Source organism: Punica granatum, chromosome 8, assembly GCF_007655135.1.
Source record: "Punica granatum isolate Tunisia-2019 chromosome 8, ASM765513v2, whole genome shotgun sequence".
Lineage (NCBI taxonomy): Eukaryota > Viridiplantae > Streptophyta > Magnoliopsida > Myrtales > Lythraceae > Punica > Punica granatum.
In genome coordinates, this window is record NC_045134.1 from 14,773,308 (window position 1) to 14,845,396 (window position 72,089).

A 72,089-nucleotide genomic window follows, 5' to 3' on the forward strand; every position below is an offset into this window, starting at 1 on the left:
GAGTTCAAATTCAAGTTATCGGAGTGCAACGTGCAGTGAAACGGGGAAATTTGTGCGCCGGAGCGGAATCGGCGACTTCGTGAAGTTGACGGATTAGAACTTAACTAGAGAGAAGCGGAGCGGCTCCGGAGTACTAACGGGAGGGAGAGAAGTGATAACAATGCTTCAAAGGAGAGCTGGAATAAGGATAAAGACAGTAGGATGAAGAAGAAGAAATGAGATGATGAAGAAGAAGAAATGAGAACCATTGAGGCTTTGCAGAGGAGAGAAGTTTGGAGAACAGTCATCGCTAGGGTTTATCGGCAAAGTACAATCAACTCCCAAGCTTGTCATGGAATGACGGTGTCTCTCTCTCCCTGGCTCGTTCTTCTGCTCAGCTCAAAACCCTCGCCGGAAGAAGGAAAAAGAGAAGGAAAAGGAGGAGAGTGAAGTGAAAAGGAGAAGAAGAAGAAAAAAGAAAAAGGCAAAGGAGAAGACCTTGTCCCTATTGAAATTGTTCATGGTTTTTTCTTTTTTTTATTTTTCTTTTCAGATTTAGACTTGTCTGGAAGAATGAAAAAAAAGAAGTAGCACTAGGGTAATAATTTTCGGCAGAAAAGTAGACTTGTCTCTTTCGCTAAGGTCTTTTCGTTCATGGTGGTCTTTTCCAACTATTTTCTTGTATTTTATATTATTTTTTAAATAATAAATATTTTTTTATTTTTATAATTAAACATACGGTCCGACTCATCGAACCCCCGGTTAGACCCATAAACCCATGAACTCATATCTCAATCGGTTCGAGGTCTGATCCAGTTGTGATAACATTGCTTTAAATTAGTTCTAATATGTTATGCATAGAAAAAATATAAAATTGCAATCTAACTTTAGATTAGTTCTAATATGTCAAACTCAAAATACTTTTTCTCATATCAAAATTTTTTATGTAAGTTAATCAAATATATTGAGTTAAATTAAGGAAAAAAAAAGAGAAAAAGAGGGAGAATGGCTTGAGGACAAAGGAAGTGAGACGCAAGAGAGAGAGTGAGTGATAGAGAGAAAATAGGGGTAGTTTTTCTTGCAAAATTACCATGATATCCTTAATATGATGGTTACTATCAATTGTAAATATTTTGCTAAGTTTATTTTGGGAAGTTAAGACTTACACCACTAAAGGATTCTCCAATATAAGTATATTAACCACTTGTGTTGCCTCTGATAATAATATAATAATTTGATCCATTACTTTGTATAATTTTTCAATAAAATTTATTTATTATATATTGTTGTGGAAGATGCTGAACTCTAGCAATTTAGATCGAGAAGATAGAAGAATTAACACAGAAATATACGTGGTAAAATCCTCAAAGTGAGGGAAATATCCACGGATAAAGCAGAGAGTTCCACTAGATTAATAACCCGGAGATTACACACTCAAGATCACACTCATGTTTTCCAACCCCCATTACAAGACACAACCGAGAATAGCCTCACAATCCTTTCAATTCTCACAACTCTCTCACTCAATGAACCCTAGAGACTCCAATAGAGTAAACATAAGAATTCCTAAGAAGATTATCTGTAATTCTCACACAACGCGTAATTTCTCTATTTAAAGATCTAAGAGATATAACGAAATCCCTATAAAATAGGAAATATAATCTCAGAATAATCTGAAATCTCGTCCTTTCCTTTTCGTCTAATCTTGTTACCGTTTCCGGCCTCCGAGTCTTTAGGTTCTCCATTGAGTACAAGACATACTCAACAAATCTCCACCTTGACTCGTATTCCACCAAGTGCACATCGATCTAGACTCAACCTGCTTTGTCACAACCCTTTATGGACTCCACCTCATATTTTGTGATCGCTCAAGTCCAAGCCACCCTTGGACTCCTCCGAGGTGCCGGGGTTTTTCAGCTTCACTATGGTGCACCTTCTGAAGCTGATCTTTCGACAAGTCGTATTCCCAACTTCAGCAACACAACACCACCAACTTCAAAAGCCCATAGTGTTCTTGCGGGCTCAACCAGAACGTTCCTGCGATCTTAATTGTTTACTATGTCTGTTTGCCGCTTGTAAGCTATTCCACCGTAGAGATTTTGGCCTCCATTCAGATCTACCCTGAATAATTTCCATGCCAAGGCTGAGTTACCGCAGCTTTTGACCCAAGCTCCACCTCTCTCCCAGGCTTCCCCACCTATTCTCGGCATGCGCTCTAATCTGCTTGACCAAAGTAGGAACATCAAAAGCCACATTATTGATAAAGAATTTCGAGACTTTACCACGCATGTGCAGCCTATGTTTTTCCATCTTATCAGTCCCAAGCAAGTCACCGCCATCCCCGAGTGACTTCAAGTACTTTTCTTCAAGAGTCTATTACTTGATTGCTGTCGTTGAAGCCATTCATTGTAGAACATACATGCTCTTCTGCAATAGTCCCTTCATCACCACGAAAGCGCCCTTCGAAATTCTTACGACTCCACATTGGCACTTATAGCCAAGCTTGTTAAGTGTACCCAACGAGATCAAATTTTTCTCTAATCCCGGGAAATGCCTAACATCACCCAATAACATCTCACTACCAGTATGCAGGTTGATTAGCACTTCTCTCACCACGATAATATTGCATGTGCTATACCATTAGTCATATGGACTTTCCTACCTTCTATGGACCGATAAGTATAAAATAATCATTTATCATGGCAAACATGGAAAGTGCATTCATAATCAAGAATCCATGTGATACTTGACGTATCAGATGTAGTGAAAATTTTGGCACGTGCATTCCCATCACCTGTTGTTGTAAGAATATCTCCTCCTTAATAACTTTCCTCGGCTACCACCGCATCCCTTGAGAGCTCGCCTTTCTTGCCTCGTTGCCTTGAAAGGTCCTTCTTGAGATGGCCTTCCTCGTTGTAATTCCAACAAATCGGTTTCTACCCCCTTAACTTTCTCCTACTACGAGTCATCTTCTTACTCGATCTGTCCCTTGCTACTAGGCCTTCATCATTGCCTCCATGGTGCTCCATCACTTCCTTCTGCAACTCTTTCGAGTTCAACAATGCCTTGACATCTTCTAAGGTGATGCTTTTCCTACCATATAGCATGGTATCCACGAAACTCTCCTATGCTTCAGAGAGAACATAACAATAATAGAGCCTGATTCTCGTCTTCAATCTTGACCTTCGCATTTGCGAGATCTATCACGATCTGATCAAAGAGGTCCACGTAATCACCTATGGAGGTCCTCGGTCTCATTTCAATTGATACGATTGCTGCATCAAGTACAACTTGCTCGTCATGGACTTCTGCTGATATAGCAATTCCAGCTCCGCCCACACTTTCGGTGTCGTGTCCTGATCGTATACCTCCCGTAGAACTTTATTCGATAGGCTCAGCTGGGTGGCGCTAAGAGCTTTTGACATCACTGTCTTCCTTTACGCCAGGGACAGGTCCGCGAGTAGCTTCTTCTCTCCTTCTAATGCTCCCTCAAAGCCGTGCTGCACCAGCAAAGCCTTCATCTTTATCTTCCATAGCCCGAAGTCATTCGATCCGTCAAGCTTCTCCACCTCGAACTTTGCTCCCGACATCTTCACCCACTCTAAGATCGTAGCTCTAATACCAAATTGTTGTGGAAGATTTCGAATTCGAGGAATCTAGACCGAGAAAATAGAAAAAATAACACCGGGGTAAAGTGGTAAAACTCTCAAAGCGAGGGAAACATTTATCAACAAAGCAGGGAGATTCTACTAGATCAATAGACAAAAGATTACACATTCAAGATTACACTCGTGTTTCCCAACTCCAGTTACGAGACCCAATCAAGAATAGCCTCACAATCCTCTCAATTCTCACCATTATCTCACTTTATGAACCATAGAGACTCCAAGAGAGTAAACCCGATAATTCTTATGAAGATTACCTGTAATTCTCACACAACGCGTTGTCTTGATATAAGACGCTCTCTCCTTTAAATGGATACAATACATTCCTAATAACTCAAAGATATCCTAATATAATCCTAGGATATTTCCCTATTTGAAATATAATAAAGATATTCTAGAATTATCTCTAAAATTCCCTAAAGATAATTTTCATATTTAAAGATCTAAGAGATACAACGAAATCCTTACAAAATAGGAAATATATAATATCAATAGAATTTGAGATCTCACCCATTCCTTTTTCATCCGATCTCGTTACTGCTTCGGGTCTTCGGGTTCTCCACTGAATACGAGACATATTGATCGTATATCTTAGATTTTTCATTTTACAAATGACATTATATTTCTAAGCACCTTTGAATTTTCTTTTTTAGATCTCAAGTATTTCATCTAATAATTTTTATATTCAATTTAAAATTTATGATTAAAAATATAAAATAAATCAAATTATTGATAAGTACAAATAAATATAAAATGCTAGAATATATTTTTAAAATTAGGATTTTTATATAAGTTGTAAGGAAGGAATTTGTATATACCATGGTTGATAAACTCACCTTTTCTTTAATTAGATAAAAGCACCTCAAAGAAGCACGTGGGGTCCTTTCTCGTATTTAATAAGAAACTAGTCGATAGGAGCGTTTTGCGCGGTAACTTTTTATCAATTTTTGTAGGATCAAAAGTAAATAATTAACATATATAACATACAAGTAAATATAGATATGAAGAAAAAAAAATGTTAAAAACTACATATTTTATTAAGTGAACCTAATAAATAATAGAAATTGTGAGTGCGAACAAATATGACATCTAGTCTTATAGAAACGTGAATAACAATACTCTTGTAATGTAAATCCAATAGGTTAGTCCAATGGTTAGAGGAGCAATTTTCATTGGTGGAGATCCAAGTTTTCATTCTTGTATTTATAGGCATATGGCACATTTAACTAGAACAATTTTACATATATCGAGTTCTTTCTAATTATTGAAAAAACTTTTAATTTTTCAAGAAATTAAATTATGTATTATTACATATAAATTATATGACATATAACTAAAATACGTCGAATATGGCCAAACAAAACATAATGTAAGTTCATTGAACTGAAACCGAAAGGTCAATGCAACGTGAAATTGCATGTTTATGATTTTGCTTATGGCGCTTACTTGGCTATGCTCCCCAAATTTTATATATTATAATTGATGATTGGATGTTAAAACAAGAAATAGAAAGAAAAAGAGAGAGAAAAAATTGTGTGATACATTCTTAAGATGTTTAATTGTGAAACATATACATTTGTAGTTTCTTATCTAATAATCGTAATGGATTGTCTTTACATGAAATACTGACTACTCTATTAAGAATGATTACGGGGAAAATTTCATCATTTTGATTTTGGACAAATCCAAACGATGACAATAGTTCAAGATAAACCTTTCACATCAGTTTTTTAGTAAAATGATTATCTGAGCAAGTTTCGGTAGAATTATAAAAAGTTCAGAAACAATATGTTAAGACCCGTACTTCCATATTAGTTATATAGTTATATTAGTTGTTATTGTTATTATTATTATTATTGTTGTTGTTGTTGTTATTGTTATTATTATTATTAGGCTTGTCCTCCAGTTATGGGCTTTTTTCTCATTGGACTGGCCCACTGGGTTCACTCTTAGTAGGCTTCATTGTTGCTCCTGGCCTGGTCCATACGAATTGGGGTTTTAAAAATTATGATGTGATCGGTTTTAACGGATCGAACCAATTTGAAACCACATTAACCGGTTCTGTTAATCATGACACATGGCTGATTGTGGTTCATCCCAGAGGTGAGCTGATTCGGACACCCTATTTTTTTTTAACGTATATATGGACCCCACCCAATAAAAAACAAGTTCCTAAAATTTGGACTTAGATCCTACCCTATTATGCTAGGGAACCGAAATCTATCCGGAATTTTTATTACACCACAAGTTTTGGATACCCGATTTGAAACCAATTCATTTTTCTTTTACGAGAGACTGGAGTTTAAAATCATAATCTTGTAAAGGGAGAAGAGAAAAAATATAGGTGAGGCAAAATCCTCAGATAATCTTAACGATTGCTACATAATTCTTTAAAAATTAAGTAAATAAAATCATATGATTGGAATGAAGTTGTGAAAATATTTAGAAATTAAGTTTTCTTTTATTTTACTTAAGAATAGTAATATGAATATACATGCATAAAAAAATGTTCACATAGTATATATATTTTTATATGTTCGGTTTCGGCTCCTATTCCGGGTATATGTCGATTGGAACCGAAATTGAAACCTATATATATCGTTCCTCATTTCAATACTTGGAACCTACTCATTTTTTATTTGTAGCTACCCGAAACTTATCCAACATAATAAGTTTCAACTGGTTCTGTGTCTACCTTATGCCTATATATTATCCATTTCATCATCCCATCTTGGGATATAGTATAACAATTGAAGGATGTCCGGGTAAAAGTATTTACATAAAAAATTATGGGTGTTGGAGTTGAAATTACATAAATGTTTATAGATAGGATTAATTCATAATAATCCAATAGTGTATATCCTGTCAGTTATATATATATATATATATATATATATTTTGTGAATGGGAGAATTTGCTTTTTTTTTTTCTGAATAATTATGGTAGAATTTTCAAATTAAGAGAGAAGTAGAGATGTTGATATTTTAACATTAACATAAAGAATAAAAGTGCGTGTTTCTTTCTTTTTTACAACAAATCAAACGGTAAATTAGTTTTCTTCCTTAGTATCCGCAAGCATAGTAGGCTATGACAAATCCATTTTGAATCGGATTCGTTCATTAATAGGTAAAACTCTTTCAGCGTGAATTTTTTTTATTCACAAAATTCAAATCCGATGTCTTACATAAGGGGAATAAGTATCGAACTTAAACCAATTCACGTTAATTAAAATGTAATATAGCTTTTTAATTAGGCACAAAATTTGAATTTTTTCTAATTAGTTCTTTGCTTGAGCACATATACTGAAGCTTTTTTTTCTCCCTCTCTCTCTCTCTCTCTCTCTGCAATTAATATATACATATATATATATATATAACACGGTTAAAAAGAAACAATAGGAAACAAAAGTATAAGATAATATTTTAGCCCCAACGTGGAAATTGGCCAACACGAGTTGCCTTCTCGAAATGTTCTTCCTAACGCTTGCAAACGCAAGGCCCTCCACGCGAATTGACGGCACGTGCAATAAACCGCCACTTAGCAGCCTCAGAAGTTCAGACAGGGAAGTTTTGCGCTAGCGGCAACGATAGATTCAACGATAGGATGGAATGTGCATTTACTTTCCGTTAACTTGCACGTGGGAGTTGGAAATGCCCAACACCACAAAGCACGAAAAGACCTCATTACCCCTCCAATCTCCAAGGAATAGCTTCTTCCACGTTCCCCCAATACGTGTCCAATTTTGTCCGTCCAAAGTATAATTAAATTAAATTAAAAAAATAACTCACAATATAGGTTAACTCAAGTTGTTCGGCATCTATTTTCTTTAAATAAAGTATCGGTTTCAAGTTTTGTTAGTAGATAAAATTGATACTGAGAGAGTTTACCTCCATACTAAACCAATCTAACATAAATTAAATTAATTGGGGCTCTCAGATATTAGAATGACCATAAAAAAGGGTAAATTACACTAGTGGTCCAAAAGGTTTCATGAATGTTTCAAGTTAGTCAAAAATATTTTTTTGATAACTTGTTGGTACAAAAAGTTTCAAAATCGTTTCAATATAGTACATTCCGTCAATTGCCTTTGACGCCGTTAACATTTTGCTGACGTGGCGCGTCTCATGTGTTACTTTTGTTACGTGGAACCAATTACAGTGCGCCACGTCATTTAAGAGAAAATAAAATTTGAAAAAGTCCAATAAAAATATAAAAAATAATTAAAAAATACAAAAAAATAGTGAAAATTTAGAAAAAAATAAAAAATTTATTTAAAAAAATTAAATTATTTTTTTAAAAATTTAAAATTATTTTGAAATTTTTGAAATTTTTTTTATTATGTTTAAATTTTTGAAATTTTTTTTATTATTTTGAATTTTTTGAAATTTATTTTTTATTAATTTTAAATTTTTTAAAAATTATTTTTCTTATTTTTAAATGTTTTTAAAAATATTTCCCTCTTCCCTTTAAATTCTTTTTCCTTTCCCCTTCCCCTTACTAAAAATTCTTTTCCCTTTTAAATTTTCTTTTAAATCAAAATTTTAAATAATTTTTAAAAGTTTTTTAATTTTTTTTAATTTTTCTAAATTTTTACTTTTTTATTTTTATTTTTGTATTTTTATTGGACTTTTTCAAATTTTATTTTCTTTTAAATGAGTGGCGTATTGTGATTGGCTCCACATAACAAAAGTGACACATAGGATGCCCCATGTCAACAAAATGTTAACGGTGTCAGGGACAATTGACGGAATGTACTATATTGAAACGGTTTTGAAACTTTTTGTATCAGCAAGTTACCAAAAAAATATTTTGGACAAACTTAAAATATTAATGAAACCTTTTGAACTACCGGTGTAATTAACCAAAAAAAAAAAAAAAGGAGAATGAGAACATGGAACCCAATGAAACCCGTCGTTGAACCGGTTGCCGACGTGGTGGTCCAGCGGGTCCCACGGGGAGTGCAGGATCCTCCCATGCGAGTGACATACACGTAAAGCTTCCCCACGAGAATATTGACTGACCATAATGCCCATCTTCGTCCCTGGGCAGTCCGGTCATTTCAACAGACAGAGCACCCTGGTGCCAATGAACAAAAGGAAAGGGCACGGAGGTAAATCCATGGTCCTCGGTGACATAAAGATGGATTAAGAAAAAATAGGGATTTTAATAGATAAATTGTCTCCCGGAGAATAATTTAACGGTGACCGGAGAAAAACCCGGGCGGCGACGGGGCCTCGATATTTCCTATATAAACCCCTCTTTCTCTGGAGTCTTGCATTCTATTTCTCTCATCAGAGACAACCCTCTCTCTCTCTCTCTCGCTCGCTGTGTCTAAGAAGATCAAAGACTCTCTCTCTCTCTCTCTCTATAAACCTGTCATCTCTCTCTGTCTGCTGTCTGTACTATGCAGTCTGTAGGGTAGATTCAGGTTGGCCCTGTTAAAGAGGTAAAAGCTCGATTCCCCCGACTGGATACAAGAAAGATTCAATTTTCCATTAATTTCGGATTGGTTGTTACCCTCAGTGAGATTGAGACCAGCGCCCCGATAATTTTATCAGATCAAATGTTGTGCGGAAGCATATTGCATCATGAGTTGACTGTTTGGCGATGAGTTGTGTGGTTGAGCTTAGGGTTAATCTGTTTGCTATGATGGGGTTCTGATTTTTAGGGATTCGAAGCTTGGAGGATGTGGATTGGTCTGGGTCTGAAAACCCCGGGACAATGCAAAAACAGATGGGGATTAGGTTAGCATGGGTACAAGTAATCTTGGGTTCGGTTAGGTATTGGTTACTGCTGCTGGCGGAGTCAATTAATGTGAGGGTTTAATGGCAACCAATTTGGATGGATAAATTTGCACTTCATTCTCTGCCCTTGGTGGGATTTTGTTTTAGTCAATTGCTGCGATTGGATCTTTAGGGAATATACCTCTAAATTACAAGTACAGAAAATGAATCGAATCAGCTGGTGATTTTAATTAGGGTTTAATGGCAACCAATTAGATTTTAATTACGCGTGTATTTTGTATGTGTGTGTGTGTGTGTGTGTGCGCGCGTCTATTCAGGTGTGCGTCCATTGGAAATTTTTCTTATGATATGCTGTATGAGGCTGCCTAAGTGCTGTATGAACTGTGCTTGCATAGTTTGGTCTCATTGACGTGGTTGATTTGAGCATGCATAATTTGGTTTTTCTTTTTCTGCCATTTGATTGATGTGGCATCTGCGCTTGCCCAGGATTCGGCTAGTCATTCCTTTTGCTGCTTCTCCTTTGTTGTAGATAAAATATAAGGTTTTGTTGCCATTGTGCACATTTCTTTCTGCTTTTACGGATATCTGATGGTGTTGTTTTGTACTTGAGTTCGGATTTTTCTAGTTGCAATAATGTTAAGCTGACCCTTTGGCTGATTATGCTGGGGGAAAAAGCTTTAGTTCTATATTCAGTCGACTTATTATTCCTAGCTGATGTTTTCCGTTACTAATATAGTTTTCATAACTTTGTGCCTTGTCATAACACATTAATATTATCCTTGTGGTGTCACAAACATTGCATTCTGATTCATTTGAACTTTATTTTTTATTTTTGTTTCCAATACAGATTTTCTTTTACAGAGACGTACTTCTGGTGGATCAGACAAATTTTATGTTGAGAAGAATTAACAGCAGTTCCTTGAGCTCTGTTCGACTGATTATTCGGTTTTTATGCATTTTCTTATGAAATGGCATATCGAGGGAGACCAATATTTGATCTAAATGAACCACCGAGTGGAGATGAAGATAATGATGGCATCGTCTGTTCACTGCCACAAAAAGCTCTCCCGTTGACAAATCACCATCATTCCAATATTTTAGCAGCATCAGCGCCTTTGCAAGGAATAGTGAACAATAACGCTTTTTCACATGCATCATCTGTTTCTGGGTTTCAACCTTTTGTCCGCAATAAAGCAAATAGCTCTGAATTTAGTGAGGCTGAGCAGAAGAGGATAGCAGAATCAAGTCAGAAGGTTGGCTCATCACTTAAGACCAGTGAAGAGAAGGAGGTCAAACTATCTGTGCCAATCATTTCTGGTGTGGCCGGTGATATGGTTGAAAGAGAAGAAGGTGAATGGTCTGATGGTGAAGGCTCTGCTAGTGCACAGGGACTTAATTGTTTGCATGGAGATGGTAAAGTTTCGGGCAGGCAAGAAATCACTGGAAAGATGGAGGACGCTTCTTGCAATGGTAAAATCTCCAACAGTGCTAGGGAAAATATTATTAACAACGCATCTGTAGGACTAGTTTTTAAACCTAATGATCTGGAGAGCAACAATGACCGGAATTTAGAGGGTGTTGCAAAGGAAGATTCATCTGCTATTGTACAGGAAGAACCAAATTCAGTTCCAAAGCAAAAAGAAGTAAAAGGCATTGAGGCAAGCTATGCACTGAAATGTGCTAATAATCAGGGAAAGAGGAAGATTGACCAGCACAAAGAAGCAATGCTTGGAAAGAAAAGGAACAGGCAGACTAAGTTTCTTAATATAGAAGACGTGAAGCAGGCAGCCTCAATGAAGGTGTCAACTCCAAGAAGACAAAGTTCATCATCAACTACCACCCGTTCTGCAAGAGAAGTGCGTACTGGCCCTACTCCTGTTGAACGTCTTGGTGAAAAGCCGAATCAACTCGCCTTCAAAGATCAGAAACGAGTAGATGTATCATCTAGTGAACCTGGCCCTTCTTTAGAAAATACTGATTCTAGGCCTGATTGTAATGGTGACTCAGATGCTGGGCTACTGGGAAAGCCCAAGAGGCAGTGCAATGATGTTGATCTTCCTTCAGGGGTGTCATTGGCACCCATTCCGAGGCAAAGTTCATGGAAGCAGCCTGTGGACGTGAAGTTGCCAAAAAATTCTCAAGTGTCTAATAAAAAGCCAGCCTTGATAAGCCAAGGCTCCTTGGATCATAAATTGGGGAGCAAGAAGCATCTCCCTCTCAAGAAGCAAACTGCAATTAGCACCTCCTATCAAGATACATCGGTTGAGCGTCTCATACGGGAGGTGACTAATGAAAGATTTTGGCATCATCCTGGTAAGAAATTTTATCATCATAGTTAATCATTCTTACGCATTGTACAATTGATATATTTCTGAAACTTGGTTTATGAAGTAAATACACAATATTATAAAAGAAGAAATAAGTTGATTCATCAATACAATTAGAAAGGAGACTTTGATTCTGTCCTGATAATTAGGTCAGATCTGTTTGAGTATTTTATTTTTGAGATTTTCGTGGTAAATGTGGAATTTGATAGTTGTTCTCCATGGTCTGTCTAGACCTTATAACAATTGAAATTGTTCTGCAGTTTACATGCTTAATATGTCCACTTGGCTCATATTCTTCCATATTTTGATGTTTGTCTTCTGGAATAACGGGGAAAGAAAAAGAAAAGAATTTGAAGGCTGTCGACCTGCATTTATATTTGCTTAAATCCGGAAGAAGCTTGGTGCTTGATTACATGCTAGTCCTGGTCCTGATATTCACCTTATAGTGTTTGGAGTTTCGAGCTGGTGTTGATTTTTCCAGGCACTTCCCACTTTCTAGTTTAGGCATTACATGTTTATTTGAATGTACTTAAGGCAGACAATTCTTTACCCATAATAAACATTGTTCTAAATTGACGATCCTGTTGCAGGGGAGACTGAGTTGCAATGTGTTCCTGGTCGTTTTGAGTCCGTAGAAGAGTATGTCAGAGTATTTGAGCCTTTACTTTTTGAAGAGTGCCGTGCACAGCTCTACAGCACATGGGAGGAGTTAACTGAAACAGTTTCTAAAGATACACATGTATTGGTTCGTGTGCGAAATATTGAAAGGCGTGAAAGAGGTAAAGACTATATTTGCACGAGAAATAGGCTGTATTTATTTTCCGTAACTAGGATAGCTCAGTAGTGTCATCCAATCTAAGGAAAACGAAATTAACTTCATTGGAAGTCATATGCATCTGAAAGGGCTTTAGTAGATAAAAGTTTGATTTTATTTTAATTCCTTTTAAATTAATCGTGCTTTTTACCTGTGCTTTACTTTCCACTGTCAACTGGCTTAAGTTGTCTATTGTTGCTTAGGATGGTACGATGTAGTGGTCCTTCCTTTTCCTAATACTGAATGCAAGTGGTCCTTCAAGGAGGGTGACGTGGCAGTTCTTTCAACCCCGAGGCCCGGGTCATTCAGATCCAAGAAGAATAACTCTTCGATGGAAAATGACGATGAGCATGAGTTAAGTGGCAGGGTGGCTGGTACTGTCAGGCGATTCATTCCATTTGATACTCGTGAACCTCCTGGTGCCATTCTTCATTTCTATGTTGGAGACTTGTACGATTCAAATGGGTAATCTTTTCATATTCGCAGATGATTCATACACTCCATCAGTCTGATTTTTTTTTTTGGTTCTATGTTTACTTGTGCTGCTTTCTCTCATGTGTGCTGTGTTATTTCTTTAATGCATATAGGGAGGGCAACGACGATCACATTTTGAGGAAGCTTCAGGCCAAAGGTGCCTGGTACTTAACTGTTCTCGGTTCTCTTGCTACAACTCAGCGGGAGTACGTCGCGTTGCATGCATTTCGTCGTCTAAATATGCAGGTGGAGCTAATCTCTTTGGGATAATTATATTTCTTTTATTTGGTTTAGCTTGCAATTTTATTGATGATGTTTGAAATTCGTTGTAGATGCAAGCATCGATTCTGCAGCCTAGTCCTGACCAATTCCCAAACAATGAGCAGCAGACCCCCACGATGCCTGATTGCTTCACGCAGAAATTTGTGGAGCACCTAAATAGGACCTTCAATGGGCCCCAGCTTGCAGCAATTCAATGGGCTGCAATGCACACAGCTGCTGGCACCAACAGTGGGACGACAAAGCGACAAGAGCCTTGGCCTTTCACTCTTGTTCAGGGACCTCCAGGTACAGGCAAGACCCATACAGTCTGGGGAATGTTAAATGTGATCCACTTGGTCCAGTACCAGCATTATTATAATTCTCTGCTTAAGAGTCTTGCACCCGAAAGCTACAAGCAAGCTAATGAAGGCAGTTCTGATAACGTTCCAACCGGGTCTATTGATGAAGTCCTTCAGAGCATGGACCAGAGCCTGTTTCGCACTCTTCCAAAACTCTGCCCCAAGCCAAGGATGTTAGTATGCGCTCCTTCTAATGCTGCAACTGATGAGCTCCTGGCACGTGTCCTTGATCGTGGGTTTATTGATGGTGAGATGAGAATATATAAGCCCGATGTGGCCCGAGTTGGAGTTGACTCACAGTCAAGAGCTGCTCAGGCTGTCTCTGTGGAAAGGAGGACTGAGCAACTTCTCGCTATGAGTAAAGAGGAAGCGATTGCTTGGCTGCATAAGTTGAGGAACAGCGAGGCACAGTTCTCACATGAGATTGCTGAAGTCCAAATGAAGCTCAATAATGCAGCTGCCGCTATTCGGTCTCAGGGATCTGTTGGGGTGGACCCCGATGTTCTCATGGCCCGTGACCAGGCCCGAGATGCACTGCTCAAGCAGCTCGCACAGGCAGTCGAGAATAGAGACAAAGTATTAGTTGAGTTGTCCCGGATTCTGATTGCAGAAGCGAGGTTTAGAGCTGGGAACAACTTTAATCTAGAGGAAGCCCGAGCGAGTCTTGAGGCGAGCTATGCAAATGAAGCTGAGATCGTCTTCACCACAGTCTCAAGCAGTGGGAGGAAGCTGTTCTCTCGGCTCACACATGGCTTTGACATGGTGGTGATAGATGAGGCGGCCCAAGCCAGTGAGGTAGCAGTTCTTCCTCCACTTTCTCTTGGAGCTGCGAGGTGTGTACTTGTTGGAGACCCTCAGCAGCTTCCCGCGACTGTTATAAGCAAAGCAGCGGGGACCTTGTTATACAGCAGGAGCCTCTTTGAGAGATTTCAACAGGCAGGTTGTCCGACTATGCTCTTATCAGTGCAGTACAGGATGCATCCTCAGATTCGGGACTTTCCTTCCAGGTACTTCTACCAAGGGCGCCTCACTGACAGTGAGAACATAGCTAAATTACCTGATGAAGCATACTATAAGGATCCTTTGCTCAGGCCCTACTTGTTCTATGATGTAATGCATGGGCGTGAGTCCCACCGGGGCGGTTCAGTGTCATATCAGAATATGCACGAGGCACATATTTGTCTTCGCTTGTATGAGCATCTCCAAAAGACTCTGAAATCTTTAGGGGTGGGGAAGGTGTCTGTTGGTATAATTACGCCGTATAAGCTGCAATTGAAATGCCTTCAACACGAGTTTGAAGAGGTTTTGAATTCAGAGGAAGGGAAGGACATCTATATTAACACGGTGGATGCTTTCCAGGGCCAGGAACGTGATGTGATCATAATGTCGTGTGTCCGGGCCTCAGGCCATGGAGTTGGATTTGTTGCAGATATCCGAAGGATGAATGTTGCTCTTACTCGCGCAAGGAGATCTTGCTGGGTACTATTAACTGAATCCGTCATTTGTCGCTTCCTACATATTTCTTTTGATATCATTTCTGACAGTTTAATTTGCTTTGTTGATAGATTCTGGGGAATGCCAATGCCCTTGGTCAGTCTGATGACTGGGCTGCACTAATTGCTGATGCTAAAGAAAGAAATTGTTACATGGATATGGATTCAGTACCCAAGGACTTTTTGGTATCAAAGGGACCTGCTTACACTCCGTTACCAGGCAAGTCTTCCTTTAATGCGAGGGGAGTTAGATCATCTGGATTGAGGCACAGATTGACGGACTTGCACCAAGAGTCTAGATCAGGATTGGCATCCGAAGAAGATGAGAATAAGTCGGGATCTCTGGTTATCCCCAGGAATGGGAACTTCCGCTCTCCAAAATTCCCAATGGATAGTTCATTAAATGATATGAATCAAGCAGGTGATAGATCGAGGGATGCCTGGAACCATGGCATACCCAAGAAGCAGAGCTATTTGGGTCCTGTGGGGAAACGGGATTACTAACTTCATCATATGCTCTCTCCGCAGTTCCAACTTTGTCCCCGTGATGCTTGATAGTGGAAGATCTTTTTCCTCAAGCAAGAAATAGCCATCCACAAAGATCTGCACAGCCTCAGGGTCTGTGGCTGTGGCTTCTCATGTTTCACAGGTTGAATGAGTTGATGTTAATTGGGAAATTGCAGTCCCTTGGCAAGTTGGACCTGGGAATTCCGTGGTCTTGAGGCACTCAGCTTGGGCATGGAAATTGTCCCTCGAAATCAGGCGTCAATTTTATTGAAGTTGATGACATCAGCAGCAAGGTCTGCTGGGATTTTGGGTGGGTGGGTGGTGGCGGCTGGTGGAGGAGATCGATCACGCACGAGTTCTCGATAAAAATATCTACTAGTTCAGAGGCTCTAAAGGTAACTTGTCTCCTATGCTTGTTATGTCATAATCTAATACAAATGATGGGTCTTATACATGCATGAACTTGGGAACTGATAGCGGTGGAATTTGAATTCAATAGAGCATATGTGGCATGTGAGCCGAAATGTCCTGCTAAGGAGCAGTTGTCATGGTAATGGCTTTGACTTTGGCTTGAGCGTCAGACTGTAGGGCGAGAGCTTTTCTTTGATGGCCTCGTCTTGACGTTTATTGCCCGATTAACTGAAAGAAGCAGAACCTCTGCAGTTTTTTTGGGGAGGAAGTGAATGGCCTACAATTGATTGTCAGGGACATGGAGGTGTTGAAAGGAGAAATAGGGATTTGTATAGAATCCACCTTTTTTGGGCCAATTGATTTTTGTAAATTCCTTTATTGACGTGGACTTTCATTATTTCTATGTAACCAACACCCACCCAAGTACTACTAGTTTCATTGCATATCATTGAGTGATATCAAAGTATTATTTAAAAAAAAAGAAGGTGAGATCTTTCGTGTTCTCGCCGCAATGGAATGTTTTTGCGAGCAATTTTACGCGCTAATTTTCCCTGCAAGCAAACTGCTGCTTCATTTGTCAGATTGGTGGCCTATGAATTTGGGGTGCCGATTCTCCGGGGAGCCCACTTGGTGCATTCGGCTGCACGTGCTAGCAAGTCGGGTTCAAATTGATATCAATAGCAACCAATGCAAAATTTGGTTGCAGGGAAATGGGCAGACAACAAGGGAAAAGAGGAGGCTTCTTTGCCTGAAGTTATGCGGTGAGTCCACAAAATTCTCCGGTCAACTTCCATCTGATGGACCGGCGGGAGGGTCGTCCCGAAAGTTCTGAACTTTATAAGTGCTAAAAATCAGAGCCTACCTTCCCACCCAAAAATAACTAAATAAATAAATAAATAAAATCAGGTCTCCCTTGTCTAGAAAAGCCCGTGGACCCTAATCGACACGCAATCACCTGTAGTGGTAATCGAGCGCCATGACATATCTATCCATCTATGTGAAAGTTTTTAGGTTTTCAAGCAATGTCTGGGAGAGAATGGAAAAGCAGAATTTCGTACTCTCGCGACTATAATTCGTTTTCATTTAATTTTTGTTAATTTTAATAAATTTATTTTACTTATAATATATTATATTCAACTTCTGATGAATAAAAATACGATAGCGATAAGTGCGTTTACATTGCGATTTCGTTGTATTATACAAATTCAATTTTTATTTTTATTATATAAAATTATAATTTTTTCTTTTAAATTTTTTTATATAAAAATGCAATAATATATACATTATTTAACGGTGAAATAAATAATAATATTATAAAATACTATAATCATATATACGTTTACTTAACTATAAAGTAAATACTATTAATACATACGTTCACATTTTCTCTAAATTTTACCTTATAAAATAATAAACTTTAGTTAATTTTGTCACATTTACTTAGTTCATTGTTAAGTAATTATATATTTTAAATTATTTTTTCTGATTTTTAAAATTATTGATCACTTTTTTTTAGAAAAGAATTTTTAAAATTTAATTTGTTACTTCTTGAACTTTTTCTCCATTGAACTTTTTAAGAATTATTTGCGTAAACTGAATTATTTTCTTCCTTTATTGTCTTAATAATTTATGTTGTTAAGTTCCTTAAATTCTTATATTTAACAAAAAAATTCATTAGCAAGTATAAAAAAAAACTTTCATATAGACATTATTATCCATATGAAACTTGTAGGATTTCGAGCGATATCAGGGAGAATACGAGTGGATTTTCGTACTCTGCGACTATGATTCGTTTTTATTTATTTTAATAATTTTTTTTACTTATAATATATTCTTTTTGACTTTCGCTGAATGAAAAGAAATAAGTGCATTCATTGTGCTTTTCGTTTTATTATACAAATTTATAAAATAATATAATATATATGCGTTTACTTAAATATGATGTAAATAATATTAATATACTCTGTCAAAAAAATAATACTAATATATAAATTTACTTTTTCTCTAATTTTTTTACCATCTAGAATAATAAACTTTAGTTAATTTCTTCACATTTACCTAGTTTACAATTAAGTAATGTGTGGATTTAAAATTATTTTAACTGATTCTTAAAATTATTGTTCACATATTTTGAAAAAAGATTTTCTAAAAAAATTAAATCGTTACGTCTTGATTTTTTCCTCCTATGAACTCTTCAAGAATTTTTCTTAGTAAACTGAATTATCTTCCTCCTTTATTGTCTTGATAATTTCTACTATCAAGTTCCTTATATTCTTAGATTTAACCAAAAAAAACTTTATTAGCAATTTAGGGCGATGAAATGCCAATATTGGCGGAAAGTCGAGCGGGCTGTCCTAAATGATATCAATGAAGAAAGAATGTGAGAGGATGCAACAAGCAAAAGCTAAAAAGATGGACATTAATCTTTAAGCTTGATGTGTAAAGTGAAGAATATTCTGCAAGCTCAAGCATGAGGTGGAACTACAGGGAAGCAGGAGGTGGCTTAAGCATATCTCCTCTTCTTGAAAGTTGTGTGTTGCCTATAGGCATAGTTCACCGACTTGAGCTTTCTCTCTCTATATATAGAGAGCATAGAAAAAGAAATCAATTTGTTTGGTAATTTTCTTTCATGTCTTCTACAATATCTGGTAAGAGGTATGATTTCTCTTTCGCAGGGATGAAGAAGTTATCAATCCTAACTCAAAAGATAAAGGATGATGCATTCAATTTGGTGGTAGAACAGGATGGACCGATCGTGTATAGAGAGAGGAAGGCACATCCTCCTTGAAGCATGGGCAGAATATAATTGCCTTGAGCAATCTCTTCCTCTAAATATAACTTTTGGATGAGGAAGTTATAATAGCATCCACCCTCTTTTATGTTCTCTAAGCAATTATTATTTCTTAATTTTTCACGTCAGGAAACTTCACAAAATAATTTCACAAAATAATTTTGTGAAGGTAGGATAAATTATCTGTAAAATTTTATTTCAAAACTACAATGAATTTATTAAATTAAAAAAATTATCATTAATCAGTTTATAAATTTAAAATGTTGTTAATAATAATGAAAAATAAGATGATGGTGTCGGTGCTTAATATCGGGCATCATACTAGCCTGATGTATACTTTATTTTTCCCCTTCAATAAGCATTGTCATTGCGTACCATCTATTGACATTTGCTAGCCATCATCATGAGAAATGAAACTTGGGTCCTCACTTTTGTCGGTGTCTTTTCCTTTTTATTTTATTTCCCCAAATTATTCAATTTATTTTATTTTCCAAAATTCCGGATCCCTTTTTTTTTTTTTTCTACATATGTCCTCTGATCTTTTTCCAAATTTCAAGTATTTTATTTCCTTCTATTTATCATTCTCGTACATCCTCCAGAATGATTCCAACGTCAATGTAGTTTAATTTATTATTTTTTTAATTTGACTTGAAAGGATCAGACTTATTTTGTAATTAGTCAAGCTTTAATATACTAAATCACCATGGTTCTTAATTTTAGATTCTCCTCAAAATATTTTTAAAAGAACTTTTTGTTTTGACTTTAGAGTTTACAGAGTCTTATTTTGATAAGTTCTCTTATTTTGAATATAACACTTTTAACTATTAAATAATATGTAATTAGAGGGAGGACGCGCACCTATCGCGGGTATAATGAGAAGGATCCTTGATTCCTGGCCGATAGTACCACATCATATAACAATTGGGGAAAATTGTACTTTCGGTCCCATAACTTTGGCTATTTTTCTGTTTTCGTCCCTTTTTTCCCCCATTCTCATTTCATTCACTATCTTCCATTTTATTACTTTATTGAGCTAAACTGAGTCGACTTGTCTCAACTTTTCTTTTTCTTTTTTTCCTCGAAAAGCGTAAGCACTGGTTCGATCACCCCAATTCTCCGTTGACGATGGAACGTTAACTTGCTCCACTGATGATTTTGCAGCGAATTATTCAAGTGAGGATGAAAGTTGCTTTTCAACCAAAGCTTTGCGAGAACATGCTCTCAGATCTCGCATAGCCCAAGCTCGAGGAGAGTCTGAACGATATCTTTTCTTCTGCTGTGTGTTTTTAACAGTTTTGGTTCAGTGATGTTTTCAATTCGGATCCTTCGATGGCTACTGAACTGTAAGTGCTACGAGAAGAATACATGGATAAGGGGGGAAGGTCATGCCTCTGTAAGAATATGTTTTGACGATTAACGAAAATTGCCTCCTATCCCAACTTTTTTGGGTACAATTTTTGAAGAATTCTTGCAATAATTTTCTTTTTGTGCTTGAGAATCTTGTTTTCCAGTTTGAGCAGAGACTGTTAGAGTCGCATTATTCTAATTTTAACGTTAAAATATCTTTTTTACATTAATTAATTATTAATTATTAATTATTGATATTCTTAATATTAATATTAAATAAAATATTTTTTATTTTAAGACACTATTTCTAGTTCCTATTTGGGCTGGGATGGCGAGTATGAGGTTTTTCCATTACTCAGTCCTTTTTGCCCTTTTCTATACTTCGGTTGTTTTATTTTATTAAGACACTATATCTATTTTCTAGTCCCAATTTGGGCTTGGAGGGCAAGTATGACGTCTTCCCATTACTCAATGCATTTTATTTCCTTTTTCTGGACTCCGGCTAAGCAAAAAGTAACTTGAGCTTTTCGGTAGTTCAACGAGGCCGAGGCCTAAAGAAAAGTTAAATTACACAAAAACGGGGCAATCAACGCAAGCATTAGCCTTTCCGAACGGTTGAACGAAGTGCATCTCCCAGGCCATGTCAACAAATCTATTAACAGCAGAAACAATACCTGCCAGAGAGGAAGCGACATCTTCAGCTCCGGTGACTAAGGTACCAACCCGGAGTCGACTTCTACAGTCAAACGTCAGAATCCAAGAGCCTGAGCGAGCTCCAAACCTGATTTGACCCCCCAGTAATTCAGCGACGACTGCGGAAGCAAAAGTTGAATGCTGTGAAAAGCAGCCCTGCCATAGTCCTGTTCCATCTCTATAAAAACCTCCAACACCTGCAATGCTAGGATTGCCACTCGAAGCTCCATCTGTTTTTAACTTAATCCGGTCGTTAGGAGGCCGAGTCCAGTGGATCCTTTGCCATTCACGAGCAGGTTTGCAAAGGACCCTAGACTTAGATGTTGCCGCTGTACGAAGGCTGTCCGCGATCCCCTCATTGTCCTGGGCTCATTGACAGGTCGGGTGAAGCTCGTATCAAATAGCTCTTTATGGTGCCAGTTCCAAAATAACCAGCAGCCAACCCCAAAGAACAAGGGCCATGATGGACAGCTACGGTGACTAGAGAGATTACGGTAAAGCCACTCCTCGAGAGCAAGAGCGAAGAAAGAACCCATAAAAACTGATTTCTTCAAATGTTCCCATATAGGATGTCAAGGATTGCAACGACGTATGACTTACCTCAAGAAGGAAAAGGAGAGGAAGGGAAAGAGAGTAGCGGCCAAGCACAGCAGCGGCCCTGCCATCAGCCAGGATCGGAGCCCCGACATCCACCTTTTTCCGTCATCTCTTCACCTCCGCTATCCTCTCCTCCCTATGGATGTCGCCCTGAGTTCCAACGTTACATCCAATTGCATCAACGTTGAGCTCAGCGGCAGCTCATAACAGCTCCTCCTCCTTCAAGTTCTCAGCTCTACTGCAATTAGCATGTTCATCTGAGCTCTAATGGCCGGCTTTGACAACGATGACTCCCCCGACAACCAGCATCACCTCCGAACTGCCGCTGCTACTTTCACTTCTGTCTTCGGTGAGTCCAAGAGCTCCAACCGTCGTCACTGCCTTTGTGGCTCAAGCTCCTCAGTCGTAGCTCATCCTTCCAATAACATCAGCCTGAGTTCTTCCTCCGGCTCTTTTGAGCAGCGGCTCCATTCAACGCCCCCTTTACAGAGATTCAAAGCTTCCACCGTCCAGCTCCAACCTCTCTGAGCATGCCTTAGGCCAGCCAAGAGCCGAGCTTTCCGGGTTCATCTAGCCCATCAAGAACTTATTCTGAGCAGCAGCAGCTCAATCTCGAGCTTAACTTCTCCCACCACAGCTCAGTCACGAGCCAAAGAGAGGCGTAGAGGAGGAGAAATGAGGAAACACGAGAAGATAGGGGACCAACGATGACCATCACAAGCTGGTGGCCGCACTCGAAGAAGACGTGGAGACCAACCTAGGCCTAGGCTAGTCTCGGCCTAAAGACCGCTTCGGTCCGCAGTAGATAAGGATTCTCCCATGCTAAACCCTCCTAAGAACCTCCTAAGAACCTAGTAGTATCATGAGATAAGTCTTTTGATGATTGATGGGTGGATTTGATGAGCTTGATTACAATTAATTCTAAGTGGGCCTTAAAATTAATTCTTGTGCTTAATGAACCCGACATGAACTAAGGGCTCTAGGCCCATTTCATTCGGCCCATAATTTAAAATTAAACTCATATGTGTGATTGTGAGTGCTACCGTGACAATTGTGTGATTGTTTGAATTGGTTGCAAATCTAACCCACACGAATTGAACTGATCACATCCACTTGACTTAAATCACCTAATTAATTCTAATTGGACCCGAACCCCTAAGTCAAGGTGAGCAAGAGAGGTTCGTGTGTTCTAACCTTGGGATTGTAGGCTGACGACCCTTGAATCGATGCCTTATTTCAGTCACAGGGAGCGATCCTGGGGTTTGCACATGCGTGACTTGGAGAGCGCATAAATTATGATAACTTGATTCATGGTAAGCCCGAGAGGAAAAGGCCTACTTGTATTAGCCTTAGAATCCCCAATTATTGTGGACAATTTTTATGTAATTTTGAGAGGTCTAGGATGGAAAAAAAATGAAAAGAAAATGAGTAAATTTGTTGTAGTGGGCCGGGTAATTGAGAGATACTTGCGGGCCCATTCATTGTAATTTTGATGAAATCCATGTAGACTTTAGGTCTAATGCGAGTGAGGCAAGAGAGCCTGGGAGTCGATTTATTTGAATGAATTTAATTATTTGAGAAAGTCCAAGACATGAAGCCGGTTCGAAGTAGGTTAATTCACTTGGCGTGGGAGAATAATTGATATATAAGAAGCTTGTAGCCTAGGCCTTATATTTCATCTAATTGGGCGTAGGCTCATTTCATGAAAAATGTCAAGGTGCATTCTTAAGCCTACTAATACATTTGCATGACGAATAAATAGGCTCAAGATTAACAAAACCCACATGATCACGTGGGGGATCCATTGCATACTTGGGCTAGCTTTTTAAACTCATCCACTTCAATTGATTCTCTCAAATTATGCAGGAATTGTGCGAGACCATTAATCACTGGATAAATAAATTAAAATATGGCAAATCATAGACAAATAGAGTACCGAAATGGCACACGACTTAGAGATCGTGCGTGATAGAATCCCAAATCCAAATCTTTGGTTCAAGACCCAAAAATAAAGACTTAGGAAATGTAGAGTTGGAAACATTTCTAGCCTTGGCTAACTCACTGGCTCGGAGTTCTAACAACCCCAAATAGATAGTGACAACTCCCATCATTTCTATTATGTGGTCGAAGCATGAACAAAGTTCCATTCTATGTGCGGATCCAACATTCGCACACAACTGATGTGTTGTAACGCGGGCACTAGTGGCAGTCGGGAGAGTTTGTACAACTTCTTCAAAGGGAGGATGATTTGGTAACTCTCCGTCGAGGCCGTGTTTTCATGCGTCGTGTGGTCAACTGCCGCAGCTATTCTCTTTTGAATAAGGGCCTTGACTACTGCGCGTAGCTCTGCAAGAATGGATTCAAGGTAATCGACCAAAGGCTTTTTCTTTGGCCTCTAAGATGTCTCCCCAACATCCTAGGTTTCCGGAGAAAATTCGAACACATCCTTACATATATTTTCTTACTGTAATATAATTCATATAATCATCATTTAATTTAAAAGGATTCATATGATATATGTTTAGGGACATAAATAATTTATTAATACTATGTAAAAGTGAAAATAGCGAGGAATATTAAATCAGTTAAGTATTTTCATATTATATTAAATTTATATAGTATAAAACAAATTTCGCATATCATATACATCTATGCTTATAAAATCCACATTAACAAATATTATTGAATTCAATTTCTTATATTATAAATAAATGGAATTTTCTATGATAATTTTTGTTTATAGAGTCCATGCAACATAAGAGCCTAAAAAGCTCACCAAACTATAGTAAATTGTCACATAAGTGATATTGCAATTCACGACCTAAATATCTATTTCTCCTAAATTCCACGATTCACTTTTCGGCTTCCGTGTAGTGGCTCGATAACCAGGGCGTGATCCCAAGAGTGCGCCGGGCAAAAGCACCAGCCATCCTCACCAAATTAGTGCATGGCTCCATGGTCCCAGGGGTCCGTATGATTAGACTACAGCTGGGCCTTCGATAATGTTGTTGGTTAGGAGATGGTAGAAATATTGCAGATAATGTCACAACTATGAGGGTTAACCTGTTTATATTCTCCCAAACGTGACCTCAATCAATCACCCGATATTTGTATAAAGGCGACCCAGAAGCTGGTTTTCGTGGTGTCGAGATGGCTTGGAAGCCGGTCCAGGTGATAATGGTCATGGCCCCGAAGGATCTGTGAGAGTGGGGCTCGGCTTTAGATAGCCCAAAAAGGTGGACTTTGGCCCGGAAGCCTTAACTCGGTGGAAATCAATCTTAGCCCGGAAGCCTTGAACTTAATAAACTATTAGCAATAATAAGGAACTTGCTTAATGGTGTAGCAATCTTGCCTATCACGGAATATGTCCAGGTTCATGCATGTCTCTGCCAAGGAAAGAATCTGCAGATACCATCTTGAGCTGCCAGCCTTCTCATGCACCGCTGTGCATATTTGTTCCTCGCCCCAGCTTTGGAAACAATCTGCGATTTCTTTCCATGAGCTGCCAGCCCCCTTCTATGTTGCCCTTTCGGGTTTTGCCGCAAGTTTTAGGTTGAGTTCCCTCATGGATTTCGGTAGCGGGTTGTCTTCTTGCCTGAGTCCTTGTTGCTCGATCGAATCAGTCATGGGCTGCCTCTATTAAGCCCAATTACGTCCATGAAGTCTATCTTGCTCGCCACGTGCTCCGCAATAATCGCTATGTGCAAAAATCGAATGTAAACAATATCTTTATCGAGAAATGAGTGATATTGCGATGTTGAATATAGTTGCTCTAATATGAGGCTTCGATGAAAGCAGTGGGATCGCAGTACAAATATATCTAATTTGAAAGTGGGGGCTATTCTCCGCGATTATTGAAATAATTTCATTGGGATCTTACTAGTACTTTCTACTATAAAAGTATCAGTAACATTCATTAGTTTAATAAAGTAATCTGCAAGATCTACAGTAAAATAAAAGACTTTTATGTTTTTATTAGTGTAAATTGCACTGGTGATCCAAAATGTTTTATAAATGTTTAATTATGGTTCAAAAAGTTTTTTTCGCTTCATGATGGTATAAAATGTTTCAAAATTATTTCATGATGGTACAAATCATCAATTCGAACTTGACGCCGTCAAGCCGACGCTGACGTGGCTACTACAGGTCACCTCCTTGTTGAAGTGGCCGAAAAATTTTAAATAATTCTAAAAATTAAAAATTTTAAAAACTTTTAAAAATAATTCTAAAAATAATTTTAAATTTTAAAAACTTTTAAAAATAATTTTAAACTTTTAATTTAAATTTAAAATTTAAAATTTAAAATAATTTTTATTATTTTAAATTAAAAATAATTTTAATATTAAATTAAATTTTTTTTATAAAATTCTTTAAAATTATTTTTAAAAATAAAAAAAATTATTTAAATATTTTAAAAAAATTAAAAATTTCAAAAAAATTTCAAAATAATTTAAAATTTTTCAAAATTTTAAAATGTATTTTTATTTTTATTTTATAAATTTTTACTTTTTTTTTGTATTTATTATTATTTTTTGTATTTTTTTGGACTTTTTAAATTTTTATTTTCTCTCAAATGACGTGGCGCACTATGATTGGTTTCACGTAACAAAAGTGACACATAGGACGCGTCACGTCAGCAAAATGTTAACGGCGTTAGGGCCAATTGACGGTTTTTACTATCATGAAACAATTTTGAAACATTTTGTACCATCATGTAGCAAAAAAGTTTTTTGAACTATAATGAAATATTTGTAAAATATTTTGGACCACCAGTGCAATTTATCTTTTTATTTAATAAAGAGTGAAGTGATTTCACAAGTATCTGGATTCATATTGGTGGGGAGTTAATTCATTTGGAAAGTATATCACATACCAAAGAAAAGAACTTCTAGAATGCCGGATGCATGACCAACTTATTCTAAAAATCTTGTCAACAAAATCATTAATATTAAAAAAATTAAATTGGCCACAATTCCCTTGGTCCATCCATATGCGCAGCCCGGTTCCTCGGTTCCTCTAGTTTTATATTGAGAGACCTGTCGATAAATCCGGACACAGCTTCGTCAAGAGAAGCGCTACAGCTTTCTTGCAGTTATCGTCGCAACATAAAGAAAAGGAATAAAAAGTCCGTCGGTCAAAGTAAGAGAGTAGATTTGGACAATGGAAACGTTTTAAATAAACAAAATAAAATAAGATATGGCGGGCCGAGTTCACTCGTTTAATTTTCCCCAATTATTTTAATTCTACCATGTGCCCCCAAAAATAATACCATCCATCGTAATTTCTCACCTAACCACTCCATTTCCTTTTCCCTCAAGTAAAATATATAAAATCTTATGAATGATATTATAATAAACTAATGCATATTTTCGCTTGTCAATTAAAATGTTACAAGTTCGATATTCATGATATGAGTATATTTTACCATTAGGAGTCATAGTATATTTTATTAGATCCATAAATTTTTCAAGCGAATATATAAAAAATATATTAAAATCTTTGTTGTCAGATTACGATAAAATCAAGTCACATGAGGCCCCCACAGTATTGCTTAATTTTCATTGTCGTCATGTATTTACTTAATAATTTATATAATATAATATATAAATATATAATTTTTTCCATTTCTTTTGTCATGCAGCAATAGATCCGGATCCGCGTAATATTCCGTCAAAGAAGGAGAAGTTTATCATATTTCTCTCATTCAAAATTTGAAAAGCGAGAAAACCCATCTCCGACCTTCATTTGTACAGACCACGTTTGACCCTGTCTTTTGTTGAGATCAATGTTCTGGGGCTGTCAGTGAGGACCCTCCACCGGAATCGCACTTCTCTGGGCTTTTGTGGGGGGCTATCAGATTCTTGGAATTGGTCAGTTGGTTGCTTGCTGGTTTTCTTGCAGCTTCTCGGATTCCTTCTCTTTCGGGGTTTACTTGATTTAGGTTGTTTGTTTGTTTGTTTGTTTTTTTCTCTGATGTGCTCCTCAAAATGATTCAGATTCAGATTCAGATTTTCAGTCCCCTTTTTTTCTCGGGACACAGATATTGATTTCACCAGAAATTTAGGGAGAAAAAAAAAGGTCCGCCGCTTTGTTTTGTGGATTATTGAATTTCTTGGGTTTATGCTAAAACGAGGTGATTTAATATAGATTAGTCAACAAGTGCCCAAAAAGAAAGTCAAGATTTTCTATGATGGAAACATGAGTTATTGGACATGCTATTGCTGCCTTATTCTAATTGAATTCTGAACTCTGGTAGGTTGTTATGGGAGAAGAACTGATATAGCTGGACACTGATTTATATGTACTGGACAATGCGTGAATGGAATATAGCGGCTCATGTGTCAGTTTAACTTCCTTATCTTCTATAGTTTTCTGGTTGCCTGAATCCTTCATAAAGTTTGTGGAATTTGGTTAATGAAGGGTTGGAACTAATAAACCTCTCTTCATTTCCTATCACTTGACTCTAAATGGCAGCTTTCATGTTCCCTTTTCCCGGTCTCTTATAAAGTAATCATGGTGGTTATGTAGATACGATTAAAATCTCTACCACTAAGGCATTTATGAAAGGTGAATGGGGAACGCGCGACATTGTTTGCCACCCCGATCTTAAGACCCGTTTAGTAAAGAGGAATCTAAAGAAGAATGGAGTAACATACAAATCATTTTAATGTTGTCAAAACTTGGGTTCCCTTTCCATTGTACTGCACTGCATGAAATCCAGATGGGTACGAAAATGAGAAATTTACCACAAATTTGGGACAGGGAGAAATAAGCATGAACTCAGGCCTATTCAGCATTTTGAAGTATGAGAGATGAGCTTGTGTTTTAATTTGTAAAGGCTTCATACATCATATGAGAAGGCTAAACCGGAACCAAGAAATGTACACAATGTGGAATAAAATGGTCTTACAAAGTGGATCTGTTTTCTTTATATGCATTTATGTCCATTCTTTGGTATCAGATATGATCAACGTGGTAGTGAAAGAAATGTGGTGATAGGGATTGACACTGGTATCCAATACTATGCGTTACAAAATTTTAGTGGTAGAGAATACTTTTTAGAAAGATGTGTGAAGGGTCTCAAGGAATTCTTTGCTCTGTAGAGGAAATAGAGATTAATTGATCCAAAAGGAGATAACTCTATTTGTTGCTCAGTCCTGTGTGAATTTTTTATGAATATATCTGTACTCAATCTCATATTTCTCTTGTAAGTATCCAATTTTCATAAGCCTCCACATGCGGTTATGAAGTTATGTCTAATACCATGTATTTCTTGTAAGTGTCTGGTTAGGAGAAGGCCCTTCCGTGCAGGAATGTCTTAATATCAGTCTTTAGGCCATCTCTTTCAATATAGGCCATGAATCCTTTTTATTTAGTTTCTTGCACCTAGTATCTTTGTAATTACTAAAATTAGTAAGATAGTAATAAAGTAATTGAGGTCCTTACTACGTATCAGCAGGTTACACTTCTTTAGAAGCTATGAGCACTGGTTTAAAGAAATCCTCTTTGAATGATGGAGAGAAGATTTTAACATCTGAAGAGCAGCAGGCAAAGGTGTGTATCTCTGTAGTATGAACTGGTTTTATTCTCACTTGTGTGTTGGTTTGTTCCAACAACAATCTCAGGCAAGGATTGACTTAGCTTACATTTCGTCCTGTTATCGTGTACAGATAAATGAGGTGAGAAGGTTGATTGGACAATTGCCACAGAAGTTGTCCATTTACTGTTCTGATGCGTCGATCGCGAGATATTTAAGTGCCCGGAATTGGAATGTGAAGAAAGCAACTAAAATGCTCAAAGATACCTTGAAATGGAGATCTGACTATAAGCCTGAGGAGATCCGCTGGGTAATTTACAATTTTAGCTCTTGTAGAATAAATGCTTGGATAAAGTTCTTTTTGGTTCCATTGCGTGATTTATGGGAGTCCCATTCAGTAGAAAACATTTGAAACATCTATTGGCTTGCCAACTTTAAAAACCATTTCCTTATCAACAATACGAATTAACTCATATTATATTTTTGTGGTATTAGATTTATATCAGTTTGACTTAAAGGGCACAACGAAGCGAAGCCTTCTTGGCAATCCAAACTTTTTCAAGTATTCTGATACTTGCATCCCTATCTTTTATGTACTTCCCTTGGCAGGAAGACATTGCTCATGAAGCAGAGACAGGGAAAATATATAGATCAAATTATATTGACAAACATGGTCGAACAGTTCTGATCATGAGGCCCAGTCGCCAGGTATTATCTCCTAACCACTGTTCTCGTGCACATGTAGCATAGGTTTGTTGCTGTAGTTCCCAATTTTATTAGTTTGAAAAATGATCAAAGTTGAAAAGATAATAAGGAAAAAAGAAAAAAAAGCATTGTATGTCATTATGTCTTATGAATTGCAGTGCGACACTTGATTTCCTCATTTTTTTTCCATGAGAAAATTGAAAGATAGAAATTCTCCCATATCTTCAGAACCATATTGACTCTTCTGTACAGAATAAATCATTTTTCTGTATTCCAGATGCATCACGATAATTTTGTTTTCAAGGTTCTTAGTATGCTGGCCAGTGGCCATTATATTGATATATCGTGTTTCCTCCATGAATTTTGTTCTACTCCAGAATTCGAAGTCTACGAGAGGGCAGATCAGGTACTTGGTGTATTGCATGGAGAATGCTATTCTAAATCTGCCCCCTGATCAAGAGCAGATGGTGTGGCTAATTGATTTCGAGGGGTTTAATATGTCGCACATATCGGTGAAGGTGACTCGGGAGACCGCCCGTGTGTTGCAGGATCACTACCCAGAACGCCTTGGCGTTGCGATACTTTACAACCCTCCGAAGTTCTTTGAACCATTCTTCACGGTACATATTTCATGAGAAATCGTCTTATTTTTACACAGTTCATGGTATGTTTCACAGCCGTTTTCGGGTAATGGTAATATTTATGCTGCAGTTTTTGAGGACAAGGAGCTTCTAGAAAGAAAATCATTTCTTTAAACTAGTAAAATTCTGTCCAGCAACTCCTTTTTGCATTACCAAACATGCACATGCATCGTTTTGTACAAATACCGATTTTTCCTGATGGTTTACCAAGAGCAACCTTAGTTGCTGCTGATGTATCTCTTGTATACATTGGTTTGACGTTATGTGCCCTAAAAATGAAACAAACCTGCAAGTTTTGCCCAAGAGCAAACATTCCAGGAGTCTGGTCCCAATCTGACCAGCTGATACAATCTGCATTGTAAAAAGATGGACTTGGATTTGAATTCTCTCAAAACTGGATCTCCCTTTTAGTTGAACATGAAGTGAAAATTCTTTTGTTCCTTAGGTTTATTATTTCTTTGCAGGTAGTGAAGCCTTTTCTGGAGCCAAAAACCTACAAGAAGGTCAAGTTTGTGTACTCGGATGACCTTAACTCGAGGAAGATAATGGAAGACCTATTCGACATGGACAAGCTTGAGTCTGTTTTCGGTGGGAACGATACGTCGGGCTTTGAAATTGGAAAGTACGCGGAGAGGATGAGGGAAGATGACAAGAAGATACCAGGGTTTTGGACCCCAGGGACGAATCTTCCATCCCCAGCCTCAGAAGCTGTGATTGCTGCTTCCTTGGATTCCGTCGCTTTGGAGTCCGACTCTGATTCCTCCAACAATGATAAGGCCGAGAATGTGGCTCTTCTCAGGATGGAGTCTGAGGAGATTGTCGAATCCAATGATCATGCTGCGGAGACGGGTGCAGCCAATGAGAGGAATGTAGGTGGTGGCAGCGGAGCTGTACAGAGGACTTGATCAATTAATTTTTATTCGATGTGTCAACCCGATAAGTTCGAGTTGACCATCTGACCATTTGACAGAGTAGGGTTAGGGATCATTGGATTGAGCCAAGTGACTATTTTTGGTTTTGGCCAGGCATCTTCATTTTCCGATTGGGTTAAATTAGATATTTCCAGCCTGCTCTTTACTCTAAATGGATATTGAATAAGGCTTAAGCTCTCCCTCCCCCCCCCCCCCCCCCCCCCCCCCCCCCCCCCCCCTCTCCATCCCTCCCTCTCACTCTCTCTCTCTCGATTTTGTTTTTATCTCTGTGTGCAACTGTTCATAGGATGTCTATTTGCTCTTTGCTGTGGTTTTCCTTGCTAAAAACCTCTGTTCATAGAGAAGATTAGGCATTCACTTCTCAGACATTGCAGTGCAGTGTAGGAATTCCTTGTTGCTTGTGCAATGTTTCATTTTGCCTCTTGGTGAAGTTCACATTTAGAAACTTTATACATGCCGTTGGAAATATATGCTCTCCTATCTCAGTGACGAACAGTTCGATGCAGTAACTTTTACGTTACTGTCATCATGCCTCCTCATGGGTCACTGTACAAGACACTGGTAGGTTAATATGGTGTAAAAGACAAGTTTGCAAAGACGCAATCTCCCTCCAAATCCCTCCGAAAAGTACGGACGTCGAGGCCAAAACTGATTTGGCAGTTTTTACTGTGCAGTATTTGCAAAAAAACTTGTAGCAAGAAGGTTTTCGATACATGTTGCATCGGAGTCAAGTAGGGCCTCTTAGTTTGGCTAAACTGCTCTAAGAGGACTCGGTCTGTGCAGTGCAGGTCTGGATAGTGATCTACATTGCAGAGATTATCGTGGGAAAGGTCGTTTAGTGCGCTAATAACATGAGACGCAGGCAATTTTGAAAAGGCATAAGGTATCATTGCAATGCATTGCGCCTGAAGAGATCAGTCAGAAAGCCAACGTTGAGGACCTCAGATTTCGAAAAATGCTCTTTTTCTCGTACTCAGTTACGTTCTAGAGTACTAAGGTTTTCGAAATTGTTTAAACTAGGTTTAGTTTGCTGCTATTATTAGTATGTTGACTCATTTTCGTAACGGGTACAGTAGAACCATGAAAGCTCGGTACAATCTTGTAGGTACCCAAAAATTCTGAAACCATAATGTCCAAAAAGCAATTTCATTTTAATGAATATATTGTGTAATATAATTTTGAGTTAAATGCATTTTGCCCCCTAACCTATGCGGTGAGTTTGAGTTTGTCCCCTAACCTTCAAATTTTTGCGAAGTACCCACTGACCTTACCGGAAAATAAGCAGGATGCCCCCTTAATTAAATTCCGATCAAAATTTTGGCCGAAAGATGCACACATCACTCACATGTCATATTAAGTATGGTAAAATCGTTAATTGATTACCTAAAACTATAAGAAAACGAAAAGAACAATTGAATTTGGGAATTAGGGCACAATCCTCCTCCACCTGGTGCCTTCTCATATCCTTGCAGATTGAGGAATGTCAAATTGGAAAAGAAAAGAAAAGAAATAATCAATTCTTTTTCTTTTTATCTCTATCAAAAAGAAAAATTAGAAATCTCATAAATTACTTCAGCTATGGACTCCACCATTTTGACAAATATATGATGTGATCAGCATATTGGAATTAAATTTTGCGTTGCGAGAGCAATATTTTTTACTGTACTGCAAATAATCGTAGACAATGGAGTGTTTACACCTAAGGATAATTTACTTGACCAAATAAAAATTTAGCTTCAAATGGTGGATCTCACACTTGGAGTGTTTTTGCTCCTTTTTAGCAACAATACCTCTAACTGTCATAGGCGTGGAACTAGAATTTATTGTTCCTCACTCTGCAAGGATATGAGAAGGCAGCGGGGGAAGGAAGATCATGCCCTAATTTCAAATTTCAATTGCTTTTTTCATTTTCTTTTAATTGTAGGTAATCAATTAACGATTTTACCATTTTTAAAATTACATGGGAGTGTCGTGTGTCATCTTTTACTGGAATTTTGAACGGAAATTGGTTGAGGGGACACCTTGCATATTTTTCAATAAGGTCGGTGGGTACTCCGCAAAAAGTTGAAGGTTAGGGGTAAATCCAAACTCACCTCATAAGTTGGGGGGCAAAATGCACTTCTATAATTTTTCTAGAAGTATATCTAATAATATCACGACACATGGGGAGAAATCTATACAATTAAAATCAAAAGTATTAGCAACCATTCCAATCAACATAACCTACCTCCTCTCTTAAAATTTATGTTATCTATATCTGCATTATTATCAAGAAGGAAAGCAGTTAATTGGTATAACTTTTTTTTCCTCCCAAAAAATATCACTTATAAAATAATATAATTAATTAAACACTATAAGATTAGGTGAAATCGAAGGATAATTTAGTAAATAGATTTTCACCAACCATCAACTTCTCCATTTCACTCTCTAGTCCCATATTTTCTCTATCCTATCCCTCCCCAACGTTACCCAGTGTTATCAGAACTGAACCGGATGTTGAACCAGTCGAGATATGAATTCACGGGTTCGATGGGTCGGACCGCACGTTTAATTAAAAATTATATAATACATAATTATTATAAAAAAGTATGATGAATAAAATAAATACACAATAAATTAAATAATCATTCCTAATTAACAAAAGAAAATATTCACCCAAGCCCTTCTCTTTTTTGTGACTATGTAAATCATAATTATGCTTCTCGTTGAGTGTCAAAAAGAAAAATTTGGAACAAAAACAGAGAAAAAGTGGCTCCAACATAAATGGTTATGGCGCAAGCATTGAAGAAGAGAGGAATCTAAGGTCTTGTGTTCGAGCCGCTTTCCGCACATTTCATTTTTCTTAATAAAAAGGACCGATTAGAGGCGGTCTAGTTTGTTTGGGTTTGGTGGGTTCACATTAAAACTGGTTGGTTCTATGGGTTGGCCGACCTAAATATGCAGATTGGGTCCACAAACATAATCGAACCGGTCCGGTCTGATTATGATAACACTGACGTTACCTCTCTTATCTCTCTCCTCACCGTCTCTCAAATTAATTTTAGAGTAAATTTCGATGACACCCTCTATAGTTAGTAAAATGCTCAGCGACACCAATTCCTTTCAAAATCAGCCACACACCACCCATCCTTTTACTGATTTATACTGTTTTTCTCGGTAAATCGGGGCAGATTTGGCTCTGATAGAGAAATCAAGTAATGGATCAATTTGTGTTGTTTCGTGACATGGGATTCATGTGGCAAAATGAATGTTATCTTAATACCACGTCAGCGAAATGAGGGTGGTATGTGGCTAATTTTTTAAAAGAAGGGTATCGCTGTCCATTTCACAAAATATAGCATGTATCTTCGAAATTTACCCTTAATTTTATTATTTAATATTGAAATTAATAAAGTTATGTTTTATAATCTTTGCAAATAAAAAATATATATGTTATAAGTGCGAGAAAGATAATTATACATTTTGAAAAATTATGAATGAACAAAAAAAGATAATGCCAGATTAGACGTATTATGTGTATGAGTCTCGTGAATGTTCTAAATTATCTATTCACAAAAAGAGGAAAAAAAAGAAGGTGTCTACTTATAGAGCGACGTATCAACGCTGCGTGTGGTGAGGAACATAAAAGACTGAAAACATATTATACATGATTGCAGGACTGATTGAATCTAAGTAATTTAGTAACAAATTAAATTAATAGGAATTATAGTTTGAAAGGCAATTTGGTGATATTAAGTGAATTTGAAATATTGCTTAAAGTGAAAATAAAGGGGGAAAAAGAAGATGGACGTTAGAGAAAGGAGAAAGGTGGGGATGGGGAGAGATGGCGTGTGGGTGAGAAAAAATAGGAGAAATTATGTGGTTGTTTTAGTAAAATTACAACTATAACCTAATTAAGTAATTGTTATTTGAATACATTTTCTTAAAGGTCTTTCTGAAAAGTGAAAATGAGATGACAGTTATTTTTCGGCCTTTATAATGTTAGAGATATATTCTGCCAGCCGCCACAATTTCCCACCAAAGGTCTTCTGATTTTATGAGCTAGACGTACTTCGAAGGACCAAACCATCTCTGTCTGATTTGAAACTTTTTTTTTGTATGCCCTAATTTCCGAAAGTTCAACGAATTTTGATTAATTCATCTGATTTGAAGCCTTTTACTTCTTCGATCTTATCAATCAAGATAAAAGAAAATAATAATAATCCTCCTAAATGATGATCCTAAAGGTCTTCATGATGATCAAGTAATATCCTTGGATGTTGATGTACTTAACCTATATCATTTTAAGTTGTCAAGATGATTTTCAGGAAGATTATTAATTACTAGGTTTAGACCCGCGCGTTGCACGAGTGTGTAAAAAATTTATAAAATCTAGCTTATTCAACTTTTATGGAGAAATGTTTTAATTTATTTAGAGTATTTTCTTCAGATTTCATATAATATTTAAATTTTAAGTAGAAATGTTTTAATTTATTCAAGTTTTTGGAAAAAAATTACATTTTTTAAGAAATATTAATATTATTTAAAAATCGAGAAGTTTGTTTCATTTTTCAATATAATAATTAATTATAATTGAGTAATTGAAAAGTCACTCAATCATGAGTAGGGTATTAGAAAAAGGTTAATGTTCCTTCTCCAACTTCCTTCCTCTCCAAATTCATGAGAAATGGAACTAACCAAACCTTGGGTGTTGTGGGGAGAAAGGATGCTCTACAAAAAAATTGGGAAACTTGGGTTGATTGTTGTGGGGGTGAAAAAGACCATAGGGCGGGAAACATGAAAAGTTAAGGGGGAAAAAAGAAATGGGAAATTAATTGGCGGGAATATAATATGTTTGAAAGGAAATTAATTGGTGGAGATGGATCGATACAAAGTTCTGAGAAGCGAAGAGGCAAATAGCCATGACGTTAGGGTTTGCAAATGGTGGCGGGAATACAATGTTACATGAAAGGGAAATTAATGGCGGAGATGAATTAATGCAATGTTCCAAGCATGCGACGAGTCAAATAACCATAAGCTGAGGGATTGCAAATGGAAGCGTTTAGCAAGCGCTTTTCGACTTTTATATATACTAGTCATGGAGCTCGTGCGCAGAGTACTTCCACAAACTTGAAAAAGTATATATAATAAAAAATTTAAAAGAAAAACTCCTTCGAAAATCATAATTGAAAAAAAGAATAAAATAAATAAACACCTTTGGGTTTGGGGTAGCAACACCTTTCGAGAAATGAAACTTCTATCACAAATCTTAAAAAAATGAGAAAAAAGTAAAAAATTAGAGGAAAATAAATGAAAATTTTAGATAAAAATGAGAGATAAAAATCAAAGTATAAATTTAATCAACTAACTTGCATCTAGGGATAAATATACATTTCAAGAGATCGCGTTTAGTTGTAGATGTATGAGCTGAATAAACACATGTTTATATATATGATAATTCATATTTATAACTACCACACAAAATCTAGATAAAATGTAATTTGATTTATTTTCCTTTTTTCGGTGAACAAATCTGATTTGTGAAAGGAAAATATAATTTATATATCTATAAAATATTATCTAATCTATTTTAAAAATAGATATCCATAAAAACATAGAACTTATATACTTTTTCTTCCTATATGTATACTAAAGGTTGTCCACATAACCATATATCAATATGTTTATATTATGTGTGAATATATATTAATATTTTATTTATTTTGATGTTAATATTTACGTGATGAAATATTACTTTTTATTTTAAAAATTTAAAATTATTAAAAAATATCTATATATGATAAAATATTCTCATTTATTTCAAATACATTCTTGTTATATAAATTATAAAAATTAAAGAAATTAGATTTTATGATGAGATAACTTTAAAAAATATTTTTAATTAAAAATAATTCAGAAAATAAAAACTTAAAAAACTCCTTTCAGAAAATATATGCTAATATATACCTATTTTGATGTTAATATTGATGGGATGAAAAATTTATTATTAAATAATATCTATATATAATAAAATATTCTCATTTATTTTAAATACTTTATGTTATATGAATTATAAAAATTAAAAAAAATCAAGAAATTGGATTTTATTATGAGATATCTTAAAAAAGAATTATCAAAAATAATTTCGAAAATAAAAATTAAAAACATAAAAATTTCCATTCGGAAATTTCATATTGCTTTCGATTAGGGATAACTATAATATCCAAAAGATTTGTGATATTCTCGTCTTTTTAAATGAATATTGTAATCGAAAATTATTCCGGAATACTTTGTTGTTAATTTTATAATAAAATATAATTTAAAATTTTAAGAACTCAAAAAACTGAGAAAGTTTCACTAAGAAACATAGCGTTATGAGACCGTATGGCCGGGCTCACCTCGTATCTTGCTTTCATATATATATATATATAGATAATCGATCCATTAGGAGGATTCAGCAAAATCCTCTCGAAACCGATCTGCAAAAAACAATTTGGGCTGGCCACCAGAATTTATTGATGGGCCTACAGATGGGCTGAACCACAGTCTTCTTCTCCAACAACAGTCTTCTTTTAGCTTCAGCCCAATTAGCCTTTAATTTCCGATGTACATTGGGGGAACATTTTATGGTTTGGAAGCAGATTGCCGGAAACAGTTATGCACGTTGCATTCAGCCAGCCTAATCCCGACAGACATGCTCGACATGAGCATCTTACTTATACATTGCCCGCTAACTTGTTATAGAATTTTCGGTGTGAATTCTGGTATTCGAAAACTCAGTTAGATCCCGATTAATCCAGTCAAACCAGGTTGGCTCATGAGAACCTAAAAATCTGTCAATTATAATTATAGATATAAAATAAATACTATCATTACATTTTTAATTTTATTAATATTCTTATAACTTTTGAAAAATACAGTTCGATTTTATATTTGCCATCCTTATTAATAAAAGAGAAGAAGAAGAAGGTGACGCTAATTCGTTGACCGTTGGCATCGGTGAAGAAGAAATTGGTGTGTGATGCGAGGAACGGATCGAATTGTGCATTTGAGCTCTTAACAATTTCCAGAGGGTCCATTAGTTTCCTCTGTACCACATATATAGCCATCATGTCATATTCATTCTCATTAATACACCATCCCTTCTATTTCTGACCGGAGCGATGAAAACAAGGGAATGGTACTATATTGTTTTCGCCATTAATTATTTAGCTTTTGGGAACAATCCAAATAACTCTTCAAGACCCTAAAAAGCTAGCTAGTTTTGCTCTACCTGGATCTCATTTGTCCAATTCATGCAAATAATTACCAGCAAAGCTTATTATCCAGTGATTCCGATCTTATTCCCAAATGATTTAGTAACCTGAAGGTCTCAAATTCAAATACCATCTATGTATCTGTGTGAAAACATTTGATAGAAGTGTGCTCTTTGCTTAGACTTTAGGAATACCAGTTTCTGTGAACTATACTAAATCTTTGGTGGTGCTACGCTGACGAGCAGTGTTTGCGTTGATTTTTCAATTTGTCTGATATGTTCATGGTTAAACACGAACATTCCATAACTGGGGATGGCAAGATCATCATTATTGTTGTCCACTATTTTATTCAGAAAAAAAAATCATGCATATAATTTGTGGAAGTGCTACCATCCCAAACAATAATTTTAATGTATTCATCTACCATGATCTAAGATTTTGAATTATTGGCAGTGATCTCCTTAAACTTTCACCTAATTTTGTAGTTCGTAACTGAGTCTACCTGAACGACCACCTCGCATTGCATCGCGAACCTTTACTGAACTGAGCACCGACTGAATTATGAACCTTACTTGTCTACTGTCTTCTACATTATTCTCTGCTAAGTTAGCAGTGTAGTCATCCAACAAACATCCAGTTAAAATGTTATATTTAGTAAAATAGAAACAGATCTATCCGTGCTTCTGAGAAAAAAAAACCCAAGAAAATGGATCTTATTGGTTGAGAAGTGAAACCTCATTGGATTGATCGATGTTGGACTATGCAAAAAAAAAAAAAACAAAAAGGAGGACCACCTCCGTCCATATAATAATAATTAATTTGGTGAGTTTATATATATATATATATATATATATATATAAAGTAGACCCATAAAACTAAGATATAAAATAAAAATGTAAATAAAAAAACACGTATAATTTTATCAATAAAAATTAAATCTGAAATTTTTTAAATTTGAATAGTCTTATGTCACATCTCGGTGGTGCAGTAACTCCTTAGCATACAAAACTTTCTCCTATACTACATTTCCTATCGATGTGGAACTTTCAATCTTCAGATTTCTTTTCTTTTCATGAAAAATTTAAGTGGTCCCTTTAAGTTCTTTTCTAGAGCCTCAAATAATAATAATTATTGTAGAGTAATAATTATTATTTTGGTTAGCTTCATCTATCTAAATCGAGAGTGGCAGCTGAATTTCCTACAACTAGCTAATTGATATCCGCACGTTACACGGTAACCTTTTATTTTTTTATTTTTAATAAAATTAGATTATGAACACATATAACTTATAAATGAATTTATATAGAAAAATGGGTAGTCACATCGTTAAAATCATAATGACAATAAATAGATATGTACATTGGTCATATGAAGTGAACATTATACTTTTAGAGAGATCATAATCCTACAGTATATACAGGTGCTTATGAAAAGTGAAGATATAGTGTAGGAATGTAGAAAAAACATTATGAATAAAAGATGAATGATAAAATGAATTTTTATGGTATTTATATGGATTTTAGTACATTAAACTTGATAAATATCACATATTTCAAAGATTCTTTCTAATTATTGAGGAAACTATTAATTTTTCAAAAAATCTTTAATTATATACTCTACATGCAAATAACATAGACGAATTTCTAGTCTTCGTTCAATATAACAAATAGACAAATGTATGAATCTATTCAAAGAGTTCAATTATCGAAACTGTAGTCAAGAAGACACTCAACCACGAATTGAGAGTTAACAAATGGAGTTCTCAAGACTCGCACTACACTCAACCATGAGCTGAGGATCGGCAAATGAAGCTCCCTCAATTTAAGCTTTAGTTTTTATATATTATAATGATGACATTTATGCATTTTCTCTAATAAAGGTGTCATTATTATTATACACTAGTTAGTCGTCCGTGCTTTGCATGGGTTGGTTAGATAAATTTGTTTCGCAAGGTTAAATTAATATTGAAAATTAATTCAAGTTTTGCACTTTTTATTTAGGTGCATCTAGAAATGTGAGTATGGTACATTCTTTTTGGAATGTATTTAACTAATTAAAGTTAAAAGGAGGTCATGCATGATATACTTGGATTCATAATCAACTAATTAATAATATTATGTCAATAACAAAGTTAATATCCACCTTTAATAAATAAAAAAAATTGAAAAAGAAAGCTTGATGTAATACTTATAAATGATGAAGTTTTAATATATATACATATATATACATATTTGAAAAAATATATATGAAATTAAGTTTATGACAATATAAATATTTACCCCTATTAACCACATACGAGTAAAACTTGTAATGTTTACATTGTCTGTAGCTATGATGATTTTTTTAAAAAACAATTGACTATACTTCATTTATTTAAATACTAAGGTTGAATCTTTTTAATATTTAACCCCATTAACTGCATATGATAAAATTCATGTATGTTGATAGATATACAGATGTGATGAAATTTTTAAATTTAATTGACTGTTTACTTAAATCCTACGATTGAATCTTTTTAACCTATATATTATTATTTACTTTGAAATAAAACTACAGACTATATGAAAGTAGTTTCTCAGATATTTATTTTCTTTCAATATTCTATTAAGATAAAATTGCATATTATATTAAAGTAGTCTTTAATATATTTATTTTCTTTCAATATTCTATTAAAGTTTTGTAGGTAGTACATTATCAAATATAGAATTTATAATTGAAGAGTTTGAGCAAATAATTCATGTAACATACTTCATTTACATAATCACAATCATCAATCTAATTTACAAAAAAGAAAACTTAAAATCCTAAAAATTTAAAATATTTAGCTTTTAATTAATGAAAAAGTAATAATAATAAAATCTATAAATTTGTAAAGTTAGTATCAAGCTTTTTTTTTATTCGCAATCACATTTAATGTATTAAGTTTTGTGAGTTTGAATAATTTTCGATAAAATGGATTCAATATGAGATTTTTTATTGAACTTTTATAAAGCTAACAATGATTTTAAATTTTATTTTTAAATTCTAAATAATTCTAAATTTCCTTAAAATTGTGATAATTATTTACTAATGAAATCCTTAAAATTATGAATATATATATACCTGTGAAATAGCGATAAGGGATTGATATATTTTTTGGATATATTTATTTCTTTATTGACAATAATAATTATTATTTAAGTTCTATATTGTATATTAATTTATAAAGACATTTACTATTGGATATATTTATTTATTTATTTGCTATAATAATAATTATTTAATTTCTATATTTACTATTCCACCCCTTTTTATTAGGGTGGATACAACTTTATATATACATACATATATAGATAGATTGAATCTAAATTCTGTAGATATGAACAGAAAGAAATGCAATGTCATCCAATACAAAATGTAATCATTTTTTCTCTTTTTCAGGTTTTTCAGGTACAAGGAGGCTAATGGAATTAGTACAAAAAAATAAAAATCATAATAACTATTAAAATGAAACAGATAATTTCACCATGAGAATCGAATTTGGAACTTTTTGTTTATTAGGTGAGGATGTGCGCCATTACGCTACACGCTTATTCTCATAATGTAATCATTCTATACCTGAGACAATTGGAAAGCAATTTGTCTTAAAATTTGATACGAATTTCATCGAGAATTTTAAGAGGGAAAGCAATTTGTCATAAAACTTGATACAAATTTCAATTTGAATGAACCTTTTCAATGGGCGTGATGTACACATGTTATAAACATTTTGCGTCTTCAATAACCCTAAGTAATCCCAAGTTGTCCTCAAGAGTGTCCTTGGAAGGCATCCTTTAAAACGTAATGCTTGTCCCACTTTTTTGTTTGGTGCAACAATATTGATTATTATCTCCCCCAACTTCTTTATAGCTGACTTTCGTACACCCATTTAAGCTCAAAATTTTGACATTGGATTGGAGGTCACTCCCTGGACCACTTCGTATTTGGTTTTTTCGGTGCACATCAAGATATCTAGAAGCCCAATAAGGTCTTTGACTAATTCATTTCTGACATTTTCAGTTTATTAAGAGATAAAATCCTTCTAGCGTGAGTTTTTTCATTTACAAGACTTGAACGGAGACCTTATATAAAAGAAATAAGCGTCGAACCACTTAGATCAATTTACATTAATGGGATGACCTCGTCAATAAAAGTGTGGCCTTTTCTTATTATTCTTCCATTTCCCATACCCGTCACCTCCATTTCAAAACTTCCAGAGTTTTGAAATCTCATATTCCATAAAATGTAGATTGGATTCTGAACTATTTTCTCGAATTGCATGGATTCCCATTTCCCAAGAATCTCTAGATTGCCCTAAAACTGTGAAATTAAATTCTCGGATTTAAAGATGAGAAGAAACACTAAAATTCCAAATGGCCTCTTAGCTTTTTTAGTAAAATTAAATTTCACACCCCCACTAGTGCAACTTTTCGCTCCAGCGTACATTGTATAAGAGAAAACAACAGTTTTGGTTCTTAATCCTTCGCATTTTTGTCATTTTCATCTTAATTTTTTTTTTTTGTCATTCTCAACCTAAACCTTTGAATTTTTTTTGCCACTTTAATCCTACCGTTCATTTTTCCGTTAAAAACTCGTTTTTCATCCAAAAATTAATTTTTAACATAATAATAAATAAAAAAAAGAATAAAAGAAAGGGCAATCAGAAATTGGGGGTTGTGGGGGTGCCCTCGCCGGCCACCACCCCACCGATTGAGGTTAGCGGCTGGTTCGGCCCCCTGGCAACGACCTCAGTCGGGGGATGGTGGCCAGTGGGGGCACCCCCACAACCCCCAAATCGGGGGGTGTGCGGTGGCGAGGTCGAACCTTGCCTTCGACATAATATCATTTTTTTTTCTGTTTTTTAATTATTACTTTAAAAATTAATTTCTGGATGGAAATTGAGTTTTTTAATGGAAAAATGGATGGTAGGACTAAAGTTAAAAAAAAAATCAACGGTTTAGGATGAAAATGGTAAAAAAAAGGCTTAGGACAAAAATGCGAAACATTGAGGATCAAAACTGTCTTTTTCCCCATTTTATAAAGGGAAATTTATCTAAAATGACCTATGGTTTACCCGTTTTGTTAAATCTATCATACGTTTTTTTTGGTCAAATCTATCCCATATGTTACTTTTTGCATCAAATCTATTACGGCGTTATCTTTTCTGTCAACATCTAACGGCTGTGCTGACGTGGCGCCCACGAGGCAAGTGTGACCCACTATCTCTCCACGTGCCACGTCAGCACGGCCGTTAGATGTTGACAGAAAAGATAACGTCGGGATAGATTTGATGCAAAAAGTAAACCATGTGATAGATTTGACAAAAAAAAGCATAGCGTAGATTTGACAAAAATGGTAAACCATGGGTCATTTTAGGTAAAAAAAACCCTTTTATAAAAGCCTGAGCAATTTATTTTGATAGTTTTATAAGTCTAAGCATAAAATTCGATTAACGTGGCAATTAACACACACTCATTAGCAATTCAATCTAATAGATTCAATGAAAATCAATGTTTGTTCTAGCTAGCATGCAAAGCAAAAATAATTTGAATGTTTTGTCAGTGTAATATATTAAACTTGAACAATGTACCTTTTCGGTTACAGACGGGACTATGGGGCATGGGCCTTTGAAATTGAGCAATGTTTCAATGTCCATCAACGAGAGCGCACATGAACAGTTGAACATATTAACCTTTACTGTGAAAGGTCACACCTCATTTTGGAACAGATGAATTTTTTTTCCTCGAAATCATAATGAGGGTCCTTTATATACCCACTAGAAAATAGATATAGGGGAAAATGCTCAACGAGATACTTCATGAGCGAAATATGATAGTTTATTCGTCGGTAACCTACAAAAAAGTATAACGTGGAAAAAAATTACATCAGAATGAAACAGATGAAGTAGTATCATGAGCAATTTAATTGTTTTAAGTTTGTCGCACACGGGTAAGTGCAAGTGGAAATGCCACATATTTATACGCATCGTGAATAGTTTGCGAAGTCAAGGATCAAAATCCCCCTTTTATGGTGAAACTTATATACAAAGTAATCTCGATTATGGGTTAATGGGGTATTGAGAAGCTCGGAAATAATAAACTTAATTCTCTTTATATATATATATATATTAAATAAACGCTATATATCTTTTAGATAAATTACGGGGCCAAAGCCCTCAAACGCTATTTTTTTTTATTGCCACTATAAATATTTATCTTGCTGCATTATATATAAAAGCTGCATCTCCAATGAGCTTCTTTTTTGCAAAATTCTGATACTATAAATAAACAGATGTGCATTGGGAAGTTAAGAAATTGCAGCATTAAGACAACTAGAGGACCGGCATGTGCATATGGGCGGGCTAGAATTATTGAATAGACTTTTTATTTTTATTTTAATATTTGTTAAAGTTCAAGAATGAGCAATTTCAGTTTTCATTTTAAAAATAAAATTTAAGTTACAACTTTTAAATTACTCACGTTTTTCTGTAAGATACATAATCACATATTTTTTCTTTTTTCATCATAAATCAATATGCTAAATCAATTGAGGTTAAAAAAATTTCATCATGAATAAGTCATACCTCTGATTTGAATATAATTGTTTTCCTCTTAAGAGTTCTTCGCATCGAGCAAGTTCAATTTTAAATTGCACCGGTTGCATTATGCTTTCTAAGTGAAGCAACTCCCGACAAACATGATCACGGATTGTTGGCAAATCGCTTTGACTAGCTCTCTGTTGGAATAATAAAAGCCTTCTTTTTTACCGCACGATCTCTCAGAGTAGCCGATTCAATGAATGAACATCACTTGTGCCTCTATAATTGAAAGAACTAATATGGCCACAAATAACGGAAGAAAGAATTCTTCCCATATAATCGTGAAAATTACTCCCACTCACTAGTTGAAATTATCATGCAATCGATCAAGTGACTCTAGCTATCAAGAAGAATTCAATGCAAAATATGAGATCTTTCATCTTCAACACGTTTAGCTCAATATGCCATCTACCAAGAAGCAAAACAAAAATCACATGTCACAATTTACCTCCGAATACTTAGATTAAGATCATGACATGAATCACCAGACATAATAGACAGATAATTATTTCTTAAGTAATGCCAAACCGCAAGCCAATCACCTTAATTGGGAGAGTGGAGAAATGGCCCATATCAGCAAACATAGTCTCCACTCGTGAGAGAGCAATCCAAAGGAAACTATTTACCAGCGACTCCGTTAAGCACCAATGTAAAAGACGAATGTACTTATAACCATAAGGCTAATTTGGTACCTATGATAGAAAGGACCATGCCTCAAAGTGAGACCCTCCATTCAGTGCGGAGGAACTTCAACATGTAAAATGGAGAAAGTGCACGAAATATTTGTCAATTCCATCGCAAAAAGTTATAGACATCGATTCCACAAATTCCTTATATTTTGTCATTTGCTTTTTTTTTTCAATAAATTCATTATAGCCTATGTTTTCCATATTCCACAGGTGCATGTTATTTCAGTTTTTAAAAACGTGGTGGCGTAATGACACAATGACACTTGTCAAATTATTATCATGGGAAAGGTCAAGCGACGATAGCCTCCTTCATTCTATGTGGCATCGTTTGATGAGTTGATTTGGTTTTTATTATTTGATAAAGATTTTCAATTTTTTTATTAATTATTGCTATGCTGAGTTATGGAATAAATTATGCAAGTGGGCAGACCAGGATCTCAGCAAAGCCCATCAAATAATTTGTATCTACAAGGGGTATGTTTGGTTCGCAAGAATTCGGGTTCCCTTCCCCATGTATTCCATATGGAATACTAATTCCCCAGTTTGGGAAACCACTAATCCAGAATAGGAATTCCGGGTCCAGGTTCTCATCAAGCATGGATGCTGAATATGCATTCATCACATGGACATGATGAATAGCCATTCCCGATAGAATCCTCATAAAGAATAAAGCCGAAATACCATAAATGCCCTCCTCTATTATTTGAATTTTCGAAGTGTGCCATCCGCTTGTGCTGTTGATCATCTTCCTCATCTCCCATTCGCTCTCTTCCAATCTGATCGATTATGCCAAAAAGAAGTCATTCTCGGACCAAAACTCATTATTTTTGTTGAATTTCCTCATCATTTTGGTGCTTTTTTTTTATGAGAAAAGAAGTTCAAATGTTACTTTTTTTGTGGCTCTTCCCTCTTCTGCAACTACACTCCCTCACTACCCGAACCCCCCCTCGATCAACAAGGCGAAGACGTAACGATGACACGGCCAAGGTGGGCGGGCTGCGGTGGGTACAAAGACAATAAAATTTCTGAAAATTGAAAATAACCTTCCAAAACCCTGGTTTCCGATTTGAAGTCGCTGGAGATCGCTCTTCGCAGCGGCGGCAGGGCGGTCCCCTCTCCCTCTGCAGCGACGACAACCAGCTTTGTCATCTCCCGACCTAGAGAGAAAAAGACGAGCCCATGGCTCCGAGCTTGGGGGTTCACCCAGATCGGTGGGTCGAGAGCCATGGCAAATGTCCATGGCTGTCCCCTGCTTGTGCTACTGTGTTCATCTTCGAAGAAGAAGATGAACAATGGCTTTTTTATTTTTTATTTATTTTTTCATATTTTATTTTATATTATTATAATATTTAAAATCAAAGCTATACATGTCTTTTGATTTTGAAACATATCATATTCCCCGTGTATTCCGATCAACCAAATATAAAATTTCAATTCTTAATTTAGATATTCTTTCAAACCAAACAATAAAATTTTATCAGAATTTCAATTATATTTTTTATCTATTCTAATCACTATCAATTCTATTATGCATCAATTCCATTATGATGAACCAAATCTAGCATAGCTGTTCCATTCATTAATGCTGGCCATAAAAAGATTCACAAGCGGCAGCATCCACATCTTGTTGTGTTTGTGGCCTTGATGCCAAAGTATGCACGATACATCTCTGAGGCATTTACCAAAATTATTGCAAGCTATATTGTATCGATGGTACGGCAATTGCGACAGATTACAAATAATTTATACTCCTAACATAATGAGCATATCTCGAGCGACGAAGCCATGAAACTTGTGAAATTAACATTATTCTTAAGATTCAGTATTTTTGTGATTATATAGGCTACAGTGAGCTTCGCGAATCCCAAATCAATCTCGAAAATGCCATAAATTGGCACAATCAATTATAGGGACTTGGATGATCTATATGTGATCTGTCACAAGAGAAAAGAAGATAGAAAAATTTATCACTATACAAAATCCGCAAGTAGGTTTCTTTTCTTGGCAATTTTCTTGGATTTGGTATAAAATATAACAAGTTGGTGTAGCCCACCAAAGCCAACTTGACAGTCTTCCTTAAAAGTTTGCAACTATACACCTACACTTGGAATATGAAAATAAAAATAATATGTATTAGCTTTCTGCTATTGGTGAATTAAGAGAATCCAAAGTTCTCTGTCTGAAGTCACCGAGAAAAGTAACCTGAAGTAATAAAAGCAATAAATTATTATCAAAGTTATAAAAGAAAGAGTGTGATGCATTGCATCGCCAACTGGAGAGTAAAAAGTTCTGAATTAGTAAGTAAAATTTCTCGTGTTCTTATATTTCTTCCTTTTGATCTGTTCCTTGTAAGTTGTAAATTTATAGGTCTTGTTTGTAATGAGAGAAAATAAAAAGAAGCTAGGGGAACATCGACTTCGTTAGGTGCAGTTGAAAAGACAAATATTTTTTATTTTAGAGAAGTGACAAGTGACCACCTACTTTGCCATTTTGCAAAATTTAGTCCTTGTGCCATTTCTATAGCAAATTTCATCGCACTATTTTAATTGTTAGCTTATTTCAGCCCCTCCAAGGCCCCACGGCAACAACAAGACTGATAGAACCATAATTAAGATATTTCAAGACACCTATAAAATAATTAAGTGGGACAGGAATATGTTACTTGGACGATTGTATAATGTGGGATGCTTGAGCCATCGACTTATAATCTATTTGAAATTTAACGGAAGGTTTACAAAGCATAATTAGAGAGGTGTGGTGTAGTAATATATACTTTCACCTAAACTAAAGGGGTTTTAAATTCCACATGAGAGTAAATTTAGAGTCACTACCATCACCTTCATGTTTTTTTTTTGAATGGAGTCAGTTAGTGAGTTAAGAAGATGTACTAAATGATTTTTCATATAATAAGAAAAATGAATGGCCATGATTTTTCATATAATAAGAAAATAAAGGTCCCGGGCTCGACCTTTATCTCCCCATCTTCCTCCACTTCTCTTTCCCTCTCCTGCTGTTTCCTTCTCTCTCTCTCTCTCTCTATGTACATTTCTTCCTTTTCTTTTCCTTTTCAATTTCCACGGGAGTTATGGGCCATTGATAACAAGGAGTACAGGTTCGAAGAATACTAGCTCTTCCTGTTTCTCGGGAAGAGGCCACGGACGAGTGCAGTGAGCATGACCGACGTGACCTTCGATCTCGACACCGTTGATGCCGCCGAAGCTCCGCCGCCAGATGTCCGGGATCTCTTCCACGTTGGCCTAGGAGCCATAGACCCCCTGGTCGGCAGGCCCTTGCAAGGCCAGATTTATGAGACGGGACTCGATCAGCGGCCGCTGGGGAGTTTTTGGCCGAGGAACAACCACAGGAGACAGTCAGCGGATTGCATGGAGACGGACCACTTCCTGCGGTCTTGCCGGTTGTGCATGCGTCGGTTGGTCCCCGGCCGCGATATTTATATGTACAGGTATGGACTGATAGCAGATACCGCTATTTCACGTTTTAAGGAAAATTTATATATTATTTTTCAATTTTTTTAAAGAAATTCCTTACATTCATCCTTTTAATTCAAAAAAAAAAAAAGAAATCTCACTATTTGTCCCCTCAACCACCTCGCCCCCTCTCCAAAATCCAAATCCTGGATCCGTCCTTGCTACTAGTACTCCTTTGAGTTCAAACTTCTTTCCTGTTCCATCAGGGAGGTTAGAATTCAACTTAGTTTCCAATTCTTTTTTTTTTCTCATTTTCTTTTCCAATTACACGAGGCTTACGAGCCTAGAAGAGGATAGAGAGGAGAAGAAAAATATAGAAACGCAGAGAGTCCTACCAGTAAAATTCGAACCCATACTTGCACTGAATTCTTCTCTTGGATTAAATGGTCACGTTTCGTTCAGCAACTGTATTACATTTTCCTTCCATTTCCAGTACTTGTCGCCATTGACAAAATTTAAGCCCATCGGATGTCCCGTCAGACATACAGGATAGTGAAGACTTTTTTTCTCCGATTGCATAAATAGCGACGTTCAGTATTTGCTCTAAAAAAATCATCTTAGTTAAATATAGTAGTGGGGTGAACCGAACGTATCGCGTATACAACTTGAAAATAAATTTATAAGGAATTGATCCTTTTGCTATAGTTTTCCGTATTAATGCCGTCAATATGGTGTATTATATTCGTTTATTGCCTAAACTTTTGACCTTAATTATATATGTAGGATCCTTCATCACAAAAATTGATGATAAAATTCATAGAATTTTGATCAAATTAATAGGTACACATAGTTTGGTGGCGAAAAGAAATTTAAAGGAACCCACTATTGTTTGCTTAGAGGAGAAAAAGAAAAGTGGAGAAGTGAGTGGTTATTTTAAGAAAATTACAGACATGACCTTAATCTAATGGCGATTGAATAATATAACATAATATAGATGAGTAATTAAAAAGAGTGTAGAGCAGTTGTGCATGTTCTGACTCATTAATCAAAAAGTTTCAGGTTCAATATTTGGTGGGACTACCTGAGCAACTTTATTAATTATATTAGTATTTCTATATCTTTGTACTAGACAGATAAATTTTCCTTGTAACAAAAAAAAAAAACTATATGAGTAAAACTGGAGGTTGAAAGTTAGACAAATAACTTCCTTTTTCTATCTATAGAGTCCGGGATTGCCTTTCTGGGTGGAAAGCTAACACACTATCTATTGCCGGTAGAGCAACTCTCATTAATTCGGTTACATCAGCCATTCCCTCTTATGTCATGCAGTGTTCGATCCTTCCTAAAAATGTCTTGAACACCCTAGACAAAATCAATAGGGATTTCCTTTGGGGATCATCTGATGAAAAGAGGAAGGTGCAGCTCATTAACTGGGACACTGTCACCAAACCTAAGTGGGAAGGGGGTCTTGGGATTAGAAAGATGGAGAGCAAGAACCAAGCCACGTTTGCTTGGCGCTTCTTACATGAGCAAGGATCCTTGTGGGCACAGGTCTTGAGACACAAGTACTTTGATAGTAACCTGAGCCCCAAATTTCCTCACTCTGACTCTGACTCTGACTCTTGGAATGTCCTTCACAAGGGTCGAGATATCTGCATCTCTGGGTATCGTAGTATCATTCGTAATGGTTTGACTACCTCCTTTGGGCACGATAACTGGACGGGTTGTGGCCCACTCAGGACCCTCCTCTCAGGTCCTCTTGTGACTGAAGAGGACAGCCGACTTGTAGCCGAGTGCTTGGGCACAGATGGCTGGGATCTTTCGAGGCTATCTCTCATAATTCCTGAGTCAATTTTTGATCATATATCCAGCCAATCCATTCCCCTGCATAGAATCGGTGATGATGTTAGAATCCGGATGTATGTGACTTTATGATTGATTAATGCATTCCCTAATTTACCCCAAAAAAAAAATCCTTTTTTTATATAGATAATATAAGCCGCACTCATTATTTATTACTTGATATATACTCTCCATGAAGCATATATTAGATTATCCTTTTATCTGTTTTCTAATACTATAGGAAGTTTAGAGATTGAACAATGATTTTTGAAGAAGTTAATATTGTCAGATAACAGCGTGGTTTTATGATTTTTCATTTACTTGCAACAGACATTTCAAAATGAAACGATTAATCTAAATATGTGATAAATTAACATAGTTATCTTTTGAACAAGTGTTTGGAGTAATTTAAAGAAAAAGTAAAAATGCTAATATCACATTCTGTTATTTCATTGATGAGAACGTTTAGGAATTAATTAAAGAGAATGAAAATTTTGCAGAGGCGACGGTGCATTTTGCAGCGAAGAGTGCCGGCAGCAGCAGATGAACGACGACGAGAGGAAAGAGAAATGCTCATTAGCTTCCAAGAAGAAAGATGACTCTTCCTTTGCCGTCAAACCTAAACCATCCGCGGCTGGAGAGACCGTTGCGGCGGCCATGTAGCCACAGCTAGCCAAGCCCTAGCCCTCAAGGCTGTTAATCTTAATAATATGATCAGCCGCATGAATATTATTGTTGTAGTGGGTCCATTTTTGAAAGTATTATTTCAGCGGCAACAGTGGTGACAATTGGAAAAGTGAATGATGACAATGGTACTTCACTAAAAAATTATTTATCATAAAAAAATATCGTGATCAATATCAAGTCGATATTCCAACTACGACTACTTAGTCTTCGCTAGTTCATAGTCTTCGCACTTGATGCATCGTGCTCAGTAAAAAGAAAAATTATTAATTTGTTTTAGCTTTCCCCCTTACCTAGTTACCACTTTCCACATAATTAATTAAAATCAGCTACCAAAAAAAATTAAAAATTATTAATTGTGTGGTTTTATGATTTCTCATCAACATTTAAATCCTCTTGCCCATCAAACAGTCTGTCATGCCGTCGTCTTGGCCGGGGGCCTCGACAACTTAGTCGGTAATATTATGGCTGGCCCTAAAGTTGGCAATCTCATCATTGCATTGGCCGGTGGCCTCGACGACATCCCAATATAAATTAGGGCAAATTACAAAAAAAAACCCAAATTTTGTAAAATGTCTCAATTTTGTCCTAAATTTTGTTTTGTAACAAAAAAAACCATAAGTTTTCTAAAATGTCTCAAAAATGACCTCCGTTATAACTTCCGTCAATTTTTGCCTACGTGTGACCTACGTGGACTGTTAAAGGGACCCACTAGCCTACGTGTGACCTACGTGGACTGTTAAAGGGACCCACCATCAGCAGCAAAAATTGACGGAAGTTATAACGGAGGTCATTTTTGAGACATTTTAGAAAACTTATGGTTTTTTTTTGTTACAAAACAAAATTTAGGACAAAATTGAGATATTTTACAAAACTTGGGTTTTTTTTTGTAATTTACCCTATAAATTATGGTGATCTTAATAAGATGTTATCATTCAACAAAAAAAAATATCAATAACGAAACATTATTATTTATATTTAATTATACTTTATACTAATAAATTAAAACATGTCCATTTCATTTTTATTTAATTAGAATTTCTCAAAAGATTCATTAAAATCCGATCCAACAAGCGGGATTTTTAGCCAAAACAGAGATTTCTCGTAAGAAGCGATACCTTATAGCTATACTTTCTACATGTTAAGTATGTGTATGTAATATGAGAATTATATATACATACACAGTGAAAAAGGAAAAAAAATCGGTATAATTGCCTAATTTTGAATTTTGCATACGACAGGATTTCTTTTTATATTTATCTTTTTTTAATCCTGTTGGTAGAGGTTTTCCGATTTCGACCTGAGGAGGACATGTGTCCTTTTTCTGCCAAATTTTCTCCGTATCTTCCAAAACTCTTACGAAGTTAATGTTTTGCTTTTATTCCTTTAATCTTTTCCAATATGCTTGATTACTATTCTCATAAATTTGTCTCTTCCCTTTCCAAGCGCAATTTTCTACAAATTAATTTCAAAACACAGCATATGTTATTTATGTTTAAAAAAAAAGTTACATTATAATTGTTCTACTTTACTGTACATATATGTCATACATCATTTGTTGAAAGTTTTTTTTAAAAAAAAAATACTTTCGTCTAACCAATATATCCATTCATCTTGAAATTATATATCATTTGTCAAGCAACTGTTGAAATCATTAAAATAACCATATCAAGTAACTCAGATCCCCAAGTTTTAGAGATTCAAAGCTTCATCCATGGGCTTAGACTAGTAGAAAATGATGAAGTTTTTTTATCGACACGTAAATTAAACACATACACAACTGGAAGTGCTAGGGATGCTCTTCGATGCAAAAGTCCCAAGGTGCCCTAGTGCAGAGCAATATATGGTTCCTAGACATGTTCCAAAGGTTTGTTTTGTCTATTGACACAGGCTTACTGAGCAAGCTGAGCACAAGGACATAATAAGTCGGTGGAGAGCGTAAAAACATGTGACAGATTGAGCGTGAGTTTTGAGAAATAGATGCTGACTAGAGATCATTTTAACATATCAAACTAGCTTTGCTGAGGAGTTTGCTTTGTAAGATTGGAATTCCAAAGATTTTTATCTCAAGCTGGTCAAGTGAAGTAGCTTGGGTATGGTCCTTTTTTTTTTTGGGTAGAAAGCTTGCGTATGGTCTTTGAAGAGGAAAAATCTAAACACAATTATAGCTCTTGGTTTGATTAACTCTCAATGTTGTTAGCTGGCTTGAGGTCCATTTTTTAAACTCATTTCCTTTGTGTTTGTTTTGATTCGATAATTGAGTGGCTCTGTTTTGTTTTGATTCGATAAGTGAGTGGCTTTGTTCTATGTACATATGTTTAATCTTATTGGAATTTCACTCATCAAAATAAAAAGAAAAAGAAAAAGACACAATCTTTATAGAATTTTTATTCGAGTAAACTGAAGAGAGGCGCAAACAAAGTAAAGAAGATATAAAAAGCATCACAATCTAATGTAGAAAGTTTTAAGCTTATGATTCTTAAATATTGTTCTAAGACAAGATTAATTTTAAGTATAATTGAGCCTACGGTATTGTTTCTTTTAAATGGAAAAACATAAAGACACTTCTTATACAAGAAGAGGAAAAGGATGGTAGTCAAAAAGTGCACGCTCCCACTTGGTGACTAAGAGATTTTATGTTTGATACCAGTGAGACTATTTATGCTCCTTTATTGACTATTAAGATTTTTTTTCATTGTACTAGGCTTTTGGCATCCTTTATAATAAAAAAAAGGGCAATCAAGCTAACTTTTCATATATAGGTTTGTATTCACCCCAAGACGTTTGACATTGGACTGTTGAAATAAATTTGGGCCTGAGGTGACCGTTAAATCAGGCAGCTTCACGGACCGGCGGAGAACTGGTTCTCTTACCGTTACGATAACTTACTCCCAGTAGCCAGCCCGGAGGCCAAGAGGAATGTTTCCTTCTCCTCTGCCACCGTCCCGTCCGACCACGGCTGACCTGACCTGGGTTGATGCTCTGATAAGCTCGACTGTTCCAGGGGGCTCTGAGAGGAGGTTCATCGAATTCTTTGCCAGGAGGAGCCGAGCTGCAACATGCAGCCAGCAATGGCGAGGAACTACGTGAGGGAGAATGTGCCACTGTCTCGTTTCGGGGTGCTGGTGGTGCAGCTGGTGTTGATAGTGGCTTCTGCCGCCCAGCAGCCACCAGACCCACTTCTCTGCTTCAATCTCCTATCCGATCTCATTCCGCCATAAATGAGGAGCCAAAGGTTGGGCCGTAGTTAATTGTTTGTCTAGCATCAACTGCTTATTTTTCTACACATGCATTCATTAGTCGACTTGATCTCATATTGCAGTTTGTTCAGTATATAGCTGCGTGGAGACAATGGTTGCATAATTTGATTTCTCATTTATGGCTGCTTATCTAGTAGTGTAGCAGATGGAAAGTATGAAGCGCCTGACTTGATCTGCTTTCACACTGTACTGGTTTAATTCCAAAGGGAGGACCCAAAGATCCATATTTCCTGCAGCAATGCACTGAGAAACTTTCACTCCGCTTGGCCCTGTGAATATATAGCTGAGATGAGTAGCTCCTCTATCATCACCCGATAAATCTTTCCGACTATCATAGCAGACCCTCCTATATTATGTTGTTCATTCGAAGAGAAGGCATGCTACTGATCACAACTTGGAGATGTTTGCCTTGGACTAGAACCCTTTGTTTACCTTTTATTTTGAGAAACATTTAAAGTGTGTTTGGTTTTAGAGTTAAGTAGAGTTAAATTTTGATTTTAATTGGGTTGCAATGATTGTGTTGTTGAATTATGAGAAAAAATGTAAAAAAGTAATAAATAGTTGAAAAAAAGTAATGATTGTGCTGTTGAATTGTGAAAAAAGTAATGGATAGTTGAGATAATTTAATATAAAAAATTGAATTGAATAGTTAAAAATTGAAGAAAAAGGGAAAAATAATAATTATGTTGTTGATTTTTATTGTGTAGTGAGCAGAGTTAATGTTAGAGTTAAAATTTTAAAAACATGATTGTAAAACCAAACGGAGCGTCGTTGCCAGAAATTTGGTTTTACTGATGCCATCATCCTCAACAAGTTGCAAATATCAGAGTTTTGCTCTGTTTGAGGAATCTATATTGCTTTGGCAAAGGAAGTGTGAGGATGCCCGTATTCTCTGCTTGTGCTGGGGGCAAAAAGACCCGTTCGCCACTTGGCTTCGATAGCCATAGCAAGAACAATTTCCAAGGGAGATGGTATTTCTATATACTAACGAGCAAGCAGCCTCCAAGGGTTTCTCTCGGATGGGAAAAGGAGTGGGCCGCAAGTGGCTGGTTGGTCATTTAAGTCAAACTTCTCCATAGATGTTTGCACTCATACATTTGATTTTTTCATGAGTTGGTTCATTGCCTTCAACCAGTGCTCCTTGTGCTCATGTGTCGCGACTTCATCATAGCATTCGGGTTCTCCTCCATCAGCTAGTAACAAATACTCATGAAGCGGATATCGTGTAAAATGTTGTTTTACTCTGTTACATCTTCTAGGTAGATTATTTGCAGGCTCTAACTGCAACTGCAAGCTTGTATCATCCTCAGTCACATCATCATCTACTTGAGGGATCTCATCCCTAGTCATGGTTTCTTCATACTCACCAGGTACCTTTTCCGCTCGATGTTCTACATCAATCAGTACATGAATAGAGATCTCGTGATGACTGCTTACTCTGGCCTTCTCTATCTTCTACAAATCCTCGATTGTCTAGTTCTCAAAGAACATAACATCCCTACTCCTGATGAACTTCCTGCTATCAGAGTCCTAAAACCTGTACCCGAACTCTTCATGCGCATAACCCAAGAAGATGCATTGTTTTGCCCTAGTATCGAGCTTCGATCTTTCATCTCGAAGAATGTGAACATATGCCCTACACCCGAAGACTCTGAGATGCTTGAACGATACTTTTTTGCCGGTCCATACTTACTCGGGTACATCTCCATCAAGTGCAACTAATGATGTAAGATTAATAAGATCAACCGCTATCCTCATTGCCTTGCTATCAGCACCCCATTTTAGCTCACCAAATTGAACTACATTATTAGCCTCGGGTATCGAGCTTCGATCTTTCATCTCGAAGAATGTGAACATATGCCCTACACCCGAAGACTCTGAGATGCTTGAACGATACTTTTTTGCCGGTCCATACCTACTCGGGTACATCTCCCTCAAGTGCAACTAACGATGTAAGATTAATATGATCAACCGCTATCCTCATTGCCTTACTATCAGCACCCCATTTTGGCTCATCAAATTGAACTACATTATTAGCAGTGATCCATGTCACAACTTGAGTAGGAATACAGAAAACGGCTCGGCAGAGCAAGAAATCACTATTCATCCTCAAGTCGGCAAAATTGAGCGGATGACATAGGCATATGACAGAAGGACTCCAGGGGTCACCAAAAGGCAACAAAGTGACTAGAGAGCTCAACAATGTCCAAAACCGGCATTTCCAGTGTACCACGTGGATAGTCCTATTTTTCGATAGTTTACTCGACCGTTGGAAGATAGCCAATATTGGACTTCAAAAATCTACATCAATGCCAAACAGATGAAAAGTGTCTTCAAACGCATTTCGCAAATCATCTGCTCTATACAGAATAACTTTCTGTATACATACAACTTTTCAGTGGAAGTCCAAAAATGCCGATTTCTCGGAGAAAAGTTAATTCCAAATATCAGATGTGACCATGCCCCACAATCATACAGAGCACGCGCAGTGCTTCAAATTGTCTTTTGGAAGCCATACAGGCACCCCGAATGACTTCCGAGCGACAAAACGAGCATATCCCTCTTCGGAAGAGCGTAACCGGAGATTGGTTTGATGGAATAACGACAAACGAAGTTGAACTCCAACAGACAGACGCAATTGGGCAAATCAGACGGGAAAACCCTTTTCAGTTTCCCGAGTAACCTCCGAGGAGCATAAAAGGCCATTTTCAATGGAAATTCATATCTGGAGGTCCTTTTTGGGGAAACTTGACGCCGAATGCCTACCTTACACAGTGCTAGCATTTTCAAGGCTCAATGTGGAATCGTCGGAATGAATCACACAACTCATCTAGACCTCCCGAGCAGTACCTTAGAAGTCTCAGATGTGTTTCTCAAGTCCTTAGAGGTCCGATCTCAACAAACGGAGATTACAGTGATCTCCGGAGCATCCACACAACTCATAAAGCATTCTGAGAAATCCAGTTTCGGCCTCCTAGGACATTTCCGACTCCACGTTTGCATTATCGGCTTAAGGGACAATTGTTCACGTTGTCTGACAATTTATGTCAAAATGACCAATGTGAGATGCAGACACAAGATATGCTGTCAGAAGCAGACAACTTCACTCTGGTCACCTGCAATGAGCAAAGCCGGCTTCTGAGCCTCATATAGACCCGGGGCATTTCTCCTCGAAAAGTGCTAATCTTGGGATCATTTAATCCGTTTTCTCGCGTATATCGATAATTCGACGTTCAATTCGAACCACGAACTTCGAATACGCGACCAATCGAGACCCGAGCTTTCTCCCGGTTTCTTCTCTTTGGCCGTGGGACCCACGGATCAGGCCTAGCCGCCCCATCCTTGCCCTAGGCGTCCTCTCCTTTGTCTTCTTCATCTCCATAAAGATAAGAAGACAACTTGCACACTTATCCCCTAAAATATCTAAGTGTTTCATTCTTGCACTCCAACTCCCCATCAATGCTCATTAATGTTTTATCTCTTCTCCATCAATGCCAATTGCACAAATATCTTCTTCTTCCATTAAGCCAAACCGATTTTCCCTTAAGCATGTCCTTAATCAAGCTTTTTCTCACTTAATTGCACTTAAGCTTAGCCTATATATTGCATTATTGTCATTAAGCTAAGGAGAAGTCATCACACATCATCTCACTAGCTTTCTCACTCATCAAGAAGCTCTCAAACTCCCTTTTAGCTCCAGCAAAATCGCAACTCAGGAAGAACAAGCAAAACCAAGCAAAACCGTGCAAAGTCTTAAGTCGAAATCCATCCCGGCTTAAATCCAAACTTTACCAAACTTCATATCCCACATGTTTTCGACCCCCTCTATCCATTTCTGAGCTTAAATTTTAATTTTGAAGCCTCTAAGCCATAGAACCAGCCTTGAACAGAATCTGGAAAGATTTGGTCCTTCTCGGGTAAAAAATGTCAACCCGGGTTTCAAGCCTTTCCAAGTCGGTTTGAGCTACCAAAACCCATCAAACACCTCCCCACACAACCCTATGGTGTCAAGGAGTCAAGAAATCCAAGAAAAACCAGTCGGTTTAACCCCAGGAAGAGGAAATAGCCCGACTGCTCGGTCAGGTCGAAATTTCTGACTGTTTGTGCGGTTTTCTTGCAGATAGGGTCGATCCGAGACTCTTTTCGGAAAACAACCACCACAGTCACCTCCAGGGGTCAGTTAGGAGTCAGGAGCCATTGACCTTGCCTCAAAATTCCATCGGGAACCTTCGTGGCGACGTCCGACCCGACTGGTACCAGACGGGTCCGAAATTCCAGACGTGCTCTGTTTTCCATGATCTCTGCAGGGCTGTACGGGTTGACCCGATAACTCTGGGATCAAACGACCACCACAGTCACCTCCGGGGGTCAGTTAGGAGTCAGGAGCCGCTGACCTTGCCTCAAAATTTCATCGGGAGCCTCCGTGGCGACGTTTGACCCTACTTGTGCCAGTCGGGTCTGTTCAGTTTCCAGCCGAGTCTGTTAAGGCTATTCGGGTCTGTGCAAGGCCAAAACAACCCAAACCCGATCCAACAAAGGTCCAACCCGACTTTTTGCAGTCCCATCCCTTATCTTGGGATTAGGTATGACCATTTCCGACTTAGAGGAGCTAGGACTTTTACATTTTGGTTGTGTTTACGGAGTCATAAGGCGTTTTTATGCAAGTTTCACTTCCAAACTTTAATATTATGCAATTTCCTTATTATATCATGCATGTTTATCCTTGATTAACATGTCAACATGTCGGAAAACACTTGGATCATAGTTGGGAAGAACATCCCCGCCCGGGAAAGGCAAAGAGCTCACGGGTTACCCTCCATGAGAGGTGGTCGAATGCTCTCTTGCTCCTTTCGGGCAAGGAATTGTCTTCGTGGCCCGATCCAAGTTCGATTCCCGAGTTTCCTCGTGTTTTCCTACATGCATGAAGCCGGTATTGTTTTATCGATCCTTAAATATTATGTTTGTGCATGTTTACATATTTGAATGTGTTATTTAAATCATGGCAATACCGACTTTCATTTAATTGTGTTATTTAACATGTTTGATGTTTAAGCATGCGAGAAACGATTCCAAACAAGACGGGAAAAACTCGTGGAACCAAATACAAGCCATGAGACCTCTCGGCTTTCTCCAAGGAGAATTGGCCGAAAGTCTCGTGGAGTTATCGGGTTCCATGAGGCTTCCTATTTCCGTTTTAAATCCGTTCTCGGATTTTGTGTAATTTGCAAGTTCATTTACATCGAGAATCTCACATGAAATGTCTTTCCAAACCAAAATATGCATGGATTCGCAATTCGGAGACCCTTTTGGGCCTATTAAGACCAAAGGGTGTTTCGGCCATTGTTGGCTGAATCATTCTCGGTCTTTCTTGACCCGTCTTGGTCACCGAGTCTTGAGTCGTTTTCATAATTAATGCATTTGGCAATAACCTTAAGCATTAATATTATAAACGGGTTAATCGGGACGCTCACATGGTTAATTCATTCAATTTAAATAACTTTGCACGAATTGGACATTAATCTGTAACTCGCGTCGACGAATTACAAAGCGGTGTTAATGCTCTTTTCAAAATACGCATACTTCCAAACCCGAGACATGCAATACGAAGTAGCATGGACATCTAGGAGAAACTTGTGTGTTTTGACTTGAGTTTCACCTGACTTTAGGTAATTCAGGTTGAAATACAAAAGCTCCTTTAGACCACTTTCGGATAGATCGACCAAATCTTTGGCTTTTACGGGGTTCTCGCATAACCCTGAAAGATCCAAGGAATTGGTCAACACCGGTTACAGGCCGAGGTGGCCTGTATTGCGTTGTTTCCCTTTTCTGAAAATACATTTTCAAGTCAAGGGCAAAAACATCATTTTGTGATTTGGCGACACCCTAAGGGTTAGTTTGATGGAAACACGATGGTATCGGAATAGGAACGGGCTACCTATTCAGGAGCAGATTCATCTGCATAGCCTTTCTTATTCCCACTGATGAGTTTCTGTCATCCTAGCATAGTTCAGGGTGCTAGTCGGGTATTCTGTATCAAAATACAATTACTTGACTAATCATTTTACTCGATCTAACCAAATGCTAGAAAATAGTTAGGTGGAACTCTAGGTTCCAAATCTAGAGTCAAAACACAAGTTTGGATGGATTCAGTGTAACTTCAGTGTCACAACACCGAATCACTGTAAAAGCAATCCACACATAGGAAACTTGACTACGGACATCCGATATGTCAGGTTCTCAAGCCAAAGCCGGATGCTAAAACATTGACACGTTTGTTTGTCTAGGGTAGGATTTGCTTGCAAAATACCTCGGGCTAACAATTTGTTAAAACACGTACATTTGACAGTAACAAACACTTTGTCTGTTATTAACATGTCGCGTGTTATTTTCTGTACTTGTGTGTCTTGCGGGTCGAGCCTAATCCCTAGGCCGAATAATATTAGGGCTCAACGCCCTAATCATCGATCACAGGGTCCAACGCCCTAATCATCGATCACAGGGTTCAATGCCCTATTCACTGAGAGGCCACTGAATTGCATTTTTCGGTCATTTCCTAAACTCATGGTGAATCGAGTGGAATATTAACCGAAAGTGAACCGAATGGGATTCAGTCATTTGTAATTTGTAATTTATTGTATTTATTCTGAGGGCACATTGTAAGGAGTTATTTGTACATTCGCTTTTGTAAGAATCCCATTCAGTGAGCAAACGGTCCGAGAGTCGAATTAATTGAATTGGTCTAATGCTTGCCCAAAGAAAAGTAAATCCAAGAACTCGCGGTTCTGGTTCACGCAGGGATTCAACCTCCATGGTTTGATGAACTGTAAAGCAAGATTGTGAACCAATTTCCCGACACACGGGTTTACTTCTCTCTCGGCTTCTAAACCGACATTGTTTAATTCACCGAATCTCCGGTGTCAAAACATGCGAGCCGAGCGCAACTTAATTCATGTGGTAAATAATAAAACATGCAAGCCTAGTAAACCAGAGTACCGAAAGAATGTGCGGGATATAGACCCGCACATAACATGAACCCCCGAACACGGATTTTCCGGTTCTGCACAGACCAATGCCTTAACAACAACTAGGTGTTCCATACCCCTAGATCCCGGGTAACTTATCCGTCCTCGACCTTCGGGTCGTAAAATGATAAGTGGCGACTCCTTCTCACGCGTGTCCGTCACGCGTCCCCACGGGAAGGTCTCTTAAGCCGCGCGATCCAAAAGCGCCCATGCGGGCCCCGACGAGAGTCTACATTCGGGTTTGTACACTTGCCCCAAAAAAACTTAAGCAGCTTCGCTTGAGAAAGCATACAATAAACCCTCTCTACAATTGTATGTTTCATCCTCTTTGCAAGCCCATTATGCTGTAATATCCTTAGTATCGGCTTCTCAAGTTTGATCCCATGAGTCCAATAATAGTTCTCAAAAGGACCCATGTACTCACCACCATTATCGGTTTTGACACATTTTAGCTTTATGCTCATTTCTCTTTCCACTGTTACATGGAAGTTATTGAAAATCTCAATCACTTGATATTTAGTTCTCATAGGATAAGTCCAAACCTTTTTAGAGTGATCATCTATAAATATCACAAAATAAAGAGTACTACTAAGAGATCTATCTGACATGAGACAAACATCAGTATGCATAAGATCAAGTATATTATCGCATCTAGAAGGACGACTTCTAACAAAAGAAACTCTCCTTTACTTATTAGCTAAACAATGATCACAAGTACTCAAGTGCATACCTTTGACGGGCAAAGACTGCTTTGTAGAAAGGACATGAATACCTTTCTCGCTGATATGCCCAAGTCTCCAGTGCCATAGCTTGATAGGATAATTTTCAGTAATATTAACTGGACCAGAGTTGTGCCTAGCACGCAGCTTGTAGAAAGTGTCGGACTTCTAATCCCGTGCCACAATCAATACACCCTTGGAGAGCTTCCATCTCCCATTGCTAAATCATTACTGGAACCTTCATCATCAAGCTAACCCATCGAGATTAAGGTTAAGACAAATCTCTGGAACATGCCTCACCTTCTTCAAAAGCAACTCACAGCCAAGCTCAGTCTCTAAACAGACATCACCAATATCGACAATCTTGCATGACTGTCCATTTGCCATTCTCACATAACCGTAGTCCCCGGTAGTGTAAGATGAGAAGAAATCTTGATGATGAGTGACATGAAACGAGGCACCTATATCTGCAACCCAGGTAGAGTCCTAATACGTGAGATTCACATAGGCTTCATCACTAACAACGTAGGTCTCTCCATCAGATGCCACTGCTGCGATGTCGTCTTCCTTTTTACTCTCATCATTGCCATTATGATTACTCTTCAACGCTCTACACTCCCTTTTGTAGTGTCCCGCTTTGCCACAGTGATAGCAAGTGACTCCTTTCCTTGTCTTCGACTTTGATATACCCTTGATTTGTCACATGAGTTACCATGCTTAGAAGATGAATTTATGCTTTGACTTCTCCCTCGTTGTTCAGTAGCCAAAGCTTCAAACAGAATGGAAATCCTAGAGCATTTCATTCTAGTCTCCTCATTAAATAAACTGTTTGTCACCATGGCCAACGATAACTTCCCATTTGGTGCAAAATTGTTCAATGCTTACAAGTGGGTCTCAATTATCCGGTAAAGTCCCTAAAAGTAGACAAGCCTGAAACTCATTGGGTAATATTATCTCCAAGTTCATAAACTGGTTAACGATATCTTGGAAATCACTCATGTGCACAGCAATATCACCTCCATCTTGGTAACAGAGATGAACAAGCTTCTTCACGAGAAAGGCTTTATTTTGCGGAGTCTTCCTCACATAGAGATTTGCTAACTTATCCCACAAAACTTTCACATTTGTCTTCTGAGTAACATGATGATAAATATTATTGTCTATCCACTACTGAGTGAAACCAATAATCTTCCGATTTGCGCGTTCCCGAGCCTTGTCATCCTTATCTTTTGGTTTCGCCGAATACCCTTCAGTGGGATCATACAAGTCCTTGCAAAATAGAAGATCCTATGTCCGAGACTTCCATATACAGTAGTTGGTTGCATTCAACTTGAACATAAATCCCGTGGACTCCTCCATCTCAAAAACACCGAAAACCTCGAATTCTCTAACCCAAGACTCTGATACCACTTGTTGGGAAGCATGTTCTCTGCTAAACAACAACGCGGTGATTAATCTTCCTCCCCTACTAGTGTAATTGAGATAGGAATCAATCAAATTAACCAACAAGCAATAAAGAAAAAGAACGCTGAGAATTTTATGTGAAAAATCCCAATATGGGGAAAAATCACAGGACCGACTCCGAATCAAAGATCCATTATCAATGAAGATTACACAATGTTTTTCGTCAAGGGCATGCTCTTGGATCCAGCAAACTCAAGAGAACAAGCTATTGGATCACTCAAACTTCAAATTCGTCACTCACAAGGATGGTTTACAAAACCAGCCACAACTGCACCTAGAGAGCTCGAATAAGGATTCTAACCATTTAGAAACTAGCCCCACGTGTGGTAAAGCCGCTGCCAAAGTTTCGTCCCGATCGGAGTTCATTTGACATCCCGATCGAGGTTTGATCTCTGCTTCTTCTCTGTATTCTACCGTTGTTCTACTGATTGCTGTCTTCAATGACTCCACCTTTTGCTCAGCTGTTTTGCTGAAATTAACACAAAGGTGGGTCCTTGGGCCTGTTAAACCCCGATAAAAGCCCAACACAATTTGATCCCAACTTCCTCCAAATTGGAGGGATACCCAACATTCTTCCACCCTTATAGTTTTATAAGTTTGGTAAATAACTTTAATATTTGCCATAGCTTGCTCTTTCTTAGCTTTTGAACATTGAAGTGGTAATCTTTTGGTAACTTTCTTGTTACGCTTGAGTTTCTCATTTCAGTAGTGCTTGTGCATCTCTTTTCGTATATCTTCTGTATATATAGTTGTATACAGGTTGGCAGGCACCCTCTTATGCTATCATCAATTCATATGTTTTGGTGAAATTTATATATGGGCTTCCTTTTTGCTGTGCTTGAGGGATGGCTTTGTCAACTTTGGTGCCTTCAACTGTGAGCTCTATTTCCCAACTAGCAAGAAGTCCAGTGGCTGCTCTACAGATTTGGTTTCTGCATGGACTTCTTTCGACTATTGAAGCTGCTGGTTTATCTTACGTATCACATGTTCAGGTAATGTCATATCCTGCCCAAATCGATAACTAGGCATGACGAGGGTGTTTCAATATTTAAATAATAGTTGATAAACTTGAAAGCCCATTAGTCATTTATGAAAATAAATTCATATTGCAGGATAAATGCCAATGAAACCAAATGGAAACTGTAGGTTTTCAATTTTAGTCCGCGGAATAGTTTTTTACACGACATTTCTGGCTTGGTGAAATCGATAGGCAACTCTTGGCCTTGCCATGGACATTCTTTTATCTGAGGAGAATGGGTTGGGGGACCTTCAGCAAGGTGTGGACAGCCTTGTAAATGCCATTGTTGCTGTTCTTTGTCCTGAACTTGCTCCTGGAAGTATGTTCTTTTCACGTTGCAAGGTGTGATTACGAACAGTTTATTATCTCTTCAAAGTTCTCTGCTTTCTCCGATCGTTTGTGTTGATGAGATCTTTAAGAGTAACATGTATGCTGACTTTTCTTTCTGCTCGTTTTCCTTTAGTTCTCTTACTTTTACCCGTTTCTTCTTACATTCATGTACTTGCTATTCAGTCTGTTATCACAAGATAAGCTCCTGCCAAGAAGTGGCAACTGTCCTCAAGTAACGCCTCCTTTATTCTTTCCATGCTCTAAATTTTAGTAGATTTTAATTTGAAATGAAATTTGAGATATGGAGTTATGTTGGGCAGGAGTGTTCACTTTACCCAGCAACTGGTCCTTTTTGCTTCCCAAGCTGTTCCAGTGCACTCTTACGTGCAAAATCTTCTCCCAACTCTGTCCTCTAGACAGGTTTCTTCTTAATGTTCAAAATTTTTTTAGATAAGTGTAACTTCTAGGGCCTAAATATTTACTGAAGTCGCTTTTTTCTAAAACAGCCAATGCTGAGGCATCGTGCTGTCTTAAGCGTCTCGTTGAGGACCCTGTAAGTGATAAGAGTTTGTTTTTCTTCAGAGTGCTTAATCATCCATTGAGAATTCATCCAATGGGGTGGGATCGACATGCTGCAGGGTTCTATTATAAATGAGCAGAAACTTGTTTCATATGTTGGATGAAGAAAGTGACACTGAGTATGTTCAGTTGGTTATTTGGGTGAAACTAGCTTAATTGGGATGAAACTGTATGACTTGTTGAGTCCTTTTGCTCCTACAGAACTGCAAACTTGATTCGATCCCTGGCTGCTCTATGCTACATGTTGATCAAGTCCATCTCACTGTATATTGATTTGGCATAAAATGGTAAGCATATTATATTTAGGTTTAAATAATCATCTCTTGAGATTGTAAAATAAAAGGGATTAATTTCACTTGTCAGCTGAGAGAAGATTGGTTTTTCCATGGTATATAAGAAAATTGATGCATGTGAAATGTCTCTCAGTACATTCGTAATTATACAGTATAGCAGTGCTCTTCATTAGTTTTCTCTCTCCCTTCTTGTGGCTTCTTCACATTTCTGGCTATCTTCAGAAGGATGAATTAAGATGACATCTAGGTTTTGCATGAACTCAAATTAGGGGCATTTTTCTGCACCAGAAATTGCTAATGATGATGACACGATAAAGTAATATTTGACCCTTGAACCTTCGTCCAGGTTCTTTCATCATCATCTCGAAGAAATGCAGAAACCAACAAAAACACCAAAAAAGAGAATGGCCATGATGGGGAAGCAGGCCCTAATGATGGTGAAGATGATGAAGACATGGTTTCTCATGGCAAAGGCATGCCCATGCAAGGTTACATGGGCGTTTATCATTACCGTGATAAGCCACTAAGATATTGGACTAGAGTTTTTGCTGCTGAGTATGTCCACAATCTTATTTATAGTAGTTCTTTTTCCTACTATGAATATTGATGCAATTTAACAAGTGAAAGTCCTTCCCATGGATGAGTGTCTACTTTCTGGGTTCGTTTCTTCTGTGCGAAAGGCCTTATCCCTTGATATTCAATGCAGATGCCTGAGACACCTTCCCACGGCTGTTGGAAAAACTCCTGCTCATTTCGATCTTTCAGTGGCTAGATCCCAATCAACTAACAGTGATTGGCTAGTTCTTCATGTGCAAGAGCTAATTCCTTTATCATATCAGGTACCTAATATCAGAGACTGCTATACCATTCTTAAAGTTTACGTAGCTTCAAGCATCAAATTGCAGATAGAGAACAACATAAGCAATGCATATAAGCACAATCCAATTTGAAAGCATGCAGCCAACTGGTGTAGAAATCTTAAGCAGCATAATATACAAGGTAACATCTGGTCTCACCACCAGATTTAGGTTTACCCTTCCCATTTTACTGATTGGAATGTCAGAATTTCAGACCATAACTTTTATCTACTGCAATATGATTTTGGGAATGCAGTTCCATGCTGCACCTGATCCCGAGCTGCCTGGGCACCTTTTGCTCGCACAATATCAGGTATTTTTCATGCATTTTCATAACCGAATTTTCATTTTGCTGTTTGTGAGACATTTAATGAACATAGTTTCTGCAGTTAGAACCACTTTATATACCTCATCCGGACCAATTCTTTTGGAAGCAGGGTTGCAGCTGGCTGGTCAGCTTTCTTCTTATGGCTTTTTCCCCCCATGATGGTTTTCTTTTTCTTTCTCCTTTTTTTTTTCCTGTTGTTTATTAACATTCCAAGGTTTCTTTCAGATATTGACTAGTGGCCTAATAGCTACTGACCAAGTTGCGATCAAATGCATTTTTCAATTGATTTCTCGTCCACCGGATGATTTTGATGGCCTCTTCTATCCTTCATTTGCAGAATGAGTTTCCTGCAAGGTATGCTTAGTTGATCATTCTATCAAGTCTTTTACCTCTTTCCCACTCTCATGAAAAGAAGTCCTCTAGATTGTTCTTACTTCTGTATTTCTTCCTTATTGATGGAAAAACAGATCAAGATACAGCTTCCCGCTGCCCATGCTTCTCTCAAATGTTACACAAATGCGTTCTTAAGGAGACACCATGCTGAAATTCTGCAAGAGTATGCAGCACTTCTGCCACTATTTGCAAAGAATTCCCAAATTCTTGGGAACTACTGGATCAGGATCCTGAGAGACCACTGTTATATCTGCCTTGCATCTCAGGAAGAACGTAAATTTCAGAGCCTTTACTTCTCTATTTCCTTTCTTTATTTCTTCTTTTGCTACTTTATAAAAATGCAGAAAAAACTTAATATCACATTCATTTAAAAATATTCCAACTCCTAGCAGTGGAGCCCATTCCTGGATGGACTTCAAGCGCCGCTGGTTTCTACTGAACTGGAACCTTGTTTCAAGGAAGCATGGCCAGTTATTCTGCAGGCACTTGCTCTTGATGGAGTTCCTACGAATGATGATGGGAATGAAGATGCTATTAAGACTGTTCAGATTACACAGGAGGATAGTGTGATATCTGGGTTCGACATGGTTGAATTAAGATCTGAAGAATATCGATGTCTCTTGGGCTTTTCGCTGCTGATTCTTTTTGGCAGGCAACAAGTATCGGACCATCAAAAGGTGACACTTTTAAGTTTTGCAAAAGGTAGTTTTATTGGAGACTCAGTGATTGAAGAGACAAGTAATGCAAACATGAAATTGCATGAGGTTGTGTTGCCAGTTTTCCAGTTTCTGGCAACTGAGAGGTCCTTCAGTGCAGGATTTCTGACAGTGGAGATCTGCCAAGAACTATTGCAGGTATCAAACTATTCTTATCTCTCTAGTGCCTTATCACTGATTGAGTGCCACAAGTTTTGGCTGCATCTAATGCAGGTTTGTGGTTTTCACAGTTACGTGCTTAAAGTTTCTGTATTTCTCTTGGATGTAGGTATTTGCATATTTTATTCACGCGGTTACTTCATGGAACAGTCTTGCAATATCAGTTTTGTCCCAGGTGACCATCCACAAAAATCTGGAAATTATTTGAAATTCATTCCAGAATTTACATGGGGAACGAATATATGGAATAAGAACTGTGCCCGGCGCTGATTTTACATTGAATTAGTGAATAAATTAATGATGTACACTCTAGTTATTGGGATGAAAGGCCTTTTTTGCTTATATATATATATATATATTATTGAAGTTATGCTTTCAATCCCTTTGAAAGGAGGGGGGGAAAAAAAGGAAAAAGAACACCTAATGTTCATCATGTAGAAATAGTAGATGCTGCCACCTGGATTCTATGAACTCCTAGACTTGCTTGATTACAGTTAGTCAGAGAGACAGGTTTATGGGTTCTCAATTGATGTGTTTACTCTCCTAGATTTTCAATTTACAAATTTGACATTTTTTTCCCCATATACAGATCGTGAAAAGCTGCCCTGAAGATTTTCTTGAAGAAGAGAATTTCTCTTGTTTGGCTATTGAACTTTGTCTAGCCTACCTCTTCGATGCATTTAAAAGGTAACTCAGTGAACTTAAAACTTGTTCACATTTGGTTTCTTTTTTCTTCAAATCAGACTTATGGTATATATTCAGTGCTGATGCAGTTCCAACGGATTGCACGAACTGGGATGATCTGATAGCTCCAACACTAATGGCTGTAAAGACACTTGTTAAATGCCTGAAACCAGAGATGGGTCTAGAGAGATCCATTATTGATGTTTTGTGGTTATAAAATCTGGTTTCTTTTATTGGCTCTACGATGAGTAATAACATGATGCCGATTTTCAATTTTCATTTTTATGTTCCTTGTTCAATTGCAGATGCAATTAAAATCAGTGGTTCTGGCTTTACTATTGATCGGTTACAAGTGTAGTAGAGCTTCTCTGACTGAGTCATGCTTTTTGAAAGTGAATGACTTCGTAAAGTGCACAAATTCCTTGTTGAAGAGCCTTGCTTGTGATGAGATACTAAATTTTTCAATTATACTTGTCTCTAGTTAAAGTAGCTCCTGATCATTATACCTTCATACTTTCTAGTTATCATCAAGGTCGGATCTACTGAAGATCCTGAGTGTCAAGTATTGACTTTCTTTTTTATAGGCAAAATTGTATAGGTTTCTTTTATGTAATAATGCTAATAGAGTAATAATAACACACCAAATTTGTGTTGCAGACAAGTTTAAACTTGATGCTGATGAAGCAGCTTCCTGTTTGTTGGCATTTTTCGAAGCTACCCTTAATGAGATTACTCATCTGACTAAGGCCTGCATAAGCAGGATTCATTTGCTTGAGAATAAGAAGTCTGATGCCCGAAAATTGATTCAGACTAAGCTCGCCTTTACTTTCGAACAAACCGTTGTTATTGCAAAGCTCGTACATGAGTCTTTGAGAGAACTGATGGGAATTCTCACTACACTATTCTTAAACATGGGACACAATCTGCGCATGAAGTTCTTTCAAACTCGAGCATACAGGTGATATATCTATATCCTTCTGATTTATGTTTGCTGCCTTGCTCATGATACCTTATTTTGAATCTGCATTCTTTGGCAGGTTCAAGCAATCGGATTGCAAGTACTGAGAGGCATGTTACAGAGAGAAACTAATGTTGAGGAGAATGGTTTCTTGTTATTCTTCACTGTAGAGCTAATCAAAGATATATCTTCCATAGTCCTGAAGATTTTACAGGTTCCTATTGATAAATAAATCTAAAATTTCCATTCATTTATTATGCTTTGAGTGATCCTCCTCAAGGAATTCTTCATGCTGTTGATGCAGAAACCTGTAACCAAAGAATCTGCAGCTATTGTGGGTGAGCGCTTGAGAATTTTAGTGGTCTCGCAGACCATTTCCAAAAATAGTGGCTGCCAGAGGGGTTTCATGACCCTCCTTCTGGAAGCTGTTATCGTAGTTTTCCCCGTCCATGAAGAAGGTTATTCTGAGGTAGAATTTCCTTTTTCTTCTTTCTGATCAATAAAAGAGCTTCAGACTCTAATTTAAATGACCTTCGGTTGTTTCTCATAATCTATTGCCTGTTTTGCACACTAATGGCAGGGAATCAATGATATAAGAAGCATTGCAATCAAACTAGTTTCTCATCTTGCTCAGATTCCTTCTTCAGCAGTTCACTTCAAGGATGCGTAGCTGTCTATGCCTATAGCACAGAGTCAGCAACTTCAGGTGTCCTGTTTATTCTGTTTTTGTCTTTTCTCTTCAATCCTCCCTTGTCCCAGAAGTGTCTAGAGAGGCTTCATTTGTGGAGAGCCAAATTGGTTTGTTATTTGAGATTCATGACAAAAATTTCCTTCAATTTAGGATATATCCAGGCATCGGTAGCACAGGATCACAACCCTCTACAATTCAAACCAGCAGCCCCACACCTGGAGATAAAGTTGCCTATACCGAAGGTGGAAAGTGTAGGGAAGGATCTCTCAAGATCTACCCAAGATCAGTCCCAGGAGGAGGAGGCTGTGGAAAAAGAGGACGAGCAAGAAGAAGAGGAAGATCATTGGGATTTCCAGTCCTTTCCAGCTTCTACCAACAGGGCTGCTGTCAGTTCCACAGCAAGAAACGTCAGAGGAAGATGATCAAGTCGAGAAGGGTCTTAGATCTGGAAATTATTCTGAAGATGATGAATTCTGTCAAGAACCGGAATTGGAACAAAGGAAAAGATTATCGAAGAGAGGATTTGACCAGAAGAAGATACATTTGTTATTCATTCAACCGGTATATATACACCCAAGACTAATGAAATAAAAGGAAAGCCTAATCAACGGTTATCTTAGTATGGCATGCATAGATATATACATAATTTACAATAGGAATAAATACTTCCCATAATACTTCCCAAGTTGGAGAATGAGGATTACGAATTCCCAACTTGTTGAGGAGAAACGAAATTGATCACGTCCAAGTGCCTTAGTGAATATATTTGCCAGTGGAAAGCGCGTAGACACATGGGATGTTCTATAGCTCCAGAGCACAGATGTTGCCTAATGTAGTGGCAATCTAT

The 72,089-nt window shown here is 37.1% G+C and overlaps 4 protein-coding genes and 1 pseudogene across 9 annotated transcripts; 4 read left to right on the plus strand and 1 right to left on the minus strand.

The window, feature by feature from the left end:
• Window positions 1-8,902: 8,902 nt before the first annotated feature.
• Window positions 8,903-18,927, plus strand: LOC116189660 (probable helicase senataxin). Of its 3 annotated transcripts, XR_004152442.1 has the most exons (9): window positions 8,903-9,090; window positions 10,236-11,701; window positions 12,306-12,494; window positions 12,733-12,994; window positions 13,117-13,249; window positions 13,336-15,102; window positions 15,189-16,018; window positions 16,616-16,795; window positions 18,710-18,927. XR_004152442.1 is itself a non-coding variant. In XM_031519422.1 (7 exons), the coding sequence occupies exons 2-7, from the start codon at window positions 10,357-10,359 to the stop codon at window positions 15,618-15,620; spliced, it is 4,128 nt and encodes a 1,375-aa protein (XP_031375282.1). In that variant the 5' UTR covers window positions 8,903-9,090; window positions 10,236-10,356; the 3' UTR covers window positions 15,621-16,546. The 3 variants fall into 3 exon arrangements, 2 of the variants coding, with proteins under 2 accessions (XP_031375282.1, XP_031375283.1); XM_031519422.1 differs by lacking the exons at window positions 16,616-16,795; window positions 18,710-18,927 and having other exon boundaries at window positions 15,189-16,546; XM_031519423.1 differs by lacking the exons at window positions 16,616-16,795; window positions 18,710-18,927 and having other exon boundaries at window positions 10,250-11,701; window positions 15,189-16,546.
• An 8,181-nt stretch (window positions 18,928-27,108) lies between these two features.
• On the plus strand, window positions 27,109-31,457 carry LOC116189286 (phosphatidylinositol transfer protein 3-like). 4 transcript variants are annotated; one of them, XM_031518882.1, is made up of 7 exons: window positions 27,109-27,332; window positions 27,719-27,802; window positions 28,919-29,016; window positions 29,133-29,309; window positions 29,609-29,707; window positions 30,082-30,324; window positions 30,810-31,457. In XM_031518882.1, the coding sequence occupies exons 2-7, from the start codon at window positions 27,799-27,801 to the stop codon at window positions 31,248-31,250; spliced, it is 1,062 nt and encodes a 353-aa protein (XP_031374742.1). In that variant the 5' UTR covers window positions 27,109-27,332; window positions 27,719-27,798; the 3' UTR covers window positions 31,251-31,457. The 4 variants fall into 4 exon arrangements, with proteins under 4 accessions (XP_031374742.1, XP_031374743.1, XP_031374745.1 ...); XM_031518883.1 differs by having other exon boundaries at window positions 28,922-29,016; XM_031518885.1 differs by lacking the exon at window positions 27,719-27,802.
• A 14,714-nt stretch (window positions 31,458-46,171) lies between these two features.
• On the minus strand, window positions 46,172-47,222 carry LOC116188967. Its single transcript, XM_031518425.1, has 2 exons — window positions 46,861-47,222; window positions 46,172-46,593 (listed from the first exon to the last, which is right to left on the minus strand). Exons 1-2 carry the CDS (start codon window positions 47,055-47,057, stop codon window positions 46,230-46,232), a joined length of 561 nt encoding a protein of 186 aa, XP_031374285.1. The 5' UTR covers window positions 47,058-47,222; the 3' UTR covers window positions 46,172-46,229.
• A 1,571-nt stretch (window positions 47,223-48,793) lies between these two features.
• On the plus strand, window positions 48,794-51,951 carry LOC116215859 (FCS-Like Zinc finger 6-like). The gene is made up of 2 exons (XM_031551654.1): window positions 48,794-49,280; window positions 51,588-51,951. The coding sequence occupies exons 1-2, from the start codon at window positions 48,991-48,993 to the stop codon at window positions 51,748-51,750; spliced, it is 453 nt and encodes a 150-aa protein (XP_031407514.1). The 5' UTR covers window positions 48,794-48,990; the 3' UTR covers window positions 51,751-51,951.
• A 15,914-nt stretch (window positions 51,952-67,865) lies between these two features.
• Window positions 67,866-71,869, plus strand: LOC116188766 (annotated as a pseudogene).
• The last annotated feature ends 220 nt before the right edge of the window (window positions 71,870-72,089 follow it).

Excerpts from the sequence above, each read along its gene's own strand:
- LOC116189660 (XM_031519422.1), top strand. The coding sequence starts at position 10,357 with ATGGCATATCGAGGGAGACCAATATTTGATCTAAATGAACCACCGAGT. Across the intron at positions 12,495-12,732 it reads TATTGAAAGGCGTGAAAGAG|GATGGTACGATGTAGTGGTC; the intron begins GTAAAGACTATA and ends ATTGTTGCTTAG. Across the intron at positions 13,250-13,335 it reads TTCGTCGTCTAAATATGCAG|ATGCAAGCATCGATTCTGCA; the intron begins GTGGAGCTAATC and ends AATTCGTTGTAG.
- LOC116189286 (XM_031518882.1), top strand. Across the intron at positions 29,017-29,132 it reads CTGAAGAGCAGCAGGCAAAG|ATAAATGAGGTGAGAAGGTT; the intron begins GTGTGTATCTCT and ends TATCGTGTACAG. Across the intron at positions 29,310-29,608 it reads AGCCTGAGGAGATCCGCTGG|GAAGACATTGCTCATGAAGC; the intron begins GTAATTTACAAT and ends TTCCCTTGGCAG.
- LOC116188967 (XM_031518425.1), bottom strand. The coding sequence starts at position 47,057 with ATGGACATTTGCCATGGCTCTCGACCCACCGATCTGGGTGAACCCCCA. Across the intron at positions 46,594-46,860 it reads GGAAACCAGGGTTTTGGAAG|ATTGGAAGAGAGCGAATGGG; the intron begins GTTATTTTCAAT and ends ATAATCGATCAG.
- LOC116215859 (XM_031551654.1), top strand. The coding sequence starts at position 48,991 with ATGACCGACGTGACCTTCGATCTCGACACCGTTGATGCCGCCGAAGCT. Across the intron at positions 49,281-51,587 it reads CGCGATATTTATATGTACAG|AGGCGACGGTGCATTTTGCA; the intron begins GTATGGACTGAT and ends AAAATTTTGCAG.